We start from the raw sequence: 72,089 nt of genomic DNA, 5'->3' as shown, positions 1-72,089 counted from the left end.
GGTCTTCCAAACAGACCATGACCCTGAGCATACTGCCAGGTCAGTTAAAATGTGCTTTAAGGACAACAGAGTGAATGTATTGGAGTGGCCATCACAAAGCCCTGATTTCAACCCTATAGAACATTTGTGGGCAGAGTGGGCAAATCTAACTTAGTTACACCCATTCTGTCAGGAGGAATGGGCCTAAAATTCCTTTTTTTTGGATTGTGGATTTATTATTTAAATATATCATATTTAAATACTTACCTTACCTTGAGATTCAGCAGCGGGATAATCTGCCCTTCACAAGTGTTTCATCCAGAGAAACCTCCTCAGGTGTTTGAATAGTTAATCGTTCAGATGTTAAGCTCCAAACACGTCTTTATATCAGTTCACATTGTTGTTGCAGATGAAATATAACACAGTAAACATGATTTAAATGTTCTCCAGTTGGCTAGATATCAATTAATAGTCATTCAAACAACAGGCTGAAATATATAGTCAGTGAAACAGGGAGCTTGAGGACGATTAAGTAAGCTGATAAAGTCAACTGATTCGATAGCACGGCATCAACACAAAAAAATAAAAAATAAACAAGCACACACCCTCGCACACGACAACACACAAGGCATGACACATACATGACATACAGAAAGAACACACAAACCCAAAAACCGTGACGCTGGTGTCCAGGCTGGCCCACAGTATCAGTGCAGGGACTCGTCTGTCTTATTTTCTTTTTGTTCTGGATGGCTCGGTGGCTCAGCACTGCTACATGACAGCAAGAAGTTCGCAGGTTTGAGTCCTAGCTGAGCCAGTTGGCATCTCTGTGTGGAGTTTTTATGTTCTCCTTGTGTTCGCATGGGTTTTCTCCGGGTTCTTCGGTTTCCACTAAAGTCCTAAAAACATACGCTATTAGTGAAATGGATGAACTAAATTGGCTGTAGTGTATGAGTGTGTGTGAATGTGTGTTTCCCATTATTGGGTTGCGGTTGGAAGGGCATCTGCTGCGTAAAACATATGCTGGTATAGTTGGTGGTTCATTCCACAGTGGTGACTCCTTATAAATAAGGGACTAAGCGGTAGGAAAACGAATGAATGAACATGTTTCTTAACTTCTTGAACTGAATGGGTATATGATCATGTGCAATTTTTCATGAGAGGTAGTCTCTGGACAACTGTTGTTCCTGTTTTTGCTGGCGACCTGGGCTCCTGGTAGGATGAGCTCACACTACGCTTGATTTACGCTGCTGTATTTCCTGTCCTTGGCTCAGTCACTTTCTGCCTGAAGTAAAGCCTCATTTGCAGCAGACCTAAAAACATGTTCTTGCTTCAGTCATCTTCAGGGAGGTGGAATGCAAAACATCTGCAATTCACCAAGGTGAAGAAGTTTTCCTGAATTACACCAGAACATTGCCACATCTGATTTCCTACCGTCGGAATGACAACCCATATGTTTATGTTTGTGGGTCAGTGTTCCCACTTAACCCTAAAATTAGTTCTGGATCAAATTACTCACAGAACTCCAACAATTTGGCTGTTATGACTACATTTCTGTTTTGACATGAATCCTTGTCAAGCTGTGAAAAATAGTTGTTCAAAGGATATTGGTTGACCCCATTGTTTAGAGACATGGATCAACCAAAATAGTTAAGCCTTTAGGATCAGATTAATGGACATGCCCGTAGCCAGGAAGGGTGGTTCGAACGAACCAAAAGGTCACAGCCAAACGTCCAGAATTTGTCCTTTTTAAGTAATATATGTGATTTAATATTATATATTTATTATATAATATCAAACATTTATATATTGTAATAAAATGTCATTTTAAATAACTCTGGCCTGTCATTCGAATCCCGTGGAGCCTCAAAGTCACAATAATGTGACGAGACACGTGACATAACCCACAGCGTGGAAACATTTGAATCTTTAATGTGACGTCTAATGAGTAACGCTGTGGGTCGAAAAGAGCAAGAGAGGCAGAAAGGGCAGGCAGCAGAGTCATCACCACAAAATACTGGACAAATGTTTAAAAAGACTGCCAAACAGGGTAAGGCTAAAGTTACTTACTTCCTAACAGATGAAAATCTGTCCCTATCCACGAGGTTCTAGGCTAAACTGGCCGTCCTGTATATCTATTGACTTGTCCAGTACATGGCCTTCCTTTCCCTAATTTTGCCATAATTTTTTTTTAAATAACTGTCTGACGAAGGCTTTAATGGCTAGCGAAGTCCTCAGCCGTCAGATGTCACTTCACAGCACAAGGTGCTAATCTAGTCACGTCTGAGTTTTTGAGGCTGTTTGATCACTTCATTCATTTTATTCTGATCGGCTATAAATCAGATTTCTCAAACCACTTCAGAAGGTGATCTGCGATGCATTCCAGATGAAACTGGACAGCTATTATAATATTTTTTGACAAAATTAATATAAATAAAATAAATTATGACCTGGAGAAAATCTGACCTGCGCCTGAAACACCTGTTGGTGCGCTTCTATAGTCGATATTCTATTAAAAACATGTTTACTATAAGCATAAAATGGGTGGGGTAGTAGAGGACCCAGCCCTCACTGACAAGGATCCAGAATTTGTCTCATACATGAGCTCACATGTCCCATTTTGACTGCTATGCTATCATAAATAATAAAGATAATCTATCGAAAAAGGCTTTAAGACCAAACGGAATCCTCTGCCGGCTGTTGCTTCAGTGAGACTTTAATATGATGTTAGTGAAGTCTTCTTTCACCGCTGTATCGCTTTTAAACAGAGAAAACATTTTACAGGTAATTTTATTCTATATCTTGGACCTTTCTTCTGAAATAAAAATGTGCAATGAAAAGGTGTGATATTTAATTAATTTGAATATATTTTGGCTATTGTTGATATCCAGGAATTTTCAAATGTACCAAAGAGGCTAGAAAAATTCAGAAGAATTCATTATTATTGTATTAATATTATTATTATTGTTATGTTTCAATTATTATTTTTTATTGAAATGGCCATATTGTAACTGAGGACAGTTTGTTTGTTTTTAGTTTTTTTGTCTATAAGTGACAGTAGGCATTTATAGTATATATATATATATATATATATATATATATATATATATATATATATATATATATATATATATATATATATAGTACAGTTTTTTTTCTTTGAAACTTTAACAGATCCCTATTTTTCCTTTGATGTAATACATTTGTATTTTAAAAATTAGTCTCGTTTTAATTTTTCTTTATTGCAAATTTTTAGGAAATATTTTTAGTACATCAAAAGTGGTTATGATGACATCTGACTAGCTAATCCAGCAAAAAAAAAAAAAAAACAATACTACCTAAAATGTCACTAAAATGCAGTATTTAAATCTCATAGTTAAATAGAAACTGAGGCGTGTAACTGTAAAAAGGTCCACTTTTTGAGAAAAAAAGAACCACCCCTTTCACCAGGCTGGCTACGGGCCTGATGGAGGGACTAAGCTGAAAAGAAAATGAATGAATGAAAATGTTCATATAATTTATTTACAATACATTTTATGAAGTAATATTTTCTGTCTTTTAGTAGATATATGTTAGAGAAGACTTGATTGGTTTACTAAATAAAGTTGATCTAATTGTATTTGCATTCTAAACATGAAATACAAGTTAAAAGGTATTATTTTTTAGTTCATATATTAAGGTATTTTCCCAAAATAATTCCACATAAATCCACAGATTTTTAACATAATTTTGTGCATAAATAGCAAAATATTTCAGCAGATTGCATCTGGCCTATAGCCATGACTTGATTTTTAAGGGATTTTAATCAGGTGTATTTACATTCCCGCCAAGGAGAGCATCAGAATTTGCTCTGGCCACGCTGCCAATGATGGTGCTTCTGACAGCGAGAGCATCACCTGCTGATGACACCGTTTTCTATTGAAATAAACCAGTTAATGATGTTTGTGTAGTGAGGCTTTTGTGACCACGTTTAAGTGCTATTTAAGTGCTGTTTATAGAAGACGTTTAAGAGCCTTGGTCTTCACGTTAACATTAATTTATGCGCATTCATTACAAACTGGGAAATCCGCCACAGCAATAAACAACCTCTGTGATTTGCTCTGGAACTAATGTAACCGGAACCAAAGGTATTGGACTGAATAGTCTAGAACCATCTCAAGCAGAGGACTTGTAAATTCTGATAGGTTGTTGCCAAACCATGTCATAGCTCATTACCATAAAGTTGACCTGATTTCAATGTTCCTTGATGCACACACCTGCCGCTTTCGTCAAAGTTTGTCACCAGCTCACATTGAAAATGAATGACTGTAGGTGCCAATAGCCTAGGGGTTAGTGTGTCGACACATAGCACCGAGGTGCTAGCGGTGACCCGAGTTCAATTTCCGGCTCTAGGTCCTTTGCCAATCCTTCCCCTATCTCTGCTCCCTGCACTATCCTATCTGTATATTCCCACTGTCCAATCAATAAAGGTGAAAACCCTTAAAAAAATTTATAAAAAGGAAATGAATGACTTCTGGCTACTTTGACGATCTTGCCGGTGGAGGTGTGAATGCATGTTAAGAGTATTTCAATGACAAACATAATGTTTTCCATCAAACCCAAATTAATATAACTTGCTTTCATCACTGTTAATCTTGAGTACCTACCCATATAGCAAAATATCTCTGGTCCAGCTCTGGCCCACACAATCAGCTTTTGCTTGGCCCACATGCCGCAGTGAATACGCTAATTTCATGTGGCCGCCATTTTAAAGAACCAAAGCAAGGCTGCGGTGGGAAGAAACCTGGAAGTATAGGACCAGCACTGTAAACATTGCAGTAACATGCTGTGGACTACAGACCTCCAGCTGTTGCAGAGATTTTAAAATGCAGAAATGGTGTAAACATCACTTTAATATCATTCAGTAAGTTTAATCAGAGCACATCACACCTGTCCTCAGGTCTTTACACTGGCTGCCAGTTGCATTCAGAATAGATTTTAAAGTATTATTACGTGTCTATAAATCACTAAATGGCCTAGGACCTAAATACATCACAGATATGCTCACTGAATACAAACCCAACAGATCACTCAGATCTTTAGGATCATATAAACTAGAAGATCCAAGAGTTCAGTCAAAGCAGGGTGAATCTGCCTTCAGCCACTACGCCCCTCACTGCTGGAATCAGCTTCCAGAAATGATCAGATGTGCTCCAACATTAGGCACATTCAAATCAAGACTGAAAACACATCTGTTTAGCTGTGCCTTTACTGAATGAGCACTGTGCTGTGTCCGACAGATCGTATACTATTAGGTTTTTCTTTTTCATTCTTTTATAACCCGTTTAAACTCATTTTAATCTATTTTTAATCATTTTTATTGCTTGTTTTTATGTTCTTAAATTTATCTTTTTTATTCTTGTTTATTTAAAGCACTTTGAATTGCCACTGCATATGAAATGTGCTATATAAATAAACTTGCATTGCCTTGCCTAAATTTAAACAAGTAAAAGCAATTTAGCATCAAACAACATCACAATTTCTTAAGGCTGATTTATACTTCTGCATCAAACGCTGGCGTATGCTACGCCGCTGACCCATAGCCCTTCGCCGTGGCGTCGCTGACGTGCACTTTTTAAAAATTGTAACAACACGTCGCAACGACGCGTAGCGCAAGCTCTGTGATTGGTCAGCTTGGTAGCGCTGATGAGTCTGGGCGGGACCGAGAGCCGCGCGAATGGCACGAGCGATTGTTTACAAGTGTGGAGTCAAGTGAAGGAGCTCCTGATGGAAAGTTTTGTTTTGTGTTTACCTCATAGTTAAAGTTGTTGCACGTCCTCCGGTTCCTGCCTCAAAATGAGCGAGTTTGAGCCACTTGTACATCCAGGAAGTGTTCAGGAAAAGCAAAAAAGCAGAGAAGAAACTCAACACAGAGGAACATTTACACCTCACTGCCAACTAGCGTTTCGGAAGTGTTAATTCAGACCAACAGAGACAGCGCGCAGAAGTATAAATGCACAGCTACACGCGTTGTATGGGTCACGCTGGTCACTTGACGCAGAAGTATAAACCAGGCTTTAAAGAGTAATATGCACAAGTGTCTTCCTAGGCTTCAGTCCATAGCACCAGTTAAACACCATGGGGAGGCTTTCCTGCTTCATGTAACCCGGGGAGCGATAAATCTCTGCAGTCCTTTGTAGCACACCCTCGTGTTGTCTGTAATAGTGTTGTCCCGGTACTGGAGTTTTAAAAATGACTAAAGCCTGGTTTATACTTCTGCGTCAAGTGACCGGCGTAACCCACGGCCCATGCAACGCGCGTAGCTGTGCATTTATACTTCTGCGCGCTGACTCTGTTGGTCTGCATTAACATTTCCGAAACGCTAGTTGGCAGTGAGGTGTAAATGTTCCTCTGTGTCGAGTTTCTTCGCTGTTGTTTTGCTATTCCTGAACACTTCCGGGATGTTTCTCTATTTTCACCTGGGGATACTCATCCCGAGGTCCTCAGATTAGGCGGAGTCACTGATTGGATCCAAGACCAGCGACGTGATGATCCCAAAGATTCCATATCCGGGACCAGGCCATATCCTGAGCTGCTGCTGCGCTGATGGTCGTGGGGAGTGGAGAACATGTGTCTGATTCCAGCGACGCTCCAGGGACAGACGAGTCTTCATTGAGGCCATCTTCCAGCATAAACCACGGCGAATGAAGTTCTGCACAAGACTTTTGGCCAGCGGAGAAATTAAAATGGTCGTGCCCAACTGAGTCTGGTTCTCTCAAGGTTTTTTTTTCTTCACTCCCATCAGGTGAAGTTTTTTTTTCCCTCTCCGCTGTCGCCACTGCCTCGCATGGTTCAGGATTGGTAGAGCTACGCATCGATGAAATTGCTCTTCAGTGTTTGAACTCTCAGTAATGATTAAATCACACTGAACTGAGCTAAACTGAACTGAACTGAACTTAAACACTAAAACCTGAACCACACTGTTCCAGTTACTGAACCACTCTGTTCCAGTTACTATGACCATTTATGTGAAGCTGCTTTGACACAATCTACATTGTAAAAGCGCTATACAAATAAAGCTGAATTGAATTGAATTGAATTGAATGTACAAGTGGCTCAAACTCGCTCATTTTGAGGCAGGAACCGGCGGACGTGCAACAACTTTAACTATGAGGTAAACACAAAACAAAACTTTCCATCCGGAGCTCCCTCACGGGACTCCACACTTGTAAACAATCGCTTCATCAGGCTCGCACCATTCACGTGGCTCTCGGTCCCGCCTAGACTCGTCAGCGCTACCAAGCCGACCAATCACAAAGCTTGCGCTACGCGTCGTTGCGACGTGTAGTTACATTTTTTGAGAAGTGCACGTCGGCCACGCCGAAGGGCTATGCGTCACCGCCGTAGCATATGCCGGCGTTTGATGCAGAAGTATAAATCCGCCTTAATTCCTGCTAGCATTCAAGCGCAGCTGAGCGCGTGCATAAACAGTGCTGATTTACCATAGTATTCACCAGTGCTCATCAGTTTACCACTCTTTACCCAGTGTAAACACAGTGGCTTAACACTGTCACCTCACAGCAAAAAGGTTGCTGGTTCGAGTCCTGGCTGGGCCAGTTGGCATTTCTGTGTGAAATTTGCATGTTCTCCTTGTGTTCGCGTGGGCTTCCTCTGGGTGCTCCGGTTTCCACAGCCCAAAGACATGTGATGTAGGTGTATTGGGTAAACAAAATTGGCCGTAGTGTATGTGTGCGTGTATAAAAGTGAGAGTGTATGTGTGCGTGTATGAATGTGAGAGTGTATGGGTGTTTCCCATTACTGGGTTGTGGCTGGAAGGGCATCCGTTGTGTTAAACATAAGCTGGAATATTTGCCAGTTCATTCCACTGTGGTGACCCCTGATAAATCAAGGATTAGGCCGAAGAAAATGAATGAAAGTGTTCTTAGTTTTGTTCTTTTTAAAATATTCATTCATTCATTTTATTGTCGGCTTAGTCCCTTTATTAATTCGGGGTCGCCACTTATCCAGCAAGTTTTTACGCAGCGGATGCTCTTCCAGCCACAACCCATCTCTGGGAAACATCCACACACACACTACGGACAATTTAGCCTACCCAATTCACCTGTACTGCATGTCTTTGGACTTTGGGGGAAACTGGAGCACCCGGAGGAGACCCACCCGTAGGCAGGGAGAACATGCAAACTCCACACAGAAACGCCAACTGAGCCGAGATTCAAACCAGCGACCTTCTTGCTGTGAGGCGACAGCACTACCTACTGCGCCACTCTTTTCAAATATCTCATATAATATTCAATACTGAGGTTTGGAACATACATAACTCATGAAATATCCTTAAAAGACAGCACTTCTTCTCTTATTTTGACCTCCACTGTACTTAATACATCTTTATGTTTTGGAGAACATTGCAAATGCTCATTGAAATAATAAAGTGCACTTAAAAATAGACCTAAAAATGGTCCTCTGTTTTCTGAGAAACCTAATAGGAACACTAAGATTTCAGTTGGAATCTTTGCTTTCCCACAATCCTCCGGTCTGCTTACTTGACATTTTGATTAATGAAGCCCTTGCAGTGCGCTCCTTTTAATAGTTTTCCTAAGACACTGTTATTGTTGTGTTATTGTTTTCAACCCCCTGAATCGCAGCCAATATGGCGTGTTGACTCATGGGAAGAGCACTTGACATGGCAGGTGACATCACGCGGCATAAATCACGTGACGTCAGATACTTCAGCAATGTTTTTAAAGCTGTCGCAGGAATTTTAGTGTTGTCATTTCAGAAAATTATGCTCTTAGCAATGACCCCTATTTAACAAGTGTCTGACCTCCATTTATAACGACGCCTTCTGAGATGTCAAAGCAGATGCTTTACTAGAGTCACTTCAACCCAATGTGTGTCAGTAATACATCACCCATTTTAGTACAAATTGCTTCATCCAAATCAATTTTACATTTCGCTTTTGTTTGACTTACAATTTGGCCGGTTCTATGTTTTATGCCGTACACACACGTTGCTGTAAAGTCAAAAGTGGAACAGACTTTACCTCATAAAAATCACAATGCGTGTGTTTACTCAGTCTAAATCAATCAAACGATGGCCAGTCGAGTTCTCACACTGTTCCTGTCACCAGGTTAAACCCTGGACAGTATAGTGTTAGTCTGCTGGTGTTATTGCTGCTGTAACCAATAGCAAAATGATCACATCACTGGGAATAAGGCTGTAAACTATTCTCAGCAGTCCCCCTGTACAGTGCATAAACATAGAAGATTCATTCTTGGACTTGATCATGTGATCAGGAACATCTGAGATTGTTTATCTTTATTAAATCCAGACATTTTAAATTGAATGGAGTAAATTGAATTTGATTTTTGTGTTAACTATAAATGAATTATATTAAATTGAATCACACTGAACTGAGCTAAACTGAACTGAACTTAAACACTAAAACCTGAACCACACTGTTCCAGTTACTATGACCATTTATGTGAAGCTGCTTTGACACAATCTACATTGTAAAAGCGCTATACAAATAAAGCTGAATTGAATTGAATTGAATTAAACTGGTTTAGAAAAATTCAATATAGAAGCATTTTATTAATAGTGCCAGAAGTAAAATGGTTAAAACCCAAGTGTATTTTTATGTTATGCACATTGTATCAGGCAAATCATATAAAGTGAAGTTTAATTTATTAAACTAATTTCAAGAGGAGTACGTACCAATGACTGTAAAAAATATGGACGACGCAACAGCCCTTTTTCCCATTGAACGCCTTGAGGGCAAAACGCCTGCTTGACGGGCACAAACTGTCGCAAAAGACTGCTGAAATTAGAGCCTTGACATGCGCAGAAGGACTGTCTGATGGAGCCAGAGGAGGAGCCGCGAAAATGAGCAGAGTCGAGCTTCCAATCAAACGCTTTATGTAAAATCAACTACGCCCCCCGAACTTCTCAGCATGCGTTTGCTGTCATATCAACACAAATGGATGTAATAACGTTAACAAATATGAGGGTTTTATATATTCAATCGCGCCAGCTCCAGGCCGCAGCGCATAACTTACTCGCGGCGTCGCGGGCTGATTCCGGCTCGCATGCGGCAGCGCCGGCTCGCTCGGCCGCCGCATCTGGCTCGATCGACTCGGGCTGGAATTGGGTAGTTGGAATTGGGTCCAGGCATCCGGAGTAGGTCCAGCAGAGGTAACATTAGTCAGTCTGAGCTCTAAGAGATAAGTCTCCTGCAGGCGAGAATCTAGCCGGAACTGTGTTTTGCTATCTGGGTGGCTAGGCGTGTATCAGCAAACTAATAAAGCCCGAAAAAAGCCCTGAACTTAGCGAATAAACAGTGTTCCACCAGGATCATGTATGTCAGAAACTATAGTTTACTGCTGAACTCATTTTGTCATGGTAAAATAACACAGAAATCGAATAATAACATTTCAGTCTACTTCAGTCTCCTGCCGAAGCTCAGACGCCGCGCTTTGAGAAACTGTCAATCACAGCTGTCAATCACGATGACACGCCCAGCATTAAATTACTGCTAAAAACAAACTGTTTACAAAAATGAAGATCTGCACCTATTTCAGCACAATAACCAGTGCCTTAATCGACCAGAACTATCTTTCGGGACATTTTATTGCAAGTGTAATAATTTTTTTTTATTTGGGCTCAAGTCTCCTTCATTAACACGGAGGAGGCGGGCTTTATGACTTGTACTGCAGCCAGCCCCCAGGGGGCGATCTAACGGCCGAAACCTTCACTCAAACGTAGGCTTGCGGCACACTTGGTACGTACTCATGATTAAACCAGCTGGCTCCTATTAGCTAATCACGATCCTCCAATCAAGGTTCCCTAGTTTCTATATATATCTCTTCCTTTTCCACTCACAACTATCTTCGTCTTGAAGAACCCCCCCCCCCCCCTCTTTATCTAAATAGGTGGATTGGCGGCCCAGCAACCAGCAGGAATATCAATAGCTCTGCCTTCCTACTTGAGCTTCTGGTATCTCTGCGTGGCGCTAGCACGTTTCCCCCGCCGGGGTTTCAGTTCTCTCCCAAAGCCTAAAAAAAAACAAAATTTGCTCTGCATCATAGACCTCTTAAACCTAAGTCTCTTTTACTAGTCGTCTTGCTCTCAGGAAGTTCACCTTGGCTAGCTGCGGGGGAGTTTTGAGATCACCCTGAGCTCAATCTACCCTCGCCCCACAAAGGGAGGGAGCCCTGGACACGAGGAATGCCTTCAGCTCAGGGCTCTCTCCCGGGACAGCATGCCAAATGAGCTTTCGTATGTCATGAGCTAAGTGTGAACTCTTGAAATGTGTAAAGATTATCAGTTCAATAATCATGCACAAAAACAGTTGAGAATTCATGGCAATGCAATTCTTATATATGACATGTAGAGCTGTAATCGGGCCATGAAAGTTAGCAGAATACAGCCCGACATGTACATTTTGATTGACAGCTTTTTAAAAACCTGAACCCGTTTATAGCCTGACATTATTTAAATATGAATATAAACACAGATCTTTTTTTTCAGAATGAGTCATTTATACGTGTTTTAATGTTAATTTATTCATAACATTAATAATTTATTCAAACATAATTTATTCATAATAAACGTAGGTGTCACCGGCTGTTTCTCAAGTCCGAGAACGCAGAGAATGGACTTGCGTTCTTGTGGAGACCGGTCTTGCCAGGTGTCCTCGGAAGAACGAACTCAGGAGACCGCGAGGGCAGAGAACGCGTCCTTTGAGAATGTGTACAACTGTACCTGTACAACTGGTAATTTGCGCTCCGAAAATGGGTTTCAATAACGTTTTTAATGGATAACAGAGTGTTTTTGCGACAAACAACTTAGAAATGTGTCTGTTAAAGTCGTTATAATCTGTCACATGTGGTTCAAGCGCATCAGAAATGCGAGAAAAACGTTCTCCTAGTTCACGTGTCTGCCGTCAGAAATGTGTGTGCGTTCCCGGCCTGTCAGCTGTTAGCTCAGCCGCTCATTAACACACACACACACAGAGAGAGAGAGAGAGAGCAACCCAGAGTACTGGCATGAAACTTAACAGGTATGAAAGTCGTGCAATTTACAAAAATGACCAATAAAAGTCTGTTATTGATCCTCTGCTGGCTGATTTGCTGTTCGTTCTAATCGCGAGCCGTTTGTGTTTTATTGTGTGTGTTGTTTTTACCACGGTTTGTGTTTTTCTGTCATTTCGAAATGACACTAGCCTATATTTTCACTCTGTCACAGTTATTAAATCAGTGTGTCAGTGGCACAGTACAGGCTACGTGTGTGTGTCAAACATTTTGGTGAACTACATTTGTTTGGGCTGGTTATATATTTGAAATAAAAAGAAAATGTTGACTTTAGCGATGACGAGGCTTCATTTAAACTGCTGAAGATGCCGTCTGACAACGAGGGGAAAACGCCTCACAGCAGCTGTTTTCCATCCTATTAGATCGCATTTCTTTAAATGATCAGTCCAGGAGATGGTGCTGATGGACAACAGGATTAGTTCAAAGAGGATAAAAGCAGGTAAAAAAGATTAAAACGATCGTTTCAAAGCTTACTAAATGTGACTGTTTACACACATCAGCTGCCGACCGGAAGTTCTTCGCATTCTCCTTGCGTATACATGGGTAATTTTGCGTTCCAAGAAAAAGGTCTATAAAAAGCAGGGAATTGTGTAATTCCACACAATTCATTCATGTTGTCCCAACACAAATCGATTAAATTACTATAACGCATTTTAGTGGATTGAACATAAAACAAATACGTTCCCCCCAAAACTTCAAGAATTGTGTTGACTCAGCTCATTTTAAACAAGTAATTTTAACAAGCAGCAAGACTATATATATTCTTGTGTAGCTATTAAACCTTTAAAATACCCTTTATCCTAAAAACTAGTATAGTATCCAAATAACTAGTAAAATATCATCTATTGTCACCAAAGAAAACACAAAAGAAATAAGATATTAGAAATGAGTAATTAAAGCTTTTGTGTTTAAAAATGTTACACGTTTCTCCCCATTTAAGAGCACTGAAACATTTTAATAATAATTACAATTTCACAGAATTAACAAATGGTTCGTCAGCACCAGTGGTGTAGTGGTTAGTGTGTCGACACATGCACTCCGGTGCTCGCGGCGATCCTGGGTTCGATTCTGCCTTGCGGGCCTATGCCGATCCTTCCCCTCTCTCTGCTCCCCATGCTTTCCTGTCAATTCTCTCTACTGTACTATCAAAAATAAAGGTGAAAAACCCGGAAAAAAAATTATATTAAAAAAAAAATTAACAAATGGTTCTTTATTCGCAAATGCTTTATGCTATATTCAGTGACATCTAATTTGTATCTTTGAATGGAATTACAGATAGTGCCTTTATGATAAATATAAGCGGAACAACTCACTCGGGTTACTTTGATGTGTAATGGCCAGTACTTTATGCATATTTTCTCTTCATAATTTCTTACTTAGCATCATTTTCCTATCTTTTCATTACACCGACAGCCCTCTGCACCTGCTCGAACTCTCGTTTGTTTAAATATTCAGGCCCACCACATCTTTGTATAGAGCACAATGCAATAAACTGGGAGAAATGAGCTGAGAAATCTCAGCAGCAGTGCCAGCTTAATATCTGAAGGGCTCTTGTAGCCCTGTTCTGATACCCCTCCTCACTTCAAAAGCTGAAACAGTTACCCGCAGCCTGCAGCACCGTGCCGGTCCTTATATAGACAGCAGACATTAGGTAAACGCAAGGTAGACATGAGGTAAACTGAAAACAGGCACTTTTCAGTCAACAGCTGTATTCATAACTGCGATATGCCTCTCTGCACTGGCACTGGGGTGCACCGCTGCAAGATTGTGTGTATAAGTGTTTTATGTGGACAATGGGGTGGTCGGGTTTACAAAGTAGAGTCATAAGCAGCCGTTTGAACACAGGGAAATGCAGGCTGTGTGGTATTACAGATATTTGTATTGCTTTGACTTTCAGGTCAGAGACCCTCTGCAAAACAAAGCACAAGCCAAGACTGCATGTGTCCTTATTGGATGAAGTCTTATCGATGGACACGGCGTTCTCCAGCTTTTCTTTGAATTGCTTTATCAGCCCAGGAAAGACATGCATCTCTTCTGTTTCCAGGCATTTTCATTCCAAATGTTTCATCACATAACTATGTTCTCCATCAATGTGTCCATGTAAAACCAGTTCAGCCGTGTTTTGTGAAAGGCAGTAGAGCCTTTCTGGCCAATTACGGGACTGTAGTGCAGTACAAAAACTACGTTCCTCCATATACCCAGCACCTCTCATTCTCTCAGTCGAAAAAAAAAATGGCCTCTGGCTGAATCAGCCGTCGACCCCTGAATCAGTCCATTAACTGGGTCAGCAGATAGCAGGCTTATCACTTTTCACTCAGGCCAAACATAGCATTTAGCTTGTTTTAAAACGGTCTGCTTATTGGATATCTAGTTTACATGTGATTGTGTTAACATGGGAAACCTTTCGCTGAGGGGCTTGCCTCTTGCCTTTTAAATTTTTTTTTAATTTGGTGCTTCTTATGAATGCAAGAGTGTATGGGTGTTTCCCAATACTGGGTTGCAGCTGGAAGAGCATCCGATATGTGAAACATATGCTGGTGTAACCCTGCCGGTCCGCCACCGAGCTGGGATCGAACCGGCAACCTTCGGCATGGAAGTCGGGTGCTCTACCAAGGAGGCTAAAGACCATGGCCTCTAGCATCTGTCGCTAGAGCACCTTTAGAGGTCAGAGGAGTGAGGTTTACCTGTACAGCACTTACTAGCTGGCCTCCGTTACACTGGAATTGTTGGCGAGTCATTCCGCTATAGTGACCCCTTGGCATTAACATTAATAGTAATAGTTAGTTGATGCTGTGTTTGTATTTCAGACTTCCACATTTATGTTGATGGGAAAGATGAGATGTATCCAGTAAGGTCAGTGGCTCTCTAGACTGTGGAAACGTATAGCAGTTTTAGAAGGTTCACCAAAACAACAACAGCTCTGGACCTGCAATATAGCACACGGTCCAAATTAGCATCTGGTTTGTGCTGGTGGAAAAGGGGTTTCCGAATGCCTTAGAAATGAGGTCTTCACCCTACCCACGTAGCAAAATTTCTCTGGCCCAGCTCTGGCCCACACAATCAGGTTTTGCTTGGCCCACATGCCGCAGTGAATTACGGTACATGACTGGACCAAATCTGGCTTCCAGACAAGGGCCAAACATGGACCATATCTAGGCCAAGTCACAGCCAAGTTAATAACTCATAACTGGGCCTGAACTGGGCCAGATAGGTTGGTGTGTCATGATTGCAATGAAATTGATAAACCCATGGAGTGATGCGCTTTAGGCACACTATGGGCACGCTTTTTCTCAAAGTGACCTGATTGGTAGAATTTTTTTTTTACTCAAAAATGATTTTAGTGTATTTTAAATGTGGGTCAAAACTGGCCAAACTCAAATGGCCCACTTATCAAATTTTTAAATCTGGGCCAAATACTACGTTTTTCATCTGGCCCAAATCTTGTGTGCCGCCTTAAAGACGGTGCCACCTCTGCCAAACCCGGGCCATGTTTGGCCCACATGCTGTATGCCAGTGCCGGATGAATGCCTGCTGTGCCAGCTTTATGCCAAATCTGGGCCAGAATTCTTTGCTACTAGGGTACCCACATAGCAAAATTTCTCTGGCCCAGCTCTGGCCCACACAATCAGGTTTTGCTTGGCCCACATGCCGCAGTGAATTACGGTACATGACTGGACCAAATCTGGCTTCCAGACAAGGGCCAAACATGGACCATATCTAGGCCAAGTCTCAGCCAAGTTAATAACTCATAACTGGGCCTGAACTGGGCCAGATAGGTTGGTGTGTCATGATTGCAATGAAATTGATAAACCCATGGAGTGATGCGCTTTAGGCACACTATGGGCACGCTTTTTCTCAAAGTGACCTGATTGGTAGAATTTTTTTTCTTTACTCAAAAATGATTTTCGTGTATTTTAAATGTGGGTCAAAACTGGCCAAACTCAAATGGCCCACTTATCAAATTTTTAAATCTGGGCCAAATACTACGTTTTTCATCTGGCCCAAATCTTGTGTGCCGCCTTAAAGACGGTGCCACCTCTGCCAAACCCGGGCCATGTTTGGCCCACATGCTGTATGCCAGTGCCGGATGAATGCCTGCTGTGCCAGCTTTATGCCAAATCTGGGCCAGAATTCTTTGCTACTAGGGTATGAACCCCATGACAATCCTCTCCAACAAATGTCCTAGAAACACCCTGGCAGTCACAGAGATGCTCTAGCATTCATATATTAGCCTCTTTCTACATTCCATAGAAACTGCACAGCAAGTAATAGCCAATCAAGCTTTCAGAACAACCTAGCAACACCATAGCAACACTCTAGGAAACACATAGCCCTTGTTTTGTTTTCGGGAATCCACTAGAGGCTACCATGTATACCTTTTCATATGTCAAATTTCTGGATGTTTCCCAGTGATGGGTTGTAACTGGAAGGGCATCCACTGTGAAAAACATATACTGGATAAATTGATGGTTCATTCCGCTGTGGCGACCCCAGATTTATAAAGGGACTAATCCCAAAAGAAAATGAATGAATGAAAATGCATAGAGACAACCAATTGTATAACTTAATTTAAACTGACAGGTGCCTTTAAATGTTTAGTGGTCATTTCTCTGCAAGGTTATGGAAGTGGATGCTGTTTACTTCTTTGGCTTGAAATGTAAGACAATCCATTCATTTTTACTGCTAATTACTGAGATATGTTGTCTTGCCAATACTTCCCCTCTGAACACAGACAGACACACACACACAAAGGTATTCACGTGTGCTTGGTTTTTTTTTACATTGAATTTAAAAAAGCGTCTATCAGTAGAGGAATGACCTAATCTTATTCCTTGCCAATAGCCTGAAACACAACTAGTGCTCGAACACAGACTTTTTGGCAAAACTCCTCCAGACCAAACAAGGAGTGCTAGACAATCTGGGTTTAAAACTCAGCAAGGGGTGAGGAGGGGGATATGGTACCTTTCCAGAAAACCCCCTTGGTTTCTTTTCAAAATTTGACACAAACTGCCAGAATGTATGCGCAGGCAAGAATCAAACAGGCCTTTGCGAGCAATTATTACAACAACTCATGAGTGTAAGTAAACAGTCAAATGGAGTGATACATTTTTAAATGAAAGAATATCATAAAAAATGAGACCACTTACAACAAGCATGACTGTCAAGATAAGGGAACGTTTAGGCTAGTGAATGACGTTCACAACCGTTTTAGCATAATGTATGACTCAAACTTCAATTGTGATATCTTCTGGATGTCATTCAGCCTAAAAGACCGTTTGAAGTACTTTACAATTTATTACCTATTAAGGAGACAGGCAACTTAAAGATGAAGAGGCTATTTATGTATTGGTCCCAGTTGTCAGCCTCCATTCTCAAAGGTCGCGTTGAACTGTAGGGATGCACCATTATTTCAAAAGTCTTCATGATTTAGCCGTCAACACCCCAGTTGGATCTAAAGGCTTTGGGGCTAGAGGGGTTATTAAATTCTGTGTTGTCAACCTTCAATAATGTGTTCCAACACACACCCATTTAGTGTTTTTCCATCACATACATGATTTCATGCATTCCTGGGGGACTCATATGTTAATAACAATAGAGTGAAATCTGGAGTATGGCCAAGTGACTGTAATCCTCAGGAGGTGAGCTTTCTTCCTTCCTGAACGATTGAATGATGGGTCTGATTCTTAAATATTACTTACACCCCCGTAGCTGGAAACAATAGATCGCATAATATCCTTATCTGGAGTGATTTCTTGCCATTTTTGATTGGATAAAAAAAGTAATGCTCTCCATGAGAATATCTGGCAGACGTGCTGGTCGGTGAGGTAGATGTTAAGAGAGAAAGAGAGAGGCTTTCTCGCTCTACGATCCTCAAATATCTGTCTTTTTTTTGGGGGCCAACACTTTGACTCATGTTGGCAGAAGTGACTCAAATAAATGCACTAGCACCAGTCATTTAGGGGGGGTAGGGGTGGGGTTTAAAAAAACCTGAAAAAAAGCATATTGTACAAGACCCAAGTGTGTTAGTTTCCCTAATTACGTAGTGTTCCTTCATGCTTACATTCTTTTCTCTCTCTCTCTCTCTCTCTCTCTTTCATACTGACCCCCCACCCCTTATCCTTCTTGTTCAAGACATGGGTGTGCAGTGATTTGCTTTTGGGGGATAAAACCCACAGTTTGGGAGTGGAGAGGGTTATTACAGAGCAGGATGGCCCGGAGGAAGGTACCTCTGCTCTTGCATGGATTTCTCCTGCTGGTTCTGTGTAGATCCTCCCTTCAAGGAGGTAAGGTGTCTTCAAACTCATTCGACTGTTTCTTATTGCATTACAGGTGTACTGCAGTTATAGCATCAATTGCACACTGCTCGCTGTGGTTCTGATGGAATGGTGTGAATTGTTGCAGAATGGCTTATTGTTGCAAGATGGCTCATTGTGTAAATTTAATTGGAGGTCTTGTTCTATACTGATCAGTGTATCTTAAACTTTTTAGTGGTTGGACAACACTGTCAACATGTGGTTTACTTTACAAGCTGACCCTTAAAGTGAGTTTGAGTAAAAATAATAAACACATCTTGTTTTATAATAGTTTTTGTAATGTTTGAATTTTATGAATTCTGTAATAAACGTCATGACGATCTATTTAAGCAACAAAAATAGTTAGCTAAGCATTTACTGTAAATGTTTATAGATAAAACAAGGATTCCCACTTGCCTTTTACTCATGTAGAAGGAAAGATCTGAGAAGTTCTACTCTAGAGCATTACATCATACACTAACAACCTTCCAGCATTTCCCAGTGGGTTTGTAGAACAGAGAACTTCAGTTTTTATAGTTCAAAGCTCTTGGATAAGGTTGGGTGTAGGATGTTGTTCTTTGAATAAATCCCATCCATTCTGTTTACCTATGCCTCCAAATTGCATGCGGTAATGAATTCAGTGCTGTTCGAGGCTTCACATGAAAGATGTAGAGATTAGTTGGAAGCCCTTGGGTATGTGGCATCATCAGTGAGCAAAGGACAGGCATGGTCCTCATAAACTGGTAATGTGTTGCAGGAGTGAAACATTGTCCGACATAACAATAAAATAAAAAAGTATGTGTTTGCAGTGCCAACAGTTTTGTTTACAGCCTTTTAGCAGATTTGGTCATTTCTGCTTTGAATTCAGTGTAATAATGTTTCAGAATTCTCTTTATTTTCCCACTTCCTATCAACTTCTGCATTTCTTTTTAGTCAAATACACATGTAAATGATTCCTTATGGCCTGATCTGGCACGCTACACTGCATGGGACATATTAATAAAGGGATTTATTAATGTTCCCTTTCTCTCTTAGGAATCTACATACCAGCTGGTGCAGGGGGAGGCCCTGGAGCCGGATTAGGGGCTGGTGTTGGAACTGGAGCCGGACTAGGCATTGGAACAGGTCCTGGGGGTGGATATGGTGCTGGAATCGGTGGTGCAGGGCCAGGAGTTGGTCCTGGAGGAGTTGGAACAGGATTAGGTCTAGGTACTGGTCTTGGTGGTCTCGGAACAGGAACTGGCATTAGGCCTGGAACTGGTGAGTGTTTACATTTTATTCTTGAACATTTCATGATTAGTGTCAACAGCAGTGTTATGACGATCTTGTCCTTGGGGTTGGACTAGGTGCTGGAGGTCTTGGGGGAATTGGGCCTGGTGGTGGAGGGCTTGGTACAGGAGGACTTGGTACTGGTGGATTAGGCACAGCAGGACTTGGAACAGGTTGTTAATTAAAACTTTACTTAACTAATGTAATTATGAAAACAGAGCATCAAATTATTTAAATCTGCAACAATCACTTTGATCTTTTTTACAGGGCCATTTGTCAAGCCTCCTAAAACAGGTGAGTTGTAACAAAAGCAAAACATTTTTGATTAATTTTGTTTATAATGATTGGCAGAAAAAAAATGTCTGTATATCAGTTGAAAATGTCATTGTGTCATGGCACAGGAGGATATGGAGGTCTACCAGGAATTGGAGCAGGTGGTACAGGTGTTGGTCTTGGAGGCCTTGGATTGAGGCCAGCGGGTCCTGGTGTTGGAGGTTTAGTACCTGGTGGTTTTGGTGTTGGTACAGGGGTTGGAGGTACTGGCACAGGAGTACCAGGTACAGAAACTCTACTGTATCAAGTTACACTTAAAGTTAGAAACACCATATTCCTATACAGACAATTTAATTTTTTTTCTTTAGCAATTGGTGTAGGCACTGGAGTGGGAGGACTTGGCATTGGTGGTGTTGGTCCAGGGGGTGCTGGAATAGGTAAGAAATTTCATTAAACTTAATGCTAAACTACATGTGGATATATTTAAAACCATAATCTAAATATATAAGATTTTTAAAAATTCGTGTTTCTTTGCTGCTTAAAGGTGTGGGTGGAAAGCCCCCCAAAACAGGTTAGCAACTTGTAAGATTTTCTGTTGGTCTTATTGGATAAAAAATAGAGTTGATCTTCACGAACAAATTTAAGGGACTTTTCTCACTATATAGGTGTTAGTACTGGAGGAATAGGACCTGGTGGTGTTGTTCCAGGTGGTATCAGACCAGGTGGCATTGTCCCAGGTGGTGTTGGGCCAGGAGGAATTGTTCCTGGTGGTGTTGGACCAGGAGGAATATTCCCTGGTGGCGTTGGACCAGGCGGAATCGTCCCTGGTGGTGTTGGACCAGGAGGCATTGTCCCCGGTGGTGTTGGACCAGGAGGCATTGTCCCCGGTGGTGTTGGACCTGGTGGCATTGTGCCAGGAGCAGGCAGAAAACCTGGAAAACCGGGTATGAGGATCACTAAAAAAAGAAAGATTTTTATTTGTTCTTTTCATTGTGAACAACAAAATATTGCTTCTCAATTACTATGATGACTAAAGTCAAAATATATTCAATACTAAATAAGTAACTTTTACATTTGCATGACATGCATTTGCCTCTAATGGTTCAAATTTAGGTTATGTTGGGCCTGGGGGTGGTGCTGGGCCATTTGGAACAGGAACTCTAGGAGCAGGAGATCCCAGGTTTGGTGCTATTCCACTTACACCAGGAGGTACTGGAACAGGCTACCCATCAGGTGGTAGGGATGCATTTACTTTGCTCCAATATTAAAGATATAAAACAATTAACATTTTACTAGTGTTGTGAAACTTTAAAACTAATTGTTTCCATTTTTTCAATCTTTTTTTAAGTTTAATTTTTTAACCTCACCATTGACAAAAAATTTACATTGGATTGAAAACATGATTTGTCTTAACAACAGTTAAATAAAGAAGAAATGGAATTTGTTTTTAGGTGGCTATGGTGGATATGGTGGGCCAGGAGGTATTTATCCTGGAGCAGCAGGCCAGAAACCACCAAAACCAGGTAAAATTAGATCTGTAGGTGTGAGTTTTGGCTTACATAAATGTTTTATGTTCTGTTACTTCTGGTATGACTAAATCTTTTGGTATTTAAACTGTACCCACAAATTTGATTCTTGTAAAATAGGAATTGGACCTGGTGGTACAGGAACTGGTCTAGGTGGTGCTGGATTTGGACTTGGGGGTGCTGGAGTTCGCCCTGGAGGTGTAGGGATTGGACCAGGTGGCACAGGAATTGGATCAGGGGGAACAGGACTAGGTCCAGGTGGAACTGGAGTTGGGACTGGAGGTGTGGGAATTGGACCTGGTGGCACTGGAACTGGAGGAGTAGGAATTGCACCTGGTGGATGTAGGTTTTTCAAAGTCATTATTGCTAAGCGACTGTTTTATTTGTTAATTATCATGATAAATAGCTTGTAACATTTTAATCTATTATGGCTCCTAGCGTCTTTTCTCCCACAAACCGGACTACCAGGAATTGGGCCAGGCACTGGAGGTAAAGTTGGAAAGCCTGGGAAGGCACCAGTACCAGGTAATATCATTCTTCTAATGTAGCACATTTTTGATGGAGTAGTTTTGACAAACTTTTGATGTGAAATCCCTTTTCTGTTTATTCAAACAAACAAGGTGTTGGGATTCCTGGCCTATACCAAGGGGGTATTGTTCCTGGACAGGGTGAGTGACAGTAATATTTGACAGTTTTAAAAGCATCTTTACAAACGCAACAAGTCTACAATTCAGTTTTTATATGTAGGCTTTGGTGGAAGAGGAGTTCTGCCAGGTGTAGCCACAGGAACGCAAACTGGTGAGCTTTACAAATTTTATTATTTTGTTAATTATACCTTTATCTAGCAATTAAAAAACTTTAGAGCCTACGTCTCTTAATTTGCTGTTTATAGGGCAGCTTGGTCAAGGTGCACTTGGAGCCAATGGTAAATATAATTATTGAAAGAATAATTCTTGCAGTAAAAGATAAGAAATCTACTTTCAACAGAATTCAATTATCTTTTCTTATTTTGGAGGTCGTGGAGGTTTTGGTCAACAAATACCTGGCGTGTTTGGTGGATATCCTCTTATATCACCAAAGTCTGGAGGTAGAGGCATTTTAAATTCCTTCCCTTTATTCACTGTACTTTTTCATTTTCGAGATCTACCATCATACATTATACTTGTCAGTCAATTTATTTTTTTTCATCAAGGTGCAGCAAAGTCTCAGGCTAAAGCTGCCAAGTATGGTAAGTCAAACAGGAACAAAATGTAAAAGTTTATTTGGAGCACATTTCTTGAGAACACGCTTGATACTTTTAACTTTCTTTTAGGGGCTGCTGGTGTTCCTGGTTTAGGTGGTGGGCTTGGTGTAGGAGGAGTACCTGGTGCCGGTGGTATAACAGGTACAAGTGGTGTGCCAGGATTAGGTGGTGTACCTGGTGCAGGCACTGTGCCAGGAATAGGCAGTGTTCCAGGTGCAGCTGGTATACCAGGTGTTGGAGGCATTCCTGGAGCTGGGGGAGCAACTCCTGGGGGCTTATATCCAGGAGCTGGTGGCATCTATCCTGGGGGTAAATTTATGATTTCCTTCAAAAATAAAATATATTTAGAGATTATCAAATCATGTAAGTGTGTAAGTGTTATAATGTCAATTAATTATCTCCCATTAGGAGCTGGGGCTAAGGCTCGGAAGTATGGTAAGAAAACCACCATATTCATGTTATCTACAAATCTACATGTTATCTGCCAGATCTGCCAGCTGGCTTCTGTCCATAATGGCCTCCCTACTGAAAAAAACAGCTTAAACCAGCCTAGGCTGGTTGGCTGGTTTTAGCTGGTCGACCAGGCTGGTTTTAGAGTGGTTTTGGCCATTTCCAGGCTGGTTTCCAGCCATTTACAGCCTGGTCTTAGCTGGTCAGGCTGGGAGATGACCAGCTAAAACCAGCTTGACCAGCCTAGCCAGGCTGGGAGCCCAGCCAAAACCAGCTATGTCCAGCTTAAACCAGGCTGGTCAAACTGGTTTTAGCTGGATTTAGCTGGTCATTTTCCAGCCTGACCAGCTAAAACCAGGCTGGAAATGGCTGGAAACCAGCCTGGAAATGGCCAAAACCCCTCTAAAACCAGCCTGGTCGACCAGCTAAAACCAGCCAACCAGCCTAGGCTGGTTTAAGCTGGATTTTTCAGCAGGGCTCCAAACCATTCCATGGAATTTAATTTTAACTTTCATGGAAATTATATTAAAAAAAAAAAAAAAAAACACTTGCAAAGAAGAGAAATCTAAGAATTAAACCTTAACCCTTGACTTTTTGAACAGCAATTTTTACAAAGTAACCATGAAAAATGAAGAGTTTATTTTGCTGGTTTGGAAGTTTATGTTGCAAATACTCTCTGTAAGCATAAAAACAGAGGACCAGCTAGGATCAGCTCAATTTTGATATGTAATATGTCATTTTATTCTCTTTTTGTTTTATTTCAGCCTCAGGGGTAGGAACTGGTGGACTTCCTGGTTCTGGTGTGGGACTAGGAGGTCTTGGAACTGGAGGACTTCCTGGTTCTGGTGTGGGAGTAGGAGGTCTTGGAACTGGAGGACTTCCTGGTTCTGGTGTGGGAGTAGGAGGTCTTGGAACTGGGGGACTTCCTGGTTCTGGTGTGGGAGTAGGAGGTCTTGGAACTGGAGGACTTCCTGGTTCTGGTTTGGGAGGGGGTGGTCTTGGAGCTGGTGGACTTCCTGGTTCTGGTGTGGGAGGGGGTGGTCTTGGAGCTGGAGGACTTCCTGGATCTGGAATTAGTCCCGAAGGTAACTTGAAATAAGTCATAATTGTTTGTAAGTTTGTTCTACTATTATCATTCAGAATAAAGTGATGACAACTATTCTGCCATATTTTAGGATATGCTGCCGCTAAAGCAAGAAAATATGGTAAGACTTTACTGTATGCGTCTTAAACATTGACTTCATTAAAGACAAATATTTTTACATTTTTCAATTCATTTGTCATTAAGATATGTTTGAACAAAATTTTAGACTTTATTTCCTTGTTTAGCCTCTTAAAATCAAAGCTAAATGAGAAAATAGAATTAATGGAATAGAATTATTCGGCCAATGATTTCATGCTTTTATATTTTTATATGTAATTTGTAAGAATCTACGACAGACGAAGAAACCATAAGACAATAAAGGCATGAATATTCACTGTTAATTCCTTTGCAGCTCAGCTTGGGCGTGGTGGGACTTTAGGTACTGGAGGATTACCAGGTGGAGCAGCTGGTGTTGGACTTCCTGGTGGGGGTCTTGGGGCTGGTGGGCAACTTGGAACTGGTGGACTTGGAACTTATGGTCTACCTGGGGGTGGGCTCGGTGGATTACCTGGTGGAGGCGCCGGTGGCCTTCCTGTTGGTGGAATTGGTGGACTCCCTGGTTCTGGAACTGGTACAAAACTATGCAACCATGTATATATTAACTTTTATGACGTTTGAAACGTTTTGGTAGTCATATTTGACATTATATACTCTGATTATTTCCAGGGTATGCAGACGCAAAGGCTCGAAAATATGGTAAACCAACTTTGAATTGAATTAAACATACTTTATGGTAAAAAAATATGATGGTTTCATTGTTGCTCCAAACTGTTTTGTAATGTTTAAAAAAAAAATTTGCTTTATTGTTTGGCTTTAATAAAAAAAATCCAAGTTTAAAGGAAAAATGATTTTAAATCACGGTGTAATTATATCAATGCAATCTCCTCCCAAAACTCACGATTGTGTGATTTTACATTTTACATATGCTATTTGTGAGATTCAACCAGTCATAGAAACCATAAGAAAGCTAAGAGATGAATATTCGCTGATTATTCTATTGCAGCTCAGCTTGGACGTGGTGGGACTTTAGGAACTGGAGGATTACCAGGTGGAACAGCTGGTGTTGGACTTCCTGGTGGAGGTCTTGGGGCTGGTGGGCAACTTGGAGGTGGACTTGGAACTGGGGGTCTACCTGGAGGTGGACTTGGGACTGGTGGGCAACTTGGAGGTGGACTTGGAACTGGGGGTCTACCTAGAGGTGGACTTGGGACTGGTGGGCAACTTGGAGGTGGAATTGGAACTGGTGGACTAGGAACTGGAGGGCTGCCTACAGGTGGGCTTGGAGGATTACCTGGTGGAGGAGTTGGCGGGCTTCCTGGTGGTGGAATTGGAGGACTCCCTGGTTCTGGAATTGGTACTCGATTATACAACCACATTGCATTAAATAAATTTATTTTAAGGTTCCATGGTAATATTTTATATTATACAAATTATGAAGTATAGTACTTAATATAATATACTTTGATGCTTTGCAGGATATGCAGACGCAAAGGCTCGAAAATATGGTAAACCAACTTTGAATTGAATACAACATACTTTATGGTAAAAGAATAATGATGGTTTTGTTGATGCTTAAAACAGTTTTGTAATGTTAAAAATATATATTTTTTGCTTTATTGTTTGGCTTTAAAAAAATCTAAGTTAAAAGGGAAAATGATTTGAAATCACTGTGTAATTATATCAATGCAGTCTCCTCCCAAAACTCAAGATTGTATGATTTTACATCATATGCAATTTGTAAGATTCAACCAGTCATAGAAATCATAAGAAAGCTAAGAGATGAATATTCGCTGATAATTCTATTGCAGCTCAGCTTGGACGTGGTGGGACTTTAGGAAGCGGAGGATTACCAGGTGGAACAGCTGGTGTTGGACTTGGTGGACTACCTGGTGGAGGTCTTGGGACTGGTGGGCAACTTGGAGGTGGACTAGGAACTGGAGGGTTACCTGGAGGTGGGCTTGGTGGATTACCTGGTGGTGGAGCTGGTGGACTTCCTGGTGGGGGAGCTGGAGGACTCCCTGGTTCTGGAATTGGTACCAGATTATAGTGATTATAAGTTTATAAGATTATAAGTTTTGTGATCATATTGAATATAACATACTTTGTTGCTTTGCAGGATATGCAGAGGCAAAGGCTCGAAAATATGGTAAAACAAATTTGAATCAATTTTTAAACATGCTGTATGGTAAAGGAATTCTGATTATTTCATTATTGCTTAACATTAACTTCTAACAATGTTAAACCTAATTCTCTGATCTATTGTTTGACTTAATAAAAAGTTAAAAGAGAAAATTAAATGAAATCACTCTGTCATTATACCAATGCAATCTCCTTCCAAACATCAAGATTTTACATCTTTTTTTTATTTGTGAGACACAAGCACAGTCAGAGAAAGCTAAGTTAAGACATGAACATCCACTGATAATGCTATTGTAGCTCAGCTTGGACGTGGAGGGACCTTAGGTACCGGAGGATTACCAGGTGGAGCAGCTGGTGTTGGACTTGGTGGACTACCTGGTGGAGGTCTTGGGACTGGTGGACAACTTGGCGGTGGACTTGGAACTGGTGGACTAGGAACTGGACTTGGTGGATTACCTGGTGGAGGAGCTGGTGGACTTCCTAGTGGAGGAGTTGGAGGACTCCCAGGTTGTGGAACTGGTTGCGAATTATACAACCATATTGCATTAAGTAAATAGCAAAAACAATTGTGAAAATTGTAACATTTTCATGTCAAATACTGTGGTGTTTTGCAGGATATGCAGAGGCAAAAGCTCGAAAATATGGTAAAACATCCTTTAATACAATGATTATAATTTACCAGTACAACGTTATGGTTTAATGTATTATGATGGTTTTATTTGTGGATGACAACTTGAAAACCAAATTCTACTTTTCTAGGTCTACTTGGTAGAGGTACAGGTTTAGGTCCAGGCACTGGATTAGCTGCAGGTATTCCAGGTGGATTACCAAGCACCGGTATTGCACCAGGTGGGGCAGGAGGGTTACCAGGATCTGGAGTTGGACAAGGAGGCATCCCTGGTGTAGGTTATGGTTCAGGAGGGGCACCCAGTGGTGGCTTTGGACCAGGGAGTGTTCCTGGAGGTGGATATGGACCTGGAGGTAAATACGTATTTTTAATGATTTAAATTGTAAGTCTTAAATGTCCAGGGGCCTCATGTACGAAGACTTGCGTGGAAATCTTACTAAAGCCTTGCGTACGCACAAAGCTGTAAATGTGCGTACGCAGAAAAAAATTCAGATGTATGAAACATTGCGTACACCGAATCTCACGCATATTCTTTTGTACATCTGAATGAACGTGAAACTGAGCGCTACATGCACGAGCACAAAACCCCTCCCTGCCTCCTCCCCCTTATGAATATGCTAATGACTATACTTTGGCAAAACCCAACGAAAAAGCAATGGCAAAAGCAAGCAAGAAGAGAAACTTTAAACAGAATGTGAATTGGAGGTGCTGCTTTTGGAGGTAGACCGGAGAAAAGCGGTGTTATTTGCAAGTTTGTTCTCCGGAATTAACAACAAAAGAAAAAAAGGGAGTGGGAGAGTTTAGCTGATGCGGTTAGCACAGTTGGGTCTGAACATCGCACTGAGTCAATTAGAAAAGAAATAGTGTCATTTATAGGTATAAAATGTTGCAGTACCCTCAACAGTTTCATTGGAGTAGCTTGTAAGGCGTGGTCAACATGTTTTGACACGTTCGAACATGAACTCGGTTCGAATCCAGCGTCTGATGAACTCTTTCTTCTTTTTTCCCCCGCTACATATCAGATTTTGCCAACTATTTATCACGAGAAAGACAAATAGGAATCTTTAATAAGTTTGTGCATCATATTTTATTTGCACATTTATTAAATAGAAATGTTTCTGATTCACGTATGCAAATTCATCTTCAGATAGTGTCTTTATAGCAATGTGCGTGCAGTAGATAGCTCAGAATCAGATAACATTGGGAAAAAAGGCGACCGCTACAAATTGTGCTTTAATGTTTGGCTGGTCAACTGTATGGTATGGAAATCTTATATACCTGCTAGATGAACCCGTCTCATACAGCTGCCATTGCAAGGCTCAGACACTTTGTAGAGAGGAATTTAACACAACTGCCTCTAGGAGTCGCCAATGGAAATAAAACAGACACACACAAAAAATGTGCGTACGCCTGCCATAAAGCTGGCGTGGAGCTGCGCACATTTCCACGTTCAGTTCATTGTTAGTGGATCCAAACGTGAGCGATTCTGAGCGTGAAACCTGGCGTACGCAAAGTTTTTGTGCGTACGCAGCGTTGATACATGATGCCCCAGGTGGCTAAGTGCATAGCACTGTTGCCTCACAGCAAGAAGGTTGCTGGATAATCACTGGTTGAGTCACCGTGCTCCAGGCTGCATTTCTGAGTGGAGTTTGCACCTTCTTGGAGTTTGCATGGTTTGCACCTCCAAGTGCTCCAGTTTCCTCCACTAGGTTTGAGTAAACTAAAATTGGCTGTAGTGTATGAGTGTGTGTGAATGAGAGTGTATGGGTGTTTCCCAGTGCTGGGTTGTGGCTGGAAGGGCATACTCTTCATTAAACACATGCCAGAGTCTCTAAAAAATTAGGGACTAAGCCGAAGGATAGTGAGTGAATGAATCTTAAATGTCTTGAAACTCTTAGAAAGTGGAAATTACCGTGTTTCGAACATAAATGATCAAATTTAATGGTAGTTTTCTGCCTGATCATTAGCTTTTAAGTTTTTTTTTTTCACAATTGCTATAATATTAAACAAAATGTTGTGCATCAGTAGAAGTGCCCTATATCTTGACTTTTAACACAAAGTGTAAAATTCTTTAGTACAAGTTACTACATAGATAACTACAGTATGTACTGATGCCTATCCTCCCCTCACTAATGCTATCCACAGTAAAGGGGCAATAATGGATGTGGCATAACATTTAATGTTTGGTAACACTTTATAAAAACTACACACTATAAATCATTTATTAAGCATTAGTAAATAGTGAATTGATTATTTGTTAAGCATTAACTCTACATTGATAAGCGTTAGTAAGCAGTTTATAACTGCAGCTACAAATGCTCTATTCTTGACTTATAAGCACCTATATAATGTGTTAAATAATTGTATTTTCATACTTAGTTAATGATTTATTTTTCATTACTAAATTAAGTATTGCATTATTTACAAACCATTTGTAGTTTAGGGTTTTAGGATGATTCAGAATGAGTTAGTAAATTATTAATAAACTATTGAAATCAATGTTTATATATCTTATTATTCAGGCATATATTAATAGTTAACTAATATGTTAATAAATGCTTTATTAACTCAACTTCATGCAGTTTTGTGACCTAATCTAAAGTGAGGACTATTCATGCTTTATAAATCCCTTATAAATGACTATTAAAGGCTCAGAATCAAATGAACAAAACATCTTTGCAATCTTTTCTAAAAAGTACAATTTTGATAAAGTTTAAACGTTGCTGAATAACAGGAGTGTCAAAATACAACATCCAACAAAACAACAACAACAATATAATAATTTAACAATATAATAAGATGCAATGTTTAAACTCTACAGTGATTGTATTTTAGATTAGGTTGCAAAGATTTATTTTTTATTTGAAATGAATGAATAGGACATTATGAAGGACAAATAAATGAATAGGAATGAATAGTGTCATTTTTTTTGTTTAGAATTTAACTGAGCCTTTATTTGTCATTTATAAAGGATTTATAAAGCATAAATAGTCCTCACATTAGATTAGGTCACAAAACTAGATGAAGTTGAGTTAATAAAGCATTTATTAACATATTTAGTAAACATTAATATATGCCTGAATAATAAAACATATAACTGTTGATTTCAATAGTTTATTAATCATTTACTAACTCATTGTGAATGATCCTAAAAACCCTCAACTACTCTTAAATACAAATGGTTTGTAAATAATGCAATACTTCATTTAGTAATGAAAAATAAATCATTAACAAAGTATGAAAATACGATTATTAAACACATTTTAAATATGTTTGCAAGTCAAGAATACAGCATTTGTAGCTGCAGTTATAAACTGCTTACTAACGCTTATTAATGTAGAGTTAATGCTTAACAGATGATGAATTCACTAGATACTAATGCTTAATAAACGATTTATAGTGTGTAGTTATTATAAAGTGTTACCTAATGTTTGTATAGCTTACTATCTTTCTCAACAAAACTGCAAATTGAGTTTCTGGTCAACACTTTATAAAATCCTGCAAATAGTATGTCTTTATTTGTGCAGGAATTCAAAGACAGATAGCAACAAAGCATATTCTATCTGATGTCTCACAAACCACAGTAATGCAATGTTACAAGAAACTGATAGCTTCAACCTTTTCTTAAAGTTTAATTAAAACCTGGCAAATCTGGAAACCTAAGTAGCACATCCAGCCAGGTATAGCCCAAGATGACCTTTCTTTCTTTGGGTTTAGCCACAACATTCCAAAGCCATTGTAGTCTTATCAGTGTTCAGTTGATATCTGCATCTTTCAATCAGTGTATGTTTAATGTTGTTGAATCCCAAAGTTGTTTATCCACTGGATAGTGATGATCAGTTAGATTTTAATATTCAGCTCTTTTTTCTCTTAGCTTACCAATATGTCACAATGTCCTAGCCAAGTTTTTTCTAAAGTGACATCTTGAACTTGCTCTATCATCTTTCTTTTATTAGCTTGTAAACAGAGGTAAAGAACTGCATGTTCATGCTCAGATGAGGTGTGTTTTCATGGGAAGTCAGCGTAGTCTGCCCCAATTTAGAACTCTGCACATGGATGGCTATTAGACATCTTTTAACCCTTGGTAGGATCACTTATTGAAATTCTCATGAGAAAAAAAGGTGGAGTATTAGCAACTCAGGGTTATTATGAAACTTCTGAACTGTTATGACAAGAAAAAAGACATTGTAATCAATGCAGATCCAATAGAACAGTTGCCTTCAGAACTGCCTTAATCCATAGCTCATGGCATAGATTCAGCAAGGTACTGGAAATATTCCTCAGAGTTTGGTCCATACTGACATTGTAGCATCATGCAGTTGCTGCAGATTTGCCGGCTGCACATCCATGATGCGATTCTCCTGTTCCATCACATCCCAAAGGTGCTTGATTGGATTGAGTTTGGGTGATAGTGGAGGCCATTTGAGTAAAGTGAACTCATTGTCATATCCAAGAAATCAGGCTGAGATGATTTGCGCCTTATGACATGGTGCGTTATTCTGCTGGAAGTAGCCATCAAAAGATGGGTACACTGTAGTCATAAAGGGATGGACATAGTCAGCAACAACACTCAGGTAGGCTGTGGCATTGACAAAATGCGCAATTGGTACTAATTGGCCCAAAGTGTGCCAAGAAAATATTTAAAAAATGTAAAAATTGTAGCCTTAGTTTAATGTTCTTAGATGACAGGAGTGGCACCCGGTGTGGTCTTCTGCTGCTGTAGCCCATCCACCTCAAGGTTGGACATGTTGTGCATTCAGAGATGCTCTTCTGCATACCTCAATTATATTGAGTGGTTATTTGAGTAACTGTTGCCTTTCTATCACCTCGAACCAGTCTGGCCATTCTCCTTTGACCTCTGGCATCATCAAGGCATTAGCACAGAAATCACCTTTCTTCCCCATTCTGATGCTCAGTTTGAACTGCGGCAGATCGTCTTGACCAGGGGTCACCAATATGGTGCCCATGGGCACCAGGTAGCCCGCAAGGACCACATGTGTTGCCCGCAGGCCTTTTCTAAAAATAGCTCACCATAGCGCCACTTACCAGTAAGCTCCATCTAATATAAAAGTAATCATTTAAAAATGTTAATATTTGCAGAGATATATAAAAATAAAGTGTTGCACATTGATACATTAAATACAGGGTATTTCCTACCCTGTTAAATCATTGTTGAAATTTGTTATTTGAGAAATGTTTATCAAACTGGTAGCCCTCCACATTGATCGATACCCAAGAAGTAGCTCTCAGTTTCATAAAGGTTGGTGACCCCTGGTCTTGACCATGTCTACATGCCTAAATGCATTGAGTTGCTGTCAAGTAATTGCCTGATGTGATTAGCAGAAATGTCCATTAACAAGCAGATGGATAGGTGTACCTTTTAAAATGTTCGGTGAGTGCATATTACCATCCTCTCCAATTAAGCAAAAAAAAAAAAAAAAAAACATGCTGGGAAGGGCCTGTTGATGCCCCGATTTTTAAACATCAAACAAGATTTTGAACATGCAATTAGCTTAGGGGTCTGGATGAAATCCAAATTGACAAAATCTGAAAATTTGCTTCCACTCCGAAATGTCTTTCTTTCTCTGATTACATCAGTCTGCGATCTTGGGCAGAATATCAACAGTCCCCTCCAACCAAGTGCAAGATAGTGAGGGGGAGCACCAAAATAAAACTCAGCCTTGTTTTAATTAGCAGATGCTTTTATCCAAAATGACCCAGACCTGCGAACTCACAAAGAGCAGTTTGCTCTCCATGGAGCAGAGCAGTTGTGACTTTAGTGCCTTGCTCAAGGGACTCACCTCAGCTGGGGTATTGAGCATGGATGAGACGGCTGGGGGCTTATCTATAAATGTGGCATTCACATTTACAAAAAAAAACATTCACAAAAAACACAGGTGGAAGCGTGTACACCACTTTTCATGCATAGGTTGTGATCATACAAAAACTTGATGTGTAGGTATATATATTTAACGTAAATATTGATTCAATTTAACATCTTTATATCATTCATTCATTCATTTTCTCGTCGGCTTGGTCCCTTTATTAATCCTGGGTCGCCACAGCGGAATGAACCGGCAATTTATCCAGCAAGTTTTTACGCAGCGGATGCCCTTCCAGCCGCAACCCATCTCTGGGAAACATCCACACACACTTTCACACACTACGGACAATTTAGCCTACCCAATTCACCTGTACCGCATGTCTTTGGACTGTGGGGGAAACCGGAGCACCCGGAGGAAACCCACGTGAAGGCAGGGAGAATATGGAAACTCCACACAGAAACGCCAACTGAGCCGAGGTTCGAACCAGCGACCCAGCAACCTTCTTGCTGTGAGGCGACAGCACTCCCTACTGTGCCACTGCTTCGCCTCTTTAAATCATTGTCCTAATCATTAATACATAAATGAAGAAAAACATTTTGGGACACTTTAACTTTTAGGAAGGTTTCTATGCAGATCTTTATAAATGAGACCCTGGTTATTCATTCTTCCACGTCACAATACTGAAGTCAATTGTAAAATCATATTTCTCTACTTTTATTCTAGGAATTTCCGCAGCCAAGGCTCGCAAATATGGTACGGGGAAATGAAACAATCTTGTTCTTTTTAGAATAGATGTTCAAACACACCATTTATAATTAACACATTATTTCTGCATTTCGCAAAAGGAATTATTGCTGGAGCTGGTGGAGTAGGATTGCCAGGGGGACAACTTGGTAGTGGAACAGTGCCAGGCGTTGGAGCTGGTGGTGGAACACCAGTTGCAGGTATTGGACCAGGGGGTGTACCAGTCGGTGGCTATAGACCAGGAGGAGTACCAGCAGGTGGTTATGGGCCAGGAGGAGTACCGGCAGGGGGTTATGGGCCAGGAGGAGTACCGGCAGGTGGTTATGGGCCAGGAGGAGTACCAGCAGGTGGTTATGGACCAGGAGGAGTACCTGCAGGTGGTTATGGACCAGGTGGAGTGCCCGCTGGAGGATTTGGTCAAGGATCTGGAGGTATGTTGACAAATATTATTTAACATTAATGCAATTTAGACATACTGTTCATTGCAACTTATACATTTATTCTTCACAAATATCTGTGGCTGCAGCCTATCCAGGTGGAGCAAAAGCCTTAAAATATGGTAGGACATTTTAAACTAGTTTTGACATTGTGTTTTGTTCTGCAGCTTTGAATCAAGATTAATTATTTTTTTTAAACATGTGTAGGTCCTGGTGGGAGTGGAGGGATTCCAGGACTTGGCCTGCAGGGGCAGGTGGGAACTGGTCCAGCAGGAGGACTTGGTACGGGAGCAGGACAAGTTGGTGGTTTTGGTCCAGGGACTTTAGGAGGTCCTGGGTCTGGATTTGCAGGATCAGGACTGCCTGGTAGTGCTGTAGGAGCAGGGAGTAGAGGAGGGCTTGGTCCTGGGTATGGAACAGGCGCTGGAGGTAATTTAAACATGGTGAATTGAGAAGTTTTCATGGTTATAGAACACGTGCAGTATTAATGCTGTAGTCTGATCAACTTATCTTTTTCAATTTCTTGCCTATAAGGATATGGACCTGGATCAAAAGCAGCTAAATATGGCAAGTTGAAAAACTGTACATACTGATATTTTGCGAGTAGCTTTTCACTATCCATTGATCTACTTTACAGTGTGGAGAGATAGAATTTATGTTTCTTTATTTAACCAGATAAAAACCCATTGAGATCAAGAATTCATTTACAAGGGTGACCTGGCCAAGAGGTCTGCAACACACGATTTATATAAAAAAATAAAAATGTAATAATATTATTAATACATAGAAAATTAATATAATATAAAAATACAGTTCAGTTTTCCAGCTTTACCACATTTCGATAAATTAAAAACACATACATTGAGAAATGGACTGTTGTTGTTTGTTAAAAAGGATAGAGCAAAACGATGTCATTGGGATGAGCTCAGATATCTTTAGTTCAGACTGAAGAGTATTCCAGGATGAGGGGGCGGCATGACAAAAGGCTCGCTTCCCTATTTCAGTTCGAACCCGGGGAACAGTCAAATGATAAGATTCACTTGAGCGTAGGGCATACTGGCTTTTAGACTTCTGGAGAAGGGAACATAGGTAGGAAGGCACCAGTCCCAGAACAGCCTTGTAGACCAGAGTCATCTCTTACATACAGAGAAGGCCACTCAGCTTTGGCATACAATTCACAATGGTGAGTATGTCTTTGACAGCCTGTAACAAACCTTAGAGCACTGTGATAGACGGAGTTTATAGGCTGATAACATTTGTTTGAAGCATGCATATATAAAACATCACCATAGTCAATCAATAGTAAAAATTTTGCAGACACCAAATGTTTACGAGCTTTAAGAGAAAAGCATTTCGATAGTAAAATCCGAGCTTAACTCTCAATTTTCTAACCAAATTTGCTATGTGTTCTTTGAAAGAAAGCTCCTGATCGAGTAGAAAGCCTAAATACTTAAAGATGGACACTAAATTTATTTGTTGACCTTGGGCAGTGGTAATCAATGGTTGGTTCTGCACAGGAGTGAAACAATTTGTGAAAATCATTAATTTAGATTTGTCTACATTTAAAACCAATTTAAGATCCTTAAGACGAGAACAATATTAAAAGCAGACTGTAAAAATTGAATGGCCTGAGAAAATGAAGGGGAGCAACAATAAATCACTGTATCATCAGCGTACAGATGATAAAAGGCATTTGGAAGGTTGTCGCACAAGTTATTAATATAGATAGAGAATAATATAGGCCCTAATACTATAATATAGGCCCTAATACAGGCCCTAGTACATTACTAAAATGGAATTAATCTTTTGCAAATATAACAGGTGATATAAAAAAATGTAAAGCACATGATACCAACTGAGATTTTTTTTAAAAAACAAATGTTTTAAAATGTCTACCTTGATATGTTACAACATTAACACTGTTAATGCCATGCTTGATTTGTCAGGTTTACCTGGGTTTGGAGGTGCCTTGGGAACAGGTGCTTTGCCAGGAGCTGGAACAGGAGCTGGAGGTATGTGAAGAAATGTGACATTTTTTTTCTGTTATTGACGAAAAAGAGAAAATTCTGTCATCCTTTAATTGTCATCCTCAGAACTACATTAATTTCTTTTTACTGTGGAACATTAAAAAAATAATGTCTGATGCTTTTGTTTGAATGTTGTTTTTTCTCAAACTGGGTTCCCAACATGTTCAAAAACCTTTGTTCAATCAATCAATCAATCAATCAATCAATCAATCAATCAAGCCTTTATTTGTCACTACGCTTTCGTATAGCTAAATTTGGCCCCCCAGACCAGTGGCGGACTGGGACTAAAAATCAGCCCTGGCACTGTAGCCACACCAGCCCACATTACCACACCGAAACAGCCCATGCAAGGACACGCAAAACCACTACTTATATTGGTGTACAGATGGTGAAATAATATACATTTAATACATGTCACTGCAACAAAAACAACCTATTTATAACAAATTTATCTATGCAATCATTTCCTTCATTCATTTTCTTTTCGGCTTAGTCCCTTTATTAATCAGGGATCGCCACAGAGGAAAAACCACCAACTTACCCAGCATATGTTTTACGCAGCAGATGCCCTCCAAGCTGCAACTCACTGTGAAACCCCTATACACACACATTCACATACATGCACTACGGACAATTAGGCCTACCCAATTCACAGCACATGTGAGGGAAGCCAGGCGGAAACCCACACGAACATGCAAACTCCAAACAGAAACATCAACTCATCCAGCCGAGGCTCGAAATAGCGACCTTCCTGCGCCCCTGCGCTACCCCCTTTCGAGACTATTTCAGTTAAATTTATGCATTTGGCAGCGTTTGATTTTAGAGACATTTTTTTTTTTTTTGCTTTCTGTGAGCTTTTCCGCACCGCCTTTCCTTTTTTATGGTCCATCTCTGACAATTAGCTTGTGTTGCACTTACTGTTTGTTTGACATTCTTGCCAGATTTTGATTACGTCCGCATAACCTCTAATTGGGTCGGCCCATCTTGAATCCAGTCGGTCATTGCTGATTGGGCCAATGCTTAACATTTATTATTATTGTTACTACTATAATCATCATCATCATAATACTCGCATCTTGCAAGAGATAAAAGCTGCCTGCATGTAAAAACAATACATATAAAAAATAAATTAAAAAAATAGCTGACCGGCCCACATTTAAAAAATGGTCCGGCCCCTCTGGCATTTGCCAGAATTGCCAGATGGCCAGTCCGCCCCTGCCCCAGACCATACACAAAACATCACAAACAACTTTTCAGGGGAGACAGATCATAGGAGGTAGCATTTAGAAACGAAGAAAGATACATTTGGACAGTTAGGCAAAAAAAAAACACCCCCTCAGCTTGCCCTTGATTAAGTGAGAAAAGGGAGAAAAACAGCCCTATCTTAGCATAAGCACACCGGCAAGTCACAACATAGACACAGGGGATGGGAACAGGGGTAATGGAAAACAGTCCGTTGAGTGCGGGCGGCCAACTGGTCCAGCAGCCATTTCAAGGCGCAAGTCACAGTCCCGCCCACGCCCCACGTGGGTAAAAGCACACGAAGGCGTTTGTTTTCATGGAAGAAAGAAATCTACAGTGTGGAGCATAGCTTTAAGACAAAGCAAAGCTAACATTAATTGACCTCAGAATTGGTGGATGAATCTAATCTCTTGTTATATTTCATTCCAAAGGGTATGGAGGAGCACAAAAACTACCTAAATATGGTATACCATTTATGGTTTCTTATCTTTATAATTAAGACATCATATGTAATCAGGCTAAGACTTCAACCCCTACATTTTTAACAGGACAGCCAGTTGGTGGAGTTGGAAGTGTGCCAAGTGGGTCAGTACCAGCAACTGGCGGAACTGGGGTCACTGGAACTGGAATTTCAACTGGTAGGTGATTACTAGTAAAAGATATGAATACTTATACAGTAGGTGTGAGTGAGTGCTACGGGGTAATAGTCATTCAGCCATATCAGTGAGGAGTGCTTTGGCACAATGTTTGTGGATTTAAAGCATGTTGGAAATGCTGCTTGATTAAGGGACAGGATAAAATGTCTCTGAAGACCTCTGTGAGCTTCTCAGCACATGCTCTTAGCACGTATCAAGAGGCCAGCAGCTTTGCATGCATTGATCCGTCTTAGTACAGTTTAGATATCTATGAAGGGAAGTATGAGTTGCTGATATTCAGCTGAGTGTGTGATCATTTGGTGGCCAGCTCCTTGTTGTCTCTTTTGTCTCATTGCCTGACTTGTAATAACTCGTGGCTTGAATACCCTTGCATCAGGGGTCAGAGTTGGGAAGTGTTCCTCTACCTTTAGGTTGTAGCAGTGCTTGCTTTGTTTGATGCCCCTTCCTTTTCAGGTTAGGCCTGGATTTGCTGTAGGCCTCCGCATCACTTGATCTAAAAGCAGTGTTCAGCAGCAGCCTCACATCCTTACATGTATATAGTGTAGCATGCTAGAAAAGGTTTAAGACAGTTCCTGTGTTTTATTTTGGGGTGTATTTGTATTTGTAATGGGCGAAGCAGTGGTGCAGTAGGTAGTGTTGTCGCCTCACAGCAAGAAGGTCGCTGGGTCGCTGATTCGATCCTCGGCTCAGTTGGCGTTTCTGTGTGGAGTTTGCATGTTCTCCCAGCGTTCGCTTGGGTTTTCTCCAGGTGCTCCGGTTTCCCCCACAGTCCAAAGAAATGGGGTACAGGCGAATTGGGTAGGCTAAATTGTCCGTAGTGTGTGAATGTTTGTGTGGAAGGGCATCCGCCGCGTAAAAACTTGCTGGATAAGTTGGCGGTTCATTCCGCTGTGGCGACCCCATATTAATAAAGGGACTGAATGAATGAATGTATTTGTAATGTGGGGGGTTAAGGGGCTAGATTTTGGGGAAAAGCGAGTCTGTGCCCTCGAGAGGGAGGGGGGTTTCCCATTGGAGGATACAGGTGTGTTTTTTTGTGTGAGAGAGTTGCTGCTTTCCAGTAAGCACATTGATTACTCTGTCTGCAATGTGCAAAAGTTCATTAAAAGATGAGTTTGAACTGTTAAACGCTTCCTGGCCTTCTTTAGTCTGTTACACTAGTATCAGAAGCGAAATTATGATTTGAAAAGGAAAGGGTGACACTTTGCAGTGGGGGAGAGGGTGTGGGTGCACAGCACGCAAAGAAAGAAGGGCAGGTGCCCTAAACTTGATGCACAGTGGGTGGGGCCTTGCATTGTACTGGAGAGAATTGGGGAAGCTGTTTACCATGTTAAGTTGCCACCAAGAGGCAGGAAAGTGGCAGCGCACAGGGATAGACTGGCTCCATACAGAAAGGATGCCTCAGCAATTTGGCGTATTATTTCTTAAAACAAGACAATATGTGTTGCTTGTCTAGAATATTCTTCTTGATTTAAGAATTTCTAGATATTTAAACTAGAAACAAAACATCTAAGTAGGAAAACATTTTTTGCAGTGTAAAATGTGCTTATGTGCTCAACATTACATCTCAAGAGGTGCAAATGGAGCTAAATGTATACCAGATTCAGGAAACAAAGCAAGGCGAATGTACTGTAAGTTAGTAATCATTGGCTCAATAATTTCTATAAAACAGAATTACTATTCCAATCTTCATTTGAATCATAGGAGGAACAGCAATTCCACTTGCTACCGGAACAGATCGTGGAGGTCTTAGACCTGGAGGTAACTAATTCATGTATTTCATTTATTATGTTAAGAAATATATGTAATATGCATAATAGTGTCATAACTACACGACTTTCTGGTTCCCTGTTTAGTGATTGGCAGCCCTGATGGCGGAACCCGTGGTACTGGAGAAGCTCAAGGTTATTACTTCTACTCTATTACAGTACATAACATACACTGGAAACACTTTAGAATAGTTCAATTCATACTATTAACTACTGGCTTGGCCTATTATTAAGATATTAACTGTTTATTAGTACAACAATACCCAATACCTAATAATATAACCCAATACCTAACCACAACTACTACCTTGCTAACTTTCAATTAGCAGCTTAGTAGATTATTGAAATAATAGTCTTAATTAATGGTTTGTTAATAGCATGAATTGAAATTTATTTTATTATTTATTTGTTAGTTTGTTTGTTCCTGAATTTTAATTGAATTTCATCATTTTCTTGAACGCGCAGGTGGAACGAAAGCACCTAAAACTGGTGAGAAAATATTTCATTTTTTTCTGTCTCTTACATCTTGGATAATCAATCGTTTACAAGAACAAATGAGCAGGCTATTCCTGTTAGCCATCAGTGTTATTTTATGGTTATTTCAGAATCTGGAGGACCAGTAGAGGGATCAGGTGGGTCCATTGTATTTAATGAACAATGGAACCTCTTAATGCCCTTAAGTTGAAACTCACAAATGACAGAAGCTGAACGATGTGTCATTTTTTAAGGTGTTACTGGTGGGCCCATCGATACAGATGGTCTTTATGGAGTTGCCGGGACTGGAATACCCATTTTGGCTGGAGAAAGACCAGGTAGACATCTCGTGACTCTTAGCATTTTGTCATATTTAGTTAAAAATGAACATTTCAAATCATTGGATTAAAAATGTATATTTATATACGTCCATATTTACCCAAATTTTGACTGGGAAAAAAAGTGGACTTCTTTTAGAGCAGGGGTGTTCACACGCTGTCCTGGAGGGCCGGTGTCCTGCTGAGTTTAGCTCCAACTTGCTTCAACACACCTGCTGGGGAGTTTCTAGTATATCTAGTAAGAGCTTGATTAGGTGGTTCAGGTGTGTTTGATTAGGGTTGGAGCTACACTTACCAGGACACCGGGCCTCTGAGTGTGGACACCCCTGTTTTAGAGTGTACTTCTAGTCACTCTGTTTTCTCCTTGTCTGCAGTTCAAGTTTACTTAGAATCTATTAAAGTCTGTAAACATTACATCTTGATGTTAAAAAGTTTACTTGAGAGTTTAAAAGCGATAATAATTGTTCATATTCATGCAACCGCTCTCTGGCTAACTGCAAAACTTTTTGAATGACTGGTTGATAACAGTGCTTTGTAATTTCATCAAATTTACTGATTTTAGCATGCTTTTTAGCCACTGTTTATCAATTTACTTAAACCACTTACTGTTAAAGTCAATCTTGGGCTCACATACTTATGCACCACGTTTATGCTGTTTTGTCAGAAAAGTGTTTTTTTTTCTTCAATTGGATTCAGCTTTTTTTTTTTTCATTTTAATTTTTAACAAACTGTAATAGCAAACAAGCTATTCTTATTCATTGGACAGCTTCTTCAACATGAGGCAAACAGTAATATACCTTTAGGGGAACAAAATGGAAATTACAAGAGTTTTAATGGTTATATATGGTCTTATTTTAAATTGTGATAATTACTGTGGATACAACTGGTTTCTATGTAATCTATGAGCAGGTTCAGGTCCAATCCCAATTCTACCCCTTAGACTTTCCCCAAGAGGTAAGAAAATTTCCCAGAAAACACCAGCCACAACGGCAGCATAGCTCAACCCGGAAGTAAGGAGTTCCACAAACTGGTATTTTTTTGTCATTATAATGAATTTTTACAACAAACAAGCACATGTTTTAATGTATTAATAACCGCGTTTATGTTTTTCATTATCGATAATCAATAATAATAACTCCTGTATAGCAGTCCCACAACATTCTGACACTCGATGACACTCGAATACCTGGTCAGAAAAGTCTAGTGTCTAGGAATGAGCTTTTTACAGTGTCTTCTATGATGTTATGTTGTTTTTTGTGCGTTTACATAAATGAATATGGCCACTGTGTAAATGTACTGTTTATTTACAATCTTCATTGCCACATTATATCGTTATGATAACATAATATATCCCTTCAGTGATTTCCTGAAGATAAATACCAAAAAATAACACAACTGGTGCAGGTGTTGTAGTGGTGTCCCAAATCTTAGGGGTAAATTTTGAAGCCCTTCCCCTTCAAACTCGGTTTTAAGGGGTACAAAAATAGAATTGGTATTGGGTCTAAATTTAAGTGGAATATGTCCCCTGGTCTGGTAAAGAATGACAACAGTTTTGGTGTTAAGGCCTATTAAGTAAAACACATTGTATATCTGTGATGTTTCCAGATTAGTAATATTATTTCAGCAAGGATCACAAATGAAGCAAAATAAACATTAATCTATATTAAATTGCACAGTAAGCTACATTGAACACAAAGCTGCAGTCATGGTTGTGCATGTCTGAAGGATTCCAGGATTCTCTTTAGTATTTAGATGTACTATTGATCAGGATTTTTTAAGTGATATAAATGACATGATTCTGTCTTTTCAGGTGGAACGGGAGTACCACGACCAGAAAGTAAGTTTGACATTACCTTTACAGATCTTACCTCATTATGAGCTTAAAAACTTGTCCTCAGCATTTCAGCTGAGCGGGAAACAGTTTCTCTTTTGCTTACAGCTTCCTTAAGCGGTAGATGAGTATGTTACATATAGAACTACCAGCCTACTGATCTCTCTTAATTTGTTGGACTTGTAAATATAATTAAGATTTTTATATTAACTTACAGACCTCAGTGACCTCAAAGTATCCTCATCAGCTTTTTAGCCAAATAAGAAACTGTTTCTATGTTTCTATCATTGGTTTCTATACAGTCGTAGCCCCCTCTAGTGGTAAATGATCTTGCATACAGAGAGCTTAAAATCTTTTCATTTGATGTGCTTGTGAATATATATATATATATATATATATATATATATATATATATATATATATATATATATATATATATATATATATATATTTATATATATATTTGGTATTAAAATTCAGATGCTTAACCTGCATGAATAGGATAGTCGGAAATTCAACTTCAGATTTTTAGCTTTGATTTCAATTATTAGGATAAGCTCTGTTTAACATTTCTTGAAGAGCCTTTTACATTTGGAGTTATATGTGTGCCAAAGTGAGTCCATGTTTTTCCACTTTTAGTCGGAGATAGTGGAACATTACCAGGAGCCAAACCACTTAAACCCCCAGGTACTTCATGCCAGTCACTTTACACTCAGACATTTTAGTCCAGTGGGTGTTTATTTTTTTTTCATTTGTAGGAAATTTTATTTTATTTATTTTATTCTAGGCACTGGGGGTGGAGCAATTGCTGGACGCGGAGATACCCCGGGCACTATTGAAGGAGGACCTGGAAGTATAGGCAGCGGAATTGGTGGGGTTGGTGGAGGTCCAGGTGGAGTTGGTGCTACACCAGGTGGAGTTGGTGGAGTTCCAGGGGGTGTTGGTGGAGTTCCCGGTGGAGTTGGTGGAGTACCAGGTGGAGTTGGTGGAGTTCCTGGTGGAGTTGGCGGAGTGCCAGGTGGAGTTGGTGGAGTTCCTGGTGGAGTTGGTGGAGTCCCTGGTGGAGTTGGTGGAGTCCCAGGTGGAGTTGGTGGAGTTCCTGGTGGAGTTGGTGGAGTCCCAGGTGGAGTTGGTGGAGTTCCTGGTGGAGTTGGCGGAGTTCCTGGGGGAGTTGGTGGAGTTCCTGGTGGAGTTGGCGGAGTTCCTGGTGGAGTTGGCGGAGTTCCTGGTGGAGTTGGCGGAGTTCCTGGTGGAGTTGGTGGAGTTCCTGGTGGAGTTGGTAGTGGACTCACAGGAACTGGAGGAGTTAAACCTCCAAAAGGTACATTGCAAAAAAATGTTTTCTTGCTTAAACTTTTTTTTTTGTCTTTTTTGTAGTCCAAATATCAGAAAATTCTAAAACATATTGCCTTGTTTTCAAAATAATATGCCAAAATAAAATATTTCCTCAAAACAATCAAAATAATCTGTCAATGGGATAAGTAAAATAATCTTATGTCAAAAGGAAAAAAATATTATTTTTCTTACCCCATTGGCAGACTACTTTGATTGTTTTAAGGAAAAACTAACTTCAATTTGGCGTATTACTTCTGAAAACATCTAATTCATAAAAATCTATGTGTTCTGTGTAGTTTATGGAGGTGCAGGAGGAACTGGAGCTCTTGGAGTTGGAGGTGTTGGTGGACTGGGTCCAGCTGGAGGGGGAGGAGCTGGACTTCTGCCAGGAGGTGGTGGTCTGCTTCCAGGAGGTGGAGCTGCAGGCACAGGATTTGGACTGCAGAAACCAGGAAAAAGTACTCAAGCATTGATCAGATTCACACTTTGTACTGTGACAACTAAATGTATTTTATTTTAGCCGAATGTGTAAAGATATCAAGAAATGCCTGCGAAAAATGATCATGTATTACACAAAGCTTATTTACTGGTCTTCAGTTATTAGCTTCACATCTGAAACAGAGTGTAATTAGCTTGTTAAATTTATTGCAGGTTATGGTGGAGCTGGAAGCTTAGGAGCTGGTGGGATCCTACCTGGAACTGGTAAATCTAAAAAGCTATCAAATTTGTGATTTTTAGTGGTGTAAAGTAACAAATTACAAATACTCAAACTACGAGATGTTTTTCCTCAGGAATTGTAATTTACCAAGTAGTTTAAAAATGTGTACTTTTACTTTCCCTTGAGTACATTTTTAATGCTGTATCAGTACTTTTATTCTATTACTTTCCTTCAACCTGCAGTCACTACTTTATTTTTTCTTGTCTATGGGGATTAGAAAACGTCCAATCAAAAATCAAACAAATATCAACGTCTAATGATGACACAGCTTGACGTTGTGTGGACGTTACCACTATGACGTCTATCAAATGTTGGATTTTGGTTGCTCGTACCTGCTGAATAAATGTCAGTATTTGACGCCAATATGACGTTGGTTTAAGACGTTGACTCGACGTTGGTTTTTGATCACTTTCTAACACTAGCTAAAATCAGCCAAATGTCAACGTCATTTGACATCGTTATTGGATATCAAAATAACGTTGGCTTTAGGCCCCGTTTACACTAGTGCGTTTTAGTTTGAAAATGTCATTTTAGATCAAAAACGATCCGCGTCCACACTAGTGTTTCACCTAGCGTTTCTGAACATATGTCCGTCCACACTATACCACCAAAAACGTTTATCACGTGAACATTCGCGCACTCAGGGCATGCACGTTCTAGCGTATATATGCCGCTTCTGTAGTAAAAAAGGCAGAGTTTAACTGCACAATGGCCCCTAAAACGGACAATAGTGCAAAAAAAGCTCCCATTTCTGTGTCCAGGTTGTTGTTTACAGTGAAGGCTGGTCTGTTGTCTTCTGGTAGCGTTAAAGCCATGTGTTATAGTCATGTGATAGGGGCTTGACGAATGAGGGAAGGACACGCAATGACACAAATCAGATAGCGAATCTCGGCAGCTCCGCCTCCATTTCCAGATATCTCCGTTTTCCCCATCCACACTGAGACGGAGCAGCAGGGTTTTAGAATGGAAACGGCCTCTCCAGCGTTTCCAAAATGCTCCGTTTTCTGCGTTTGAAAACTCTGGCGTAGTGTGGACGGATGACGTAACCGTAGCAAAACTTATGCGTTTTCAAACTAAAACGCACTAGTGTAAACGGGGCCTTAAACGCTGGCTAGACATTGAATTTTGGTCATTTGGCAACTTAATATTAACATCTTAAGACTTTGTGTGCCTGCCGAGCAATAACTAAATGGACTACAGAATTTTACGTTTACACACATTCACAAATTAGATGTAAATGAATCAGCTTTTTACAGTGTAATACTCAATACTCACTACTCTTGAGTACTTTTGAAAGGGCTACTTTTTACTCATACTTTGAGTTATATTCACAACACTTTTAGTCTACTTGAACTACATTTTCAGACAAGTAATGGTACCTTTACTTAAGTATGATTTTTCAGTACTCTTTCCACCACTGATGATTTTTCTAATCACCAGTTAACAATTAGATTATAGTTTAGTTAATTTGTTTACAGGGTCAGTGCACATTAATACAAAAATACTGTAAAATGTGCCAGAATTTGCCAAGAATGGCTATTTTTCATCTGCAGACCCCTTACGGAATGTTAAAAAGTCACACCTAAAAGAGAAGCACAGCATAAGAACATAGAATACTCTATCATATATATAAAATACAATAAAATGTCAATGTCAATTTTATTTATATGGCACTATTTAACACAACCAGAGGTTGACCAATGTGCTACACAGTACAAATCAAAACAGATAAATAAATTTAAAACATTTTCAAAATTATTGCTATAAACAACAACTTTCACTGACAAAATGCCAAATCAAAGAGGTAAATTTTCAACCTAGATTTAAAAACAGACAGGGATGAAACAGATCTAATACAGAGGGGCAGAGCATTTCACAACCTAGGACCAGCTACTGCGAAAGCACGGTCACCTCTGCACTTCAGTCTCGACTTAGGGATGTATGACAGTCTCTGGTTAGATGACCAAAGAGACCGACCAGGCTGATGCTCAGTTCACATGTCTGACAGATAAGAAGGTGCACGGCCATTTAGAGATTTAAAAACCAAGACAAGCATTTTAAAAGTGACTTGATATTTCACAGGCAGCCAGTGCAGAGAGCGTACAACTGTTTTAATATGGTCATGTTTCTTGGTACCTGTTAAAAGCCTTGTAGTATCATTTTGAACTAATTGTAACCGGGATAAGGTTTTCTGACTAACCCCAAAGTATAAAACAAAGCAAAAAACAAAAACAGATTGATGGCAGCAGAAGAGGACAAAAAACTAAGACAAACAGTATAAGTAAGTGTCAAGAATACAGTACTAATGCTGACAATGCTGATTTGTCAATAATAAATTTTTAACATGAGACTGAAAAGTAAGCGATCTTCTAATTGTTGGAGGGATGGAGTTCTGTTCCCTAGCAGCTTTCACTGAAAATACTGACGGACTGAATTTACTTTTTTGAGAGGAATAATACAATCCCCTCTTTCACCACCTCTAGTAGATCGGTGAGCAGTTGTTCTGACTTTCACAAACTGATTTAATGGTGAAGTCGGGTAAAGTAAGGTCTTAAACATTAAACAAATATGTACATATTTAATCAATTCAAATATGCAGGTTGTATTTCTTTTATAATGAACAATGGTCAAATTGAACTGATTTCTTATCAAGGGTTTTTAAGGATTGTTTGTATAATAGTTCAAGTGGCTTGAAGGTATCCCTAGTAGCAAAGAATTCTGGCCCAGATTTGGCATAAAGCTGGCACAGCAGGCATTCATCCGGCACTGGCATACAGCATGAGGGCCAAACATGGCCCGGGTTTGGCAGAGGTGGCACCGTCTTTAAGGCGGCACACAAGATTTGGGCCAGATGAAAAACGTAGTATTTGGCCCAGATTTAAAAATTTGATAAGTGGGCCATTTGAGTTTGGCCAGTTTTGACCCACATAAAATCATTTCTGAGTAAAGAAAAAAAATTCTACCAATCAGGTCACTTTGAGAAAAAGCGTGCCCATAGTGTGCCTAAAGCGCATCACTCCATGGTTTTATCAATTTCATTGCAATCATGACACACCAACCTATCTGGCCCAGTTCAGGCCCAGTTATGAGTTATTAACTTGGCTGAGACTTAGCCCAGATATGGTCCATGTTTGGCCCTTGTCTGGAAGCCAGATTTGGTCCAGTCATGTACCGTAATTCACTGCAGCATGTGGGCCAAGCAAAACCTGATTGTGTGGGCCAGAGCTGGGCCAGAGAAATTTTGCTATGTGGGTAGTAATGCTAGCTTGGGACCAAGCGGTTAAACATTAAGTGATATGGGAAATGATTACGTAGGGATAATAGATTAGGGCAGCCTCACATAACATCTGATCACAAATAAATCTAAAATTTGTTCCGGTTACAAAACTTTTTAACCTGTGACTTAGATGATAGTTTTGAATCTATCAAAACACCAAGATGCTTGTACTCAGACACATCTGATACTATACTTAACCTATCATTTCTACGTGGATGGGGACAAATCACAAATTGTATCTGATTTTAAATATCTTGGGGTCCAAATTGACTCCAAATTAACATTTAAATCACAAATTAAAAAGGTATGTTACCGTGTTAAATTCAATATAACTAATTTCCGGTTCATAAGGTCACATCTATCATTGCAGGCAGCTAAAATATTCATGCATTCAATGATTTTATCACATTTAACCTACTGTCTAACAACCTGGTCACAAGCAAACAAAACAACACTAAAACCCATAGAGTCACTTTACAAACAGTCAATTAAAATACTGGATAAAAAGCCTCTAAGACATCATCATTGTAGCATTTTACAAAAACATAAACTGTTAAGCTGGGAAAATGTCATTAAGTACTCAAACATTTGCCTGTTGTATAAAATCATTCATGGTCTGTCATCCCCACCTCTCAGTCAGTTTGTAAACATCAGGAACACCACACACAGAGCAACACGAGGGGCAGCCCGAGGAGACTGTATTGTCCCACTCCGGAAAAGTACCTTTGGTCAGGGTGCCTTTTCAGTTACAGCTGCACAGGAGTGGAATTCTGTCCCTGGCAGCATCAAAGAGATAACCTCATTTAATATAATCAAAAAACATTTAAAAACCTGGTTTTGTTGTGCCCACCATCTTAATGATCTGTTGTTTAAATGTGTTTCAACTATTTTTTTATCTCTATTACAAATTGTTGGTGTTTTAGCTTAATTTGTAAATATTCTCTTTTAACATCTATATGACCATGTCTATTTTAGTACTTTTTAAGTATGTTTGATAGATTGTATAATTTTTGTATTGTTTTTTCTAGGTTGTTAAGGGACAACACCCACATAGCAAAATTTCTCTGGCCCAGCTCTGGCCCACACAATCAGGTTTTGCTTGGCCCACATGCCGCAGTGAATTACGGTAAATGACTGGACCAAATCTGGCTTCCAGACAAGGGCCAAACACGGACCATATCTGGGCCAAGTCTCAGCCAAGTTAATAACTCATAATTGGGCCTGAACTGGGCCAGATAGGTTGGTGTGTCATGATTGCAATGAAATTGATAAACTCATGGAGTGATGCGCTTTAGGCACACTATGGGCACGCTTTTTCTCAAAGTGACCTAATTGGTAGAATTTTTTTTCTTTACTCAAAAATGATTTTAGTGTATTTTAAATGTGGGTCAAGACTGGCCAAACTCAAATGGCCCAATTATCAAATTTTTAAATCTGGGCCAAATACTACGTTTTTCATCTGGCCCAAATCTTGTGTGCCGCCTTAAAGACGGTGCCACCTCTGCCAAACCCGGGCCATGTTTGGCCCACATGCTGTATGCCAGTGCCGGATGAATGCCTGCTGTGCCAGCTTTATGCCAAATCTGGGCCAGAATTCTTTGCTACTAGGGCAGATGAAAAATAGCCTTCGGGCTAATTCTGGTGCATTGGCAGAAATGCTAATTTTTGTACACTGTCCCTGCCAAATAAACAAATAAATACAATAAATTTTTAGAAAAGAACACACACACTGTTTTAGAGATGTAAACAGCAATTCTGCTCATGTTGTGCTAAGACAGATGTCTTTAATTTTTGCTAGGCATCAGATTCCCCAGTGGGGCTGCAGTGGGCAGCAAACCAGGAAAAGGTATCGGAAAACATTCTTGTCATTCCACAATCCCTGTATGTCTTATGTATTTTATACGCTTGGTAAGACTTCTGAATTCCTCCTTTTCTACTTTGATCAAAGTTTATGGAGCAGGCACACTTGGTGGGCTTGGAGGCCCAGGTGGATATGGAGCAGGACCTGGCGGCTATGGAGGGGGTCCAGGTGGTTATGGAAGTGGTCCGGGCAGTGCTGGTGGACTCGGAGGGCCTGGATTTGGTGGTAATTTATCAAGACTAACTTGGCTGTTTTAAAAATATAGACCATTTCAATGTGGTCATGTCATTGGCCCGTGACCATTTCCTGGTTGTTTTCAAACAATTTCATAACTGTAACAAGAGACAATTCACTCATAACTTTGAGTTTAAACAGCTATCATAACATTATTTATCAATATGTGGCTCTTTTTGGATTTTCAGAAGCTATAGAAATTAAAAATATAGAACAGGAAATACGTACCATTGTTTTTGTTTGCATCCCTCAAAATGGTCTACAGTATTTTATATTTGCCTCACAGTTTTGGGTTAACATGGGTTAATGTGAAACACTGAAGTTTGTAAACTGAAAATATATGAATAAATAAGATCTTTACATTTGAATCTTTTTTAAGGCCTTGGTTATGGTCCTGGCGGAGTAAAACCACCTAAAAGTACGTAAAAATGCTTTAATAGTACAATAACTGTTCCTTTGTAGCTTCCAAGTTCACAATTACAAACCTTTTTGGTTTATCAGGCTATGGAGGAGCTGGAGCACTGGGTGGGGCTGGACAAGGAGGAATTGGTGGAGGTCCTGGACGTCTAGGTGTTGGACCAGGGGGTGCCGGTGGCATTGGGGGTGGTCTAGGTGTTGGACCTGGTGGTGTTGGTGGAGGTCCTGGAGGACTGGGTGGAGGTATCTTGTCATTTTTATGTAAAGCAGAATTTGTTAAAATTAGGTTGCATGTTACACAATCAAGTTTGTTTATGCTTTTTGGAATGTGTCGAAAGAAACAAATCTTAACAATTATAAACAAGCCATTAAAAAATGAGTGCTTTTTGTCTTATTTATTCTGCATGCTCTTACAAATTCAGATATGGTCTCAGTGTTGCCAACTATTTCCAATAAAAAGTAGCTAAAGCCTGCCTGAGAAGTAGCTAAATGTTGCCTATGACATCACACTAATTTGCATATCAGTGACGTCATTACGTAGTATCTGACAAGCTTAAGCCTGTCATGTCTTTACTCTCTGAGGCACCGTCTATTACATTATATTAAAACATTACATCCAGATGCACAATATTTAAGTTCTTATTAACATATTACTTTGCGTGATGACGCGTATTCGTAACTTTCTTGGATAGAAAGTGCCCTTCCAAAATGATCAAAAGTGCACCCGCGACACAACCCCCTCCCAACTACACTGCTCTTCAGTACGCACACGACGACGACAACCCCTCCAACCCCCCCCATTCAAAAATTTTTTCCTGCATATGCCCTTTGGACAGTTTCTGCACGGGCCTGATTTCAAGAGTTCACATTTAGATATTGTTTGACAACTGTTAGCAGGTTTGACATGCTGTCCCGGGAGAGAACCCTGAGCTCGGAGATAGTTGAGCCCAGGGCTTCCGCCAGGTCCATAGAGCAAGTGAGGGGAGTACGAAATCAGATGGTTCTCGAGAGCTCCCCTATGGTAAAGGAGGAAAGAAGGAGAAAGGGGTGGATGGGGGGTTTCTTTCGGAAAACGAAGATAAGGGAGTAAATCTACACTGAAAAAAGTGTTGCATGCAGAACTGTTGCAAACAATTTATTTGTGTTAAATTTAAACAAACGAATTAAATATAATAATGTAACTTAATTAGTTTGTTTAATTTCAGCCCAAATAAATTGTTTACAACCACTTAACGTAAAAAAATTGAGTAAATCCAAGGAATCATCTTTGAATAGTTTTTTTCAGTCTAGCTAGGCTACTTATAGTGAGTTAGGATTGATCTGATTGGCTAACAAATGGATGTAGATGGGTGGCCAGCTGTAGTCAATCATATCCCGTGCTCCTCTCGAAATTAGTTTGTAAAACTTCACTTAAAATGTACTTTCAGATTTTTAAAAAAAACATCATGACACTGAATCACTGTGGGCATCTGTGAGATTGATAATGATGAAGAAGTGGATGTCACTTCACACACTGTTTTTATTGTAGGGTTTGGAGGTTATGGGGGAGTTGGCGGAGGCCCAGGAGGAACCGGTGGAGGTAACAACATTCGTTTTTATGCAGCATTGTCAGATGAATTACATCATGCCAGGTGAAAATTAAGTTTTATTTTAATAATAACACGTCTGCCATCAGGTCTCAGGTACCCAGGGGGAGCAGGAGCAGGGAAACCTGGTAAAGCAGGTAAATTTACTTCACTTATTAGTGCATGATTTGTGTTCAATTGTTAATCATTCGAAGGGCCAGACAGAATCTGCGGACATTCTTTGCTATTTCTGCACATTTCTGAGTTTTTATGCAGAATGATTTTGGGAGTATCATAATTAAAACCTTGATATATGAAATAAAAAGTAATACCGTTTTAACTTGTATTTAATGTTTACAATGCAAATCCAAATAGATCCACTTTATTTGATAAACAAAGCAAGTCTATTATGTAATATCTTTACTAAAAGACAGAAAATATTGCTTTACAAACTACTGTAAATCAGTGCTTCACAAACTTTTTTCATCAAGTACCACCTCAGAAAAATTTGTCTCTCCAAGTACCACCATAATGACGAGGCAGATTAATTATTGGAGTTTGTGTTAACTGCACACAGAGACTAACTTTAATTATTCTATAGCTCCAAGCTTCAAGCGTGGCAAAGTTGCTTGAGTCTATTTGTGTCCCGCGACATTTGAATCACATCCAGATTAATTAGCCTAAATCTGAGGTAACAAATGAACCGAAAGTCACTTTTAGTTAACAAAACAAAATTTACAAAACAAAACCTTTACAAAACAAATAACATTTTGAAAACATGCATTGTTTACACAACTACGAACTCATTTTGACGCATTTGTAATAGCTATTCATGATGCAGCATGGGCAGATTCCTGAGTTGGTAACACTTTATAATAACTACACACTATAAATCATTTATTAAACATTAACAAATAGTTTATTAATCATTTACTAACTCATTTTGAATAATTCTAAAAACCCTCAACTACTCTTAAATACAAATGGTTTGTAAATAATGCAATACTTTGTAAGGTCCAGCCAGTTGGTCCAATGACGGTATCCACTGGTGGATGAAGGTTCACTGCATGTTCGGTCTTTCCATTTTTCATATCTGACTCCAATTTTAGTATGAGGTGGTTTAGAATATTAATATATTTATCCTCGTTTTATCTGACTCCAATTATAAAACATTAAGAAGATTATATCAATATGTAATTTAGATAAATGTTTTAACCGTTTGTCTTCACTAGTAACAATTACATCCGTTCATTCGGGTGCTCATGTCGTTTAGAGAAATCGCCTCGGCCGAAGGTGTCCCTCACGGTCACACTCCGGTCAGTCTTGAATATTAAACAGAGGTAAATTGACTAATACTTTAGATGGCCGCTACCAGCGCGCTCGTTCTAAAATACTTTAGTTAGTCCCGCTTAGATGTACACCTTTGAGTTAAGACAATCATCATTTCTAATTAGAGGTTAGGGCATTAATATAAATGTACCCGACTACTGGACTCTATAGTAACTTTGGTTTTCACCAAGCCCATGGTTTCCCATATGAACTTAATTTAGAATAATATTACCTTCAAACAAAGGTCGGGTACCCAATCTAGGTTAGTCGTGCAACACCTTGTTGACCTAGACGGAAGTTATCGCCCTTTCCACCTAAGTACACATGAATCAATATCAAGAGTCAGCCGGATCGCTAAAACACAATTAGTGTGCCCAATGCTCCATCTCAACTGGATTTTAGTCCGTCTACTGACCTGACGCAAGACGTGCGGAAACAAGGATACAGCGTAATCTACTTGAATTAATAATTACAGAGTGAGCAAAATATGTTCAAACATAACAATTTATTAGTCAGGTAAATGTATTATGCCAATTCAATCAGTCAATTCATAAATGATCAATACAAAACATCAAATTATCAAAGATAAATCCAAGATGAAAAAGATGCATTCCTGACTTTGTAATATACATAACATGGCGCAAGCCATGTTATGGGCTGATCTGGTTAGGCAGAATCGCCCTGAGTCTTTCTTAGGCCTTACCTTAAATAATACAAGAATTCCCTCAAGGAAGGGGGTGTGAATAACAAAAAAGGCATTCACACTTAGTGTCACACCCCTCACAGTGGTTCAAAAGATGCCTGAAGTTATATATTTATTGTTCTGATTATGTCTATTTCTGAGAGAATGAGACCATTGTACCAATCGCACTGAGACATTTCAAATGATATCAAACATGATGGTTAAAGTCAGTTTGGTTAATTCTAGAACATTCAAACACTGAAATGACCATATGTGTGAGTTGGGGGGATGAAGCTGAGTTTCAGCATACTCAGATGCAAATGCAGCAGGAACTGGTTTTTCACGCATTCCCCCCTGGTGGGTTGTGGAGTCTATTGGCCCTGTCTTCAGCTCATGTTTTGAATTGTCAAAGACATCAAAAATATTTGTAATATTTCAATTCTTACAACTTAATTTAGTAATGAAATATAAATCATTAACTAAGTATGAAAATACAATTGTTAAACACATTATATAGGTGCTTATAAGTCAAGAATACAGCATTTGTAGCTGCAGTTATAAACTGCTTACTAACGCTTATTAATGTAGAGTTGATGCTTAACAGATAATGAATTCACTAGATGCTAATGCTTAATAAATGACTCATAGTGTGTAGTTATTATAAAGTGTTACCCAAAAGCGCTTCTCTAGCGCGTATCTGCTCCGCAATCGCCGCTGCCGCACACCTTATTTTTAGCATCTGATGACGCGATGCACTAAAGTAAACATTCTAAGCACTGCACCGATGCTATCATACGCAATAGTGAACAACTGATGCTGATCACGTAATTGTAATTGTGTATTTTTTTCGCGTACCACTAGTAGGAAGCCCACGTACCACTAGTGGTAAACGTACCACAGTTTGAGAACCACTGCTGTAAATAAATCAAATCAATATTTTCACATTAGTCAATAATATTACTGAAATTAGTTTAAAAACTGAACAACTATAAATTTACACACATAAATAAACAGAATCAATGATGGGCTAAAAATCTGCTGAATTTTGCACATGCAAAATCTCACCAACAACTGACTAGGCACATACAGTATATCTGGTTGGTTGACATCAAAATGGATTGATTATATTTCCTTATGTTTGTTTAAATGTCTTAAAGGCTTTGGCACAGGGGCACTAGGAGGCCAAGGCTATCAGCCAGGTGAGCTATTATCCTCCATCAGTTCTCCTTGGAGCTACAAATTCAAGACATGCACTCACCCACATCTTCAATTGTCCTGTCAGTTGAATTGATGAAAGAGCAGATATCAAGATTTAGGGCCCTATCATACACCCGGCGCAGTGTGGCGCAAGGCACGGCGCAATAGACTTTTGCTAGTTTCAGCTTAGCGCAAGAGTCGTTTTGAGGCGTTGCGCTACGCTGTTTAAATAGCAAATGCATTAGCACTCATATGTGCACCCATAGGCGTTCTGGTATAAAAAGGAAGGCGTTCTGAGGCGGACCGCTGGCGCGTTGCTATTTTGAGAAACTATAATAGATTTTTCGTTAGACCAAAACAAACCCAGTCTAAACTCCGGCGCAGAGTTGCGCCTCGCTTACGCACTGCTTAATACGCACAAGAGAGCAATAGGCAAATATTTTTACATATGAAAAAATTAAATATTAAGGATATATATAGGATATAATAAGAATATAAATATAAAGGATTAAAATATTACAAAACATATTATTTTCTAGCCTACATAAATATGAAAAATCACTGCTTTTATGACTTCTTCATCTCGGGAGGCTTTTTCAGTTCATTCATAACAATTTGCTTTTGTATAATGTTATTATTATTAGCAGTATTATTTATTATATCCATATTTATATTTGTTTTATTAAAAACAAGCTTAGATTTGCCCACCTGTCAGGTTTTAGACCATATGGGGCACAGCATGTGTTTGAGGATATAACTCAGGTTTTTGAGCACATTTTGTTATTATTGTTCATTTATTCGTTTGCTGGAAATTAGAACTGAATTTAGAAATAGTTTTGAAACGAATATTTGCGCTTAACAAATGCAATTAATTATTTATAGGCTAATTGATGTCTGTGCGTAAAGGTTTCCCTATCCAAGAGCGAATGTGAAAGTAGATCCATTATCTCTCATTCTCACGCAGTAGATACTCAGTTTTTTTTAACAGAAACCTGTTAACTGTTTGTTAGTGAAATGCTCATTTTTTCCACTTAGACTTACTTTGCGTCCTGTAAATAGCGAATGCTCTCTTGGCGCGACGCAGCTGGCTCTTAAAGGGAATGGGAGATGAGACTCTAATTGGTTTATTCTCAAAACACACCTATAACTCATTAAGAAAATAAACTCAACCCTTTTAGACCATGCACCACGGCGCAAAGCAGATTTTCCTGTCCTTAATTTAGCAAAAATGCGTTCTGACACGCCCTGAAAGTGATTGCGCCCTGCGTTTTGCGCTCTGCGCATGGACCGTCAAAATAGAGCCCATAGAGTTAACAGTGTATACATTTGGGAACAAATTCTGTTTATTTTGCAGGTGGCAGCGTACCAGGATATGGTACTGGCGCAGGTCCAGGTGCAGGATATCAACAACAATATCCAGGTAATAAAAAGGACTTTCCAGGTCTGCAAAGGATTTCTCAACTTTGCTGATTCAAGAAAACTCAAGTTCACATAAAAGAGAAAAAAAATAGTCACTATTTACTCACTTTCAGTTGGTTCCACATCTTTATGACTTTCTTTATTCTGTTGAGCACAAATGTTCAATATAGAAATGTTTTATTGTAGGTTTTGGCGGTCCTGGTGCTGGTGGTCCTGGAAGTGCTCCACTTACACCTCAGCAATGTAAGATGTTGTTACACAGTGTTAGCGAATATTCAGATACAATAAATGACATTATCCAAAGCCAATAGTAAGTATTGCATTCAAGTGTGTGTTTGATTCTATACAGCAAAAGCCGCCAAATATGCAGCTCTTCAAGGCTTTCTTGGTGCAGGAGGCTACAGAGGTATGTAAACACATTTCTTTTAATCTTTTCTTTGGCTTAAATTGCAAAAACCTGACAAAACAGTGATGTTATATGTTATATGTTCATTCTAAATCAAACCAAGCAACCCAATCAAACTGGAAACAGTAACTATTTGACATTTTGGCATATAAATATCTAAGAAAAACAAAGAGAAAGCATGAATCCTGAGACTGAAATTGCTGAGAGATTGTGTTACAATTGATTGTATAAGTCGTCACCTTATAATTATTAGGTTCTATCTGACATTTTTGTCTAAGTTTAGTTATTGACATATTCAATGACATTTAAGTCATATTAAATGACAACTTATTTACATTATGGGATGCTTTTTATAAGTTGTTTACATTTTAAGACTTTTTATTTAAAAAACAAATGTTACACACATACAGCATATCTATATGGAATGCAAAAACTTTAAAGCTCAATATCTCAAAATCATTCAGAACGCAGATAGAACCTTATAATTCCAAGGTGACAAAATGGCAATTCAGTGTTTCAATTCAGTATTTAAAGCAAAATGGGTTAAGCACAATATTAACCTTGATTTTATTTTATTTTCAAATATCATCAAATAAATTCTTTAACAAAAAATACATTTCAACATGGTCGAAAATGGAGCGGGATGAAGCACAAGCTTATTACATCCTTAAAGTCAGAAAAAGTACTGAAGCCAAAATACTGTGAAGATTATTAAAGTAACTGGATTATTGTTTAAAAAATTATTAAAATTAAAACATTTTGTTGCTTGAATAAATAGTGTTATTATAGAGAAAAATGTCCATATTTTAGATTCAGTCCTCTCAAAATACCACAAAAATAAGTATTGAAATGAAATATACGTTAATATCCTTTAAAATTTTAATATTTTAGAAATGCGAACATTAGAAACATGAATCTATATCGAAAGTCTTTAAATAGTTTGTATTTGCTTTTATTTTCTATTCCTCAACTTATTTTTCTCCAAATTTAGATTCCTATAGTTGTTATTATTATTTTTAAGTCATGGTTGGTTGTGTAACTTCATTTTAATGTGACAAATAACATATAGTTGGAATCAACTGTAGTCAAACTAATTAGCCACCCATTTATTTTTTTCCCTATTTTTGTTTAATGGAGAGATTTTTCTTTCAACACATTTTTAAACAATAATAGTTTTAATAACTCATTTCTAATAACTGATTTATTTTAATTTTGCCATGATGATAGAACATAATATATTTCTAGATATTTTTCAGGACACTTCTATACAGCTTAAAGTGATATTTAAAGGCTTAACTAGGTTAATTAGGTCATCTAGACAGGTCAGGGTAATTAGACAAGTTATTGCATAACCATGGTTTGTTCTGCAGACTATCGAAAAAATATATAGCTTAAAGGGGCTAATAATTTTGACTTTAAAATCGCTTTTAAAATATTAAAAACTGCTTTTATTCTAGCTGAAATAAATCAAACAAGACTTACTCCTGAAGAAAAAATATTATCAGACATACTGTGAAAATTTCCTTGCTCTGTTAAACAATATTTGGGAAAATTTTTAAAAAGAAACAAAAATTCAAAGGGGTGCTAATAATTCTGACTTTAATTGTATTTAACATTAACATATTTTTATAATTTGACTTTTAAATGAACAATACCAGGGTGTACAAATAATAACACCAAATATAAAAATGAAAACAGAATATGCAACATTAAAATCAAATGCAAAATATTACTAAATTCAATTTCTTAATGACCCAAACATAACAGCTTAAATGAATCATGTTAACGTGATCTACGTCCTGTATCAGTAGTGACCATGTGTTTTCCTGTAGGAGGCGCAGGATGTCAAGGCAAATACTGCGGCAGGAGGAGGAAGTGACAATCCAGCCGATAGAAGTGACCTCATAAATAAGTGGTGCTACTGCCTGATCTCAAATGCACTTTTTACAGTCTAAAAGTGCCTCATTGCAATATGTGAGAGCGAGAGAAATTTGGACCTGCATTACAGGAATTCTGCAGCCGTAGTATTAGATGTGAACCTCTCAATGCACTTGTTGCACTGCCTCGACTCCCTTAACTTGTCACAACGCGTTGCTTTTACAAATGTATTTTTTCAGTTAAATCAGCAATATTAGCGTGTTATATTTAACTTCGACAGTTCTAGCTGTACATCTCTTCAGCTGCTCACTTAAACCTAGCCGAATATTGAGACGCATTTCATCTGGAGACACAACGCTGCTATTTCAGGATCATAGATATATACACTAGATATCGCACAGGGATCCTGAGCATGCGTCAATAGCGCCGCCACATTGGTACAGTGCTCCCAGGACAAATGTCATTCAACCGCACTAGTCAAGACAGTGTTATTACGTGAAGATGCTGTACTTTAGCGCTGTCTACGGGTGTAGTAACGAGCAAACAAAGCACAAAGGCAGAACATTTCATAGGTAAGATTATGTTTTTTTCTGTTTTTGTATGTACTGAACTTTTTCAGGTAACGTTATTGATGATGACAGTCACTTACTGCATTCACCATAAGGCAAAGCAGCTCCAACTCGCAATAAACACTCGGCTTATGCTAGTTTTGTTGAATAAAATCAGCAAACAATGCAAAAGAAATATGACAACGAGATGCTGCGCTGCCAAAAACTTTATTGTCGGCTAACGTTAGTGAAAGAGTCGTTCGGGGGTTTCATTCACAAACGAATCGCTCCCTCCGTCAGTATGAGAAGTGAAAGCAGGAGAGGAGCTGTGTTTCAGGACATGATTAGATTAAATTTAACAGGGAGGGTGAATAGTACATTTCTGTACACACAAACACAAGCTTTTTGTCAGGAATGCCCGTGCGGTCACTGATCCATCAATGTAGAAAAGTGATGTAAAATTATAATTTTCGTAATTAGAAAATAAAAATTACATACTAACGTCCAGGAAAACTCCCGATCACAGATATATGTGTATATGTGTATATCTCTGGCTTTGCATGGCCACAGTCCTCCACTATACCTTGGTCCCGCATTCATTTCAAAGGAGCGCTACCCTGTAGCAAGATGGCGGCGCTATTGACGCATTCCGTCCAATAGACAACAAAAGGCCAGGCAACATCTAGTGTATATATCTATGTTTCAGGATGAGCTGTGACAGACTGGTATGGCAAGCCATTTAGACATTTAATCTAAATCCACTAGTGTCGATTTTCATAAATCCTTTTTTTATTTTTATTTTTTTGTTAGATACTAGTGTCTTTTTCAGTCCTTTAGCTAGTAATGATTATTGTTTAGATACTAGAGCCTTTCTTAAAAGATACTAGTATGTATTCATTATATGCAGGTATTTATTAATCAGATACTAGTTAAAATAATAGTACTTATTTATTAGATATTACTATTTATTTATTAGATACTTGTCCTTATTCATTAGGTACTAGTACATATTTCATTAGTGACTAATAACCAGGGCCGAAGCAAACTGAACTGCTGATCTAGGCTAACGGCGATCACGCCGCCCTCAAACCGTAAGTGAAAGCAAAAATTAACGTCCCAAAACCGGGGGTTGGGGGGGATTTGTGGGATATGTGGGGGTTATATATTGCAGATGAAAGTAATGACCGTGGGTAGGTTATTTGGGGTAGCGGTCGCCGTCCTCACTATTCTGCCGTCTTAGGCAGCTACCTACTGTAGGTCTCCTCTATGGACGCGCCGGCCCTGCTAATAACTATTCTATTTTTACTTCAAATTAGAATTTAATTAGGATTTTTACATTCAAATTGACATTAGCAATTGATTTTTGCAACAGCAACAGCCATATCAACCTACAGCCCCTGGTCAGTACCTGAAAGGGATACCACATGGGAAACTAGGTTGCTAGTCCAAACCCACCTGAACCAATAAATTAGGACCTGAAATCCACTTAATAATCACAGACAGGTGTGTTTGATATGGGTTGCAACTGAAATCTACAGGAAGGTAGATCTCCAGGAACAGGATTGGCCACCCCTGCCATAGGGTATGTTTATACGGCAATGATTTAGCCACGATCATGGGGAGAACATGCAAACTCTACACAGAAATGCCAACCGACCAAGCCGAGGCTCAAACCAGCGACCTTCTTGGTGTGAGGCGATTGTGCTGCCCACTGCGCCACCATGATGCCCCATAAAGCAATTAAGCTGTTCCAAAAAACCTTAAGAATTGTGTTGTTTCAACTCATTAAAAATAAGCAGTAAAATTCAATAGTACTTATTAAAATTGTTACTAGTAAGATTGTTTATTTTACTAGTAAAATGTTTGTAAATTACTCTACTGTGGCCATTCATGTCACAAGATGGTACCATGAAGATTATACCAAAAGAAGTCAAGCAATATTAGTAACAATAGAATAGTTGATAGACTTTTTGAAATAAGTACAGGTATCTAATGAATAAGTATTCAAATCTATTTAATAGTATTAAATAAGTAGTATCTAATGAAAAGGTAGTATCTAATGATTACATATACTATTTTCCATTTAAAAGTTATTAGTATCTATTAAATAAGAACTAGTGGACACAAATCGATATTGTGTGTTTCATAGACCATTTTGTGGAATGTAAACAATAACAATAGTCCTAATGTATTTCCTGTTTTACATTTTTAATTTCTATAGCTTCCGAGTATCCAAAAAGGTCCGCATATTGATAAATAATGTTATGATAGCTGTTTATGATTGAGTTGCCTCTTGTAACAGTTTAAAAGTTTAACAGCAAGCAGGAAATATTCATGTGCCATGACATCACCACATTGAAATGGTCTATAGATTAATTGTTAAATCGGCTTGCCACAGTTGGGAAAGCAGCAACATTATTGTTTAGGAGTCTATTTCTTTCTAGCTGTGTGCTTATTAGTTCACAAATTCATATGTTGTATTCTCCAGCAGCTTCAGTCATTGGTCACACAAAGAAATGGGATCAAGGCATGCAATGTGCGTGTGTTTTTTTGTCTTATAAGAACAAAATGCTTGTCGTAACTGCGGTAGACAGCATCTAAGTGTACTGAGGATTACAAGCTGTTGTCTTCAATGATACCTCAGGAACTTGAAGAGCTCTCTTTTCTAGTATCCTGACCCTATAAAACCTTGTTTTTTTGTTTGTTTGTCTTAATGTAACTCTTATTAAATTAAAATGTTGTGTTTTTAAGGATATCTGTGCATTTAACCAGACTTGTTTTGGTTTTTTATTAAGCATTGTGAATGATCTTATTGTGTTTGTATAAGTGCAACTGTTCAAATGTGAACTGCAAGGCAGTTCATTTAGTGCATTTTTGTGAAAATAAAACCCGTTCACATTTTTGTATCACCTTTGATTTTGTTTGAGCCTTTTATCCCTCTTTAATTTCTGAAAATAAAACTGTAAAAACAGAATCATGTTTTTGTTTTCCTTTTCAATTTACACTTAACATGCAGGAGTTATTTTGCGACATGAAAAGGCATTTTCAAAATATTAAAGAGAAAGTTTTATAAAATATATGCGGTCAAAAACTATTCTGAATTTATGAGTTACATTATATTTCTATAAATTTAAATTGCAGCTTTAAGTTAGCAAAACTTGATGTAAACAAACTTAGGCATACTCAATTAGTAGTGCCTAAATGAATTTTCAATGAAAATTATTAATGAATAATTAATTAATATTTGTCAATAATTTGTTTCATATTTAAACTTTAATATTGATCTTTCCCAAACTGAGTAAAGTCACTGTGATTTTATTATAATAATATTGTCACATATTTTCAATATTGAAAATATGATAAAATAAAACGAAATTATTCTCTGAGTGTATCACCCAACAAAAATTCCAGTATACCAACATTGTGTATGTGTGTACTGTGCGCGTGTGGTGTCTGTGTGTAAGTCATAATCTTTTTTTCATCACAATCATTCATCAAATTTTATTCCTTTTATAAATCTGTCCCAAATGATGTTTAACAGAGCAAGGGATTTTTCATAGCATTTCCTATAATTTTTTGTTTTGTTTTTTTGTTTGGTCAATATTATTAGCCCCCTTAATATACATTTTTTATTGTCTTGAACAAACCACTGTTATACAATGACTCTCCAAATTAATCTAACTTGCCTAATGAACATTAGTTAAGCTTTTAACTAGCATTTTAAGCTAAATACCAGTAACTTGAAAAAATATCCGGTGAAAATATATAGGCGTACTGTCATTACGGCAAAGATAAAAGATGAGTTATTAAAACTATTATGTTTAGAAATATGTTGGGAGGGGAGGCACGATGGTGCAGTGGGTAGCACAATCGCTTCACAGCAAGAAGGTCGCTGGTTTGAGCCCCGGCTGGGTCAGTTGGCATTTCTGTGTGGAGTTTGCATGTTCTCCCCGTGTACACACGGGTGTCCTCCGGGTCCTCCGTTTTTTCCCACAAGTCCAAAACATGTGGTACTGGTGAATTGGGTTAGCTAAAATTGTCCGTAGTGGATGTGTGTGAATGAGTGTGTATGGATGTTTCCCAGTGATTGGGTTGCAGCTGGAAGGGCATTTGCTGCGTAAAACATACACTGTAAAAAATTTATGGTTCCACACTATTCGGTCATGTTGTCCCAACACAGATTGATTAAGTTATGTAACTTTACACTTTTCACAAATTTATGTGGATTGAACATTAAAAAATTAAGTTGTCCCAAATGAAATCTCATTAAATGTGTTGTTTCAGCTCATTTTATTTAAGTAGTTTGAAAGAGCAAAAAATAAAAAATAATAATAATAAAATTGAGTGTATGCTAGATAAGTTGGCGGTTCATTCCGCTGTGGCAACCGCAGAATAATAAAGGGACTAAGCCAAAAAGAAAATGAATGAATGTGTTGGGAGCTTTTTTTGAAATTGAGGGAAAATATATAGCCAACAAGTGATTAATAATACTGACTTCAACTGCATTACATAGGCTACTACATACATATTAATGTCGTTTTGTTGAATTTATTTAAATTGCCTTTCTCCTTCTACATCTTCCCTTTTAAAAGCCTGCATGTACAGTAACTGATCCACAAATGTGTGGCGAGTATTTCCAAAGCAACATCCCGATTTCTCCCGCATGAAGCACACGCACACACAAACTGTCCTTCAGTCTCGGCGGTCATAGTTCATCACGAGGGCATCAGCAGGTGACAGGCTGCAGTACATACAGTAACTTAATCCTCCGACAGCATATTCATTCAGTCTGCACACCAAAAGTAGAGAAGGTGGGCTAAAGTTAGCAGGAGGGGGAGGGAATGTCTCGTTCACGGTTCAGACACTTGCCAGGAAGCAGAAGCGCAGCTCAGTATTGCAGATAAGAAAGAAAAGTTTTGAGTCTGTTTGCAAGTGTTTTCCTCTCCTCCCACTTCACTCCACCCATCAAATGAGTGGGGGACGGTGAAAAGACTAGTACAGCTAGTCACCACTATGATCAAGTCTAGTCAGGACCTGTATTGCCGGAGAGGAGGAAAGGCAAGGCAAGTCTTATAATGAACATTTATACATTTATTTACGTTTTCTGCAAATTTGTTCGTCTTTTGTTTTCCTCGTATGGCCTCAAAAGCCGCGGAGGTTTAGTCATGTTGCTACACGCTCGGTGCATTTCTTAAAAACAAAAACAAAAACAGGAACTTCTTTAGTCAACAGCCTGTTTTTAAGATTGCCATTTGATAACAGCATTCTTGAAGTAAAATAAGGGCTACTTACTTTGCTACTGTATCTGTACGTTACTTTAAATGATTGGTCCTGCTTTCTGCCTTATCAACAAAAGCGTAATTATATTTGTGTTTACGTAAATAGTGAAAAAAAAATCAGACTGTTTCACATCAGTTCTGACTACTCCCACTTCTCTACCGAGAAAGAGGTCATGCTTTAAGAGAATATAGTGACATTTAGCCTAATAAACAGATTATACGGTCACAAATTATACAAAAGGAAATATATTTCATTTGTAGCCTACTAAATTCTACCTTTTAAAATGCATAATAGTATTGTGTTACTATAAGACTTTGTGGATAAATAATGCATAAACATATTCAACTTGATAGAAATTGCATTGGCATACATTTAAAGACACAACATAAGATTGCTTTTTATTAAAATATCCAAAAAGAGCAATGTTGTATATTTTGCTGACTTATACATGATGCCAAATGTTTAGTAGAATGTTCAAATCTAGAGAAATAAGCTTTAATAACTATTGGCATAAACCGTGTCCTGTGTGACAACATCCTAATAACATCACACACCCTCAGTTTCCGGTTTGGTTTTGTAGAAAACACCACAGCTGCTTAAATATGTTGTGTATTTTATTAGACGGCAGAGAGAAACATTATACCAGACCCCTAAATGTATTTAGTATGATAAATAACACATATTAGATACACACATAAGCACAGCTTGACGAACCAGATGTTTTTGTGCTGCGTGTGCTTTTTGCTAGTCAAATATTTATTATTATTATTTTTTTATTTGCTTGTTTATTTTACAGGGACAATACACTTGACATTGTTATACAAGATATATAACAATAAGATATAGTTATATAAAATAACCGATGTTGTGTACATGGGGCATATTGCATAAAGCTAATTTGCAGCCCTCGTCCCTGGTTAGGCTTTACATTAAAAAATGAAAACAATCAAGAATAAAACACAATACAGCAAACATGTACAATATTTACAAAGCCACAAACATAAAATGCAAGTCAATCTGCATAAAGAGAAATGTAAAAGAGACCAACCTGAAGGAATAATGCTTAATGCACACATTGCTGTAAAGATTTCAACCATTCTTTCAGCTTTACAGAAAAAACTGGGAGTTCTGATTGTAACTTTAAATGAACAGGCATGGCATTCCATAGATGTGAACCTTTTACTGAAAAGGATGACTGACCCACAGCGGTTATTCTACAATTCCCACTTACTGCCCCTCTAGTCTTCGCCCCAGCACTACTGAATTTATGTGTTAACTCACAGACTACTTTAGGAACAAGACCATGTATACACTTAAACATGTTCTTTAAACGAAAACTTAAAAAAACGATCAAAACTTCACAAATTATATATATTTTTAAGAATTTGACAATGGTGCCATCTTATTGGTTTCTGATTCATTACTTTTAAAGTTATTACTGTTGAATGTCTGATTTGTTGATGTTAGGTTAACTGTGTGTATTTTTTCTACGTTTTATGAATGGATAAGTGCAGCACACTGAACAATAGTTCTGTCAATTTAAACAGGGCTAGTAATATAAACACAACTGTTTCTATAGATACGAACTCCAGTATCGGTTCAGTACTCGGTATCGGCTGACATCCTGAGCTCAGGTATCGGAATCGGTATCGATAAGGGAAAAATGGTATCAGATCGTCTCTAGTAAATTGTTACCCATCACTGTTTTTCTAATGTATATAACAGACCTTCAATAAAAGCCTCCAAGTCATTAGCCCCTTTCACACAGTGATACCGGTAAATATCTGGAAAATTTCCGGAACGACTTTACCGGTATATTCAAAAAAGCGCTGTTCACACAGGCGAGGACGTTACGGAAATTTTCCGGAAAAGAGCATTCACACATCCATTCCAAAATACCGGTAAATTCTGACATCATTCACCACAAATGAGCTTTAAACGGCTGCGCTTGTATTTGTAAACATTTGACTAAATTACAAACTCTGTGGATGATCAATATTGTGAACAACTTTCGCAGGATCACTTTCGCATGTCGAGATGTTCATAATATGTGCATGTGCAGGCGCTCACAGGCTGTTTCACAAGCACACGCAAAGCTTGAAGGTAAACAAACAACGGCTTATCGTAAGCATCTCATCGATGATTATTTACACAGTTGACATAAAGAAGAACATATAAACGTGATCTGACTAACTTCTAGCAGCTAAATGTGTCTGGAAAAATATTCAAAGGCTTTTATTCTCACAAACCGTGAGCAAATGCGTAAAACGTAAATGCGTCTGACTGTTGTGATTGGCTAAATCAGACGTCTCACGTCAGCATGTTCTAGACGTGCACGCGCTTATTACGGCAATCTTCCTTCTGCATTCACACAGCGCAGCATTCCGGCAAATTGCCAGAAATGTTACAACTTCTCTTTCCGGAAAATAGCCAGAACGAATTTACCGGTATTTTCAAAAAGGACCTGTTCACACATGGGGCTATTGACTTTAATTAAAACTATCTTCTTTACAATTCCCAGATGTTAAAAATTGTTTGGATAAAACCAGATGGCATTTTACATACATATGCAACAGCAAATTTTATATAATGCCTACTTTATGCACAGCTTATGTTTGAACTTGCTCACCAATGACTTCCACTTTCTCTGAATGAATTAGTTGTGATATATAATTAATGAATGAAGTCATAAAAGAAGCCAATTTGTAGAGGTATTAGATCCTCGAAATGCCATCAATGATGGAGAGTCTGATAGTGAGGATTCTCATGAATTGCTGTTGTGCATTATTGTCTGTAGGCTATTTTAGCCATTTAAGTGACATCTTAATGATTACCCATTTGGGCCCTATCATACACCCGACGCAATAGGGCGCAAGACATGTTTGCCCCAATGTGTTGTTATTTTCAGATTAATGCAACCTTAATTTTCCTCGTTTTCCGCCACGTTGTTTAAATAGTAAATCCATTTGCACCACTTTGTGGAGTCATGGGTGTTTCAGTCTAGAAAAGAGGTGTGTTAAGGCGCATTGTTGGCGCGTTGCATATATATTTTAAAGGAATATAATGATGAAGGGGGGCGAGGCAGTGGTGTAGAAGGTAGTGCTGTCGCCTCACAGCAAGAAGGTCGCTGGTTCGAATCTCGGCTCAGTTATCGTTTCTGTGTGGAGTTTGCATGTTCTCCCTGCCTTCGCGTGGGTTTCCTCCGGGTGCTCCGGTTTCCCCCACAGTCCAAAGACATGCAGTACAGGTGAATTGGGTAGGCTAAATTGTCCGTAGTGTATGAGTGTGTGTGTGTGGATGTTTCCCAGAGATGGGTTGCGGCTGGAAGGGCATCCGCTGCGTAAAAACTTGCTGGATAAGTTGGCGGTTCATTCCGCTGTGTCGACCCCGGAATAATAAAGGGACAAAGCCGACAAGAAAATGAATGAATGAATAATGATGAAGGGGGCGAAGCAGTGGAGCAGTAGGTCGCTGGTTTGATTAAATTTTAATTAATGGCTATATGCCGTAATTTTTTTGGGGGGTTATATAATAGACAGATGATGTATGTGGTAATGGTGTGGGAAATTAATTAGCTTGTGCTTCATCCCACTCCATTTTCCACCATGTTAAAATGTATTTTTTGTTAATGATATTTTATGTGTGATATTTCTGTTTGAAAATAAATAAATCAAATCAAATCAAATATGTAAACTAAATGTTACTTTATTACAGACTAATAATGAGCTAATGAATGCGCTATTCATGAACTAAGTCACGTCACATGAGTTCATGTGTGAATAACAGCTACCTTAATTACTTGCAGGACATGATTGTTTGTTACTAAATGTATTAGTTCATGCTTAATTTAACCATCATGAACTCATGACATGTATAATTATATCATGACTTTACTTAGAGGGGCACATCATCATTAACCCAGTCTTAACTACTCATGAACTCCCTATGCACATCCGTCTGCTGCGTTTACACTTCACATCAACATGAACAGTTGAAACAGGTCATGATGATGTGGCCCTCCAAGTAAAGTCATTACATAATTACGCATTAACAGCTTATGAGTTCATGTTGGCTACATTCAGCTTAAACTTAAATGTTGATTAATACATTAACTAACAACATGTACTAATAAGTAATTAAGGTAGCCGCTATTCACATATGAACTCATGTGACTCAGGTTGTAGTTAATGTTTGTCCATGATTAGCGCATGACTTAAGTCATCATTAATTAATAATAAAGTAATGATTAGTTTACATAAAATACATCATTTTTCATGTACTGTTATTGTAAAATGTTAACCAATTTTTGTTCTTGGAAATGTAACCAGGTAGCACAAATTCTCCAAAATAACACTTAAATATATGACTGAAGTATAGTAAAGCTGTAGCACTAAACAGCACTTTCTTGTTATTCTGCTTTGCCAGTGTTTAAGACTTTATTAGTGTGTGTGTGAGCGCACGAGTGTGTTTGTGTGTTTAATGTGCATGTGTTTCCGTGTGAGGCCTGTGTTATGTTGAATGGAAGGATGGAAGAGCTGATAACCGCCAGCTGGGGAACACATGACTGGCTGACATCCTGCTCAGATGCCGCAAGAACAGCAAACCCCCTGAATACTACAAAATGCTTTTCTTACTAAAAGTTTTTGCCTTTTTTTCTAGTCAAAACATCCAAAAACTAAAACCAAGAAGATTTTTCTTGACAACCCCAAAAAATATTTCTTGGGGGTCTAATTAATTAATTAATTAAATTAGTCTAATTTAAATGAGTTTTTTCTTTCAAAATAAAAATGATCTGCCAGGGGTAAACAAAATAATCTTGTTTTTGTTTTGAAATCAGATTATTTTATTTACCCCTGACTAAAGCACTTTTAGCTTAGCTTAGCATAAATAAAGTCAGAATTATTAGCCCCCCTTTGATTTTTTTTTTCTTTTTTAAATCTTTCCCAAATGATGTTTAACAGAGCAAGGAAATGTTCACAGTAGGTCTGATAATATTTTTTCTTCTGGAGAAAGTCTTATTTGTTTTATTTTGTCTAGAATAAAAGCAGTTTTTAATTTTTTAAACTCCATTTTAAGGACAAAAGTATTAGCCCCTTTAAGCTTTTTTCCGACTGTCTACAGAACAAACCATCATTATACATGACCTTGCCTACTTACCCTAACCTACCTATTTAACCTAATTAACCAAGTCAAGCCTTTAAATGTCACTTTAAGCTGTATAGAAGTGTCTTAAAAATATCTAATCAAATATTATTTACTGTCATCATGGCAAAGATAAAATAAATCAGTTATTAGAAATGAGTTATTGCGACTTTTATGTTTAGAAATGTGTTGAAAAAAATCTGCTCTCGGTTAAACAGAAATTGGGGGAAAAATAAACAGGGAGTCTAATAATTCAGGGGGGCTAATAATTCTGACTTTGACTGTATGATTTAAATATTTCTTATATTAAGCTCGACTCTTCTATAAGTATGATATTACATGGGAGAACATGCAAACTCCACACAGAAATGTCAGCTGGCCCAGCCGAGGCTCAAACCAGCTACCTACTTGCTGTGAGGTGACAGCACTACCTACTGCTCCACCTTGTCGCCTTTATTTTAAACTGCTATATAAAAAACAGTCATTTTTTGGTTTCATTTATTAAATCAACACTCACAATGAGATACTAATCTAAAAGTCTTCTAAAAGTCAAACCAAAACTATATTTTTTATGAATGCAATGTGGCATAAACAATATTAAATTAAAGACAATTAAGATGTCTTAAAGTTTTAAAAGCTATAATAAACAACATTTATGCAAAATATAAATGTATGCATAAAAACACAGATAACTTTTAAAGAAATGTTATTGTAAATATGTAAGGAGGACAATTAAACCATATTGCTAAATAGTCATTGATTAATTTTTTTTTTCGGCTTAGTTCAGTTATTAATCTGGGGTGGGGTCACCACAGCGGAATGAACCCCCAACTTATCCGGCACATTTTTACCCAGTGGATGCCCTTCCAGCCGCAACCCATCTCTGGGAAACATCCACACACACTCATTCATACTCATACACTACAATTTAGCCTACCCAATTCACCTGAACAACATGTTTTTGGACTGTGGGGGAAACCGGAGAGTGGAGTCTATGTTTTCAACCCAACACTCTCCATAATGACAAAAGTACCCAAAATCCTCTAATATTATTACCTCTAATATTCATTCTTCTTGTTTATTTTGTAGGTAACTACAAAAAAATGATACCAAATGAAATTCGTTTCAAAAAGAGGATTTTTAAATAAAAACAAAGCCAAGGCTAAGGCCGTACTCACACTAGGTACAGTTGCCTCGAACCGGGCCAAAGCACGCTTGTCCCCCCTCCCGTCTCCCCCGACGGCCCGCGCTCACACCACAAACGGGCTTCGGCACGCTTACGTCATCGCTGCTGCGCTGATCAGTGAGAAGCGCTCTCTCACTCAGCAGCACAGTGAAGATTTCTCTAGTTATATCGTTTCAGTCGTTTGTTATGCAGTGACATGCAGTCAAATATTTCGCCAAACAGTGCTTAGGGATGCGGGGACACACAGTCAGATATTTCGCCGAACAGATCCGCCTCTTTTGGCGCTCATAAACAATCATAAAGCCCTCGTGCTTCAGGAATGAGGAGGTCTGCTGAAGCCGTGCAGCTGTCGTGCTGTGAGGAGTTCTCGTCTTTAATAAACTACGGCAGTTTGCGTTCACTGAACAGTAAGAATGATTAATAAATCCATATGAAACAGCCCCTTAAAAGTCACGTCTCGCTTTCATTTTCGGGCTTTGGCGCGTTTTGCACTCACACACAAGCGTACCGCGCCAAAGCCCAAGTGAACCGCGCTCAGGCGCACCTCTTCCAACCGGGCCAGGGCCGGCCAAGTGAACTGTGCTTGAGCCCGATTCAGCGCACTCACACTTCTCAAACGATCTGGGAAACGGGCCTGGGCACGGTACGGATGGCATAGTGTGAGTAGGCCCTAAGTGTTTAAAATCAGGTCTGACTCCTTTTCTTCCGGCTTATGAGGTCCCATTAACATAAACTTATCGAATCAACGAACAAATTGCACAAAACAAACAGTGATATTTTAAAGTACAGTTATAAGCTATTTAAAAGTACACTTAAAAATCACATTTACTAGAGAGGGCAATCGGATATGTTTTGAGGCAGTCTGTCACGCTGCTTTTATTTTTTATTTTAGGTTTGTTAATGCATGAATTATTTAAGTTAAACAGTTCATGTAGGGGTTTAATATTTAACTGGTCGTTTAATCAAATTTATCAAAACTCAAAGTGTGTTGAACAGACTATTTAAGTTTCTTAAAATAGCAATGAGCGGGCAATGCGCCTCAACACGCCTTCTTTTTTAGACCAAAACGCCAATGGGCGCACATATTAGCTCATATGCATTTGCTATTTAAACAGCAAAATGTAAAAATGGCCCCCCCACCCCACACACATAAACACACACACACAGCAGAAGCTTGCAAATATTAGTTTTTCCATAGATGTTAGTACACAATGTAAAGCTTTAACTAGGAAAATGATC

At 38.9% G+C, this 72,089-nt stretch overlaps 2 protein-coding genes across 9 annotated transcripts in view; both read left to right on the top strand.

Annotated features, from left to right (window-relative positions):
* The first annotated feature begins 18,194 nt into the window (after positions 1-18,194).
* elnb (elastin b) lies at positions 18,195-62,216 on the top strand. 8 transcript variants are annotated; one of them, XM_068215896.1, is made up of 59 exons: positions 18,195-18,352; positions 19,397-19,621; positions 19,708-19,803; positions 19,898-19,924; positions 20,032-20,187; positions 20,272-20,340; positions 20,448-20,474; positions 20,569-20,847; positions 21,017-21,112; positions 21,355-21,426; positions 21,550-21,771; positions 21,868-21,954; positions 22,050-22,097; positions 22,177-22,227; positions 22,322-22,354; positions 22,445-22,516; positions 22,622-22,657; positions 22,742-22,981; positions 23,081-23,107; positions 23,887-24,207; positions 24,298-24,327; positions 24,619-24,837; positions 24,933-24,962; positions 25,270-25,620; positions 25,742-25,771; positions 26,075-26,299; positions 26,383-26,412; positions 26,703-26,912; positions 27,020-27,049; positions 27,165-27,386; positions 33,582-33,611; positions 33,704-34,033; positions 34,129-34,161; positions 34,247-34,468; positions 34,574-34,606; positions 35,986-36,051; positions 37,740-37,772; positions 37,857-37,946; positions 39,669-39,725; positions 39,821-39,868; positions 40,199-40,222; positions 40,339-40,365; positions 40,462-40,545; positions 42,356-42,382; positions 43,016-43,063; positions 43,164-43,697; positions 44,008-44,169; positions 44,363-44,413; positions 49,505-49,552; positions 49,655-49,792; positions 50,181-50,219; positions 50,303-50,461; positions 51,747-51,797; positions 51,894-51,941; positions 54,952-54,993; positions 56,346-56,411; positions 56,597-56,653; positions 56,760-56,816; positions 58,649-62,216. In XM_068215896.1, exons 1-59 carry the CDS (start codon positions 18,277-18,279, stop codon positions 58,693-58,695), a joined length of 6,288 nt encoding a protein of 2,095 aa, XP_068071997.1. In that variant the 5' UTR covers positions 18,195-18,276; the 3' UTR covers positions 58,696-62,216. The 8 variants fall into 8 exon arrangements, with proteins under 8 accessions (XP_068071997.1, XP_017208279.1, XP_017208283.1 ...); XM_017352790.3 differs by having other exon boundaries at positions 21,017-21,139; NM_001048064.2 differs by lacking the exon at positions 54,952-54,993 and having other exon boundaries at positions 18,272-18,352; positions 21,017-21,139; positions 34,247-34,321; ... (1 more) ...; positions 43,458-43,697; positions 58,649-58,732.
* A 2,029-nt stretch (positions 62,217-64,245) lies between these two features.
* Positions 64,246-72,089, top strand: part of limk1b (LIM domain kinase 1b) — a 29,599-nt gene continuing 21,755 nt past the window's right edge. Inside the window, exon 1 of the mRNA XM_005161446.6 lies at positions 64,246-64,305. Within this exon, the coding sequence (XP_005161503.1) occupies positions 64,256-64,305 (50 nt within the window). The 5' untranslated portion in view covers positions 64,246-64,255. The remainder of the gene's footprint in view (positions 64,306-72,089) is intronic.

The sequence above is a fragment of the Danio rerio genome, chromosome 21 (genome assembly GCF_049306965.1).
Source record: "Danio rerio strain Tuebingen ecotype United States chromosome 21, GRCz12tu, whole genome shotgun sequence".
Lineage (NCBI taxonomy): Eukaryota > Metazoa > Chordata > Actinopteri > Cypriniformes > Danionidae > Danio > Danio rerio.
The sequence above is the reverse complement of the archived record's forward strand: the minus strand, read 5'-3'. Positions and strand labels throughout refer to the sequence as shown.

Excerpts from the sequence above, each read along its gene's own strand:
- elnb (XM_017352790.3), top strand. The coding sequence starts at position 18,277 with ATGGCCCGGAGGAAGGTACCTCTGCTCTTGCATGGATTTCTCCTGCTG. Across the intron at positions 24,208-24,297 it reads ATCTGGAATTAGTCCCGAAG|GATATGCTGCCGCTAAAGCA; the intron begins GTAACTTGAAAT and ends GCCATATTTTAG. Across the intron at positions 33,612-33,703 it reads AGCCAAGGCTCGCAAATATG|GAATTATTGCTGGAGCTGGT; the intron begins GTACGGGGAAAT and ends ATTTCGCAAAAG.